We start from the raw sequence: 72,089 nt of genomic DNA, 5'->3' as shown, positions 1-72,089 counted from the left end.
ACCTTGACATCACTTAACTCAAAACTTCAAGAAAGAGACAGCACAATCCAAATGAAACTAAGGATGTTGGAGGTTCAAAAAGAAGACGATACAAAACAATTCAACAGTTGAGGTATTCAATTTCGGAGCTTGAAACTGAAAAGGCTAAATTGCATGAACAAGTTCAAGAACTATCCGTCCAACTAGTAACACAACCATACCGAACACCAACATAACTTCAACCACAAGGTCAGTGAAAATCTTGAGCCACAAAAAGTTATGTCCTTGTGTCAACATAACTCAGAGAAATTTCTATTTATTATAATTTTCTCTGTCAATGGTAATTTTCTCTGCAAATTAAATTTCTCTGAGCACATTAGTTTCTACTGCTTATTTCTATTGATTTCTGCTGCTTATTTGATTTTCTCTGTCTATTTTCTTATTCGATTTTTGGGGCTTGTTTGATTTTCACTGTGTACAGTTGGAATGCAAGTGAAACAACAACCAACAACTCAACAAGAACAAATGGCACACAAAGAACAACCGAAACAAAAAACAAAAGTCTATGGTAACTGAAAAATATTGAATCAAATAAATTTACATATTGAAATATCATCTGTTACTTCAGAGAAATTTCACTTTTACTGATATTTTCACTGTCTACAGTCAAAAAAGATCCCACATCAATGATAAAAAATTTAAAGGCAAAAGAAAGCAAAGAAAAGCAGCACGATCCAGAATTTCAATATCCCAAAGTTGCGAAAGTGACTAGAGGTTTGAAGCAAGCTGCAAAGTAAACCGAGCAAACCACAAAAGACAAAGAAGTACTTGATGCTGATGCGTACGTCTTGCCTCAACCAACAACCATCAGAAAATCTTGGATTTTTTCACAAACTCTACCGGTTTCAAGATTGATAAAAGATCATGTAAAAGACATCTTTGCAGCAGATATCAAATGTGTCTGGACTTGAATAAGTACAACAAATAAAATAGAAGATAACAAACAACAATTTGCTAACTTATATTGCGTTAACAACTATTAAATCCCTTCTTTGTCACCTTGTAGGGCGTTAATTTGGACAAGTGAGTTGAATCTCATTACCTTTGAAGACATTGAAAACCTAATAAAGCAAAAAGAAATTGCCAACAATATAAGTCTTTCATCAAAATTTCTCTGCAATGTTACATCGGTCTTTATAAACCAATATTACAATTATAAATCATATTTTTCAGGTCATTGATGGCTATGGAGAGATCTTTTTTGCTGACGAAATGAGAGAAAGCCAACAACTAACTTCATTTTTTTCCATATCCGTGAGCTTAGTATGTTACTACTCTTTTATTTGATTTTTTCTAGAATTTACTTACCACTTTCTCTTGTTAAGATACTTCTTGAAGCCAGTTGTGTCACAAGTCTAATTTTCTCGAGCTAGTTGTGTGCATTTAAAATTTCTCTGTGTATATTTCTTAAATTCCTGTCATTTTAACTTTCTCATAAACATAACCATTTTTTGGTTTTCTCTGACCACAGAATTTTATCAAGATGACGGAAGATCAAACTTTTCGAGTGTCCTTATTTGACAAGCATATTGAAACAGCATGGAGGAACTACAGGTTCCTTTATTTCCCAATAAATACTGGAGGTAATGAGAAGTCCACACATGGAAATCACTGGACCTTGCTTGTCCTGGACAAACAAGACAATTTATGGAGGTTCTACAACTCACTGAGGCCAATGAGGGATGATGCAGAAGACAAATATTTCAAAGATGCAAAACAATTGGTAACGAGTGCAAATTTCTCTGATCCATCATAATGTTTATGTGATAATAAATTTCATAGAATCCCATTGATTTGTCTGTAAATTTCTCTGTTATTTAAAAATTATATTTTTGCAACAAGATTATGTGGAGAATTTTTTGAAAGCTTGACTTGCAAGAGAGGCACAATCACAACCCTCTTTCAAATTGATAAATTCACAAAAAACAAATTACGACTTTGAGTATGTCAACAATACTCCACAACAAGACAGTGATTCGTAAGTTTCATACAACGTCTATAAATAAGATAATCTGATTTGAATGTTTCTTAAAACTAACTATACATATAATTTGTATGCAGTCTGGATTGTGGCCTCTTTGTATGCTATATAATGAGACAATATAACAGGCATGAACCTATCAACTCGAAATTGTCCACACAAGACATAAGGTTGATGAGGGTAGAAATGATAGAGAGATTTGTGACCGAAGTTGGCCGATCATGGACAGAACCAGTTCAAATACCTCCAGAAGAAGAACCAAAAGTGTAATAGTGAAACTAGTGCAAGGAAGACAATGAACACAATATAATTAGGATTAACCATTCAATTTGTTTTTTCATACATTGAAGGAATGATGATGCTTGACATATATGTATATATCTTTTTTTGACCAAAGTAAATTTCATACCTATCAATGGTTAAATATATATATATATTTTTTTTATTGTGATTGTCAACACAATCCACACAGAGAAAATTGTCTGCAGAAATTTCTCTGGTATGATGTTACCAGAAATTCACAGAGAAATTAAACTTGTATCGTCCCAAGGGGATGCCTATATGATCATACAATCTGTAATGCTTTGTATTGGTACAAAACAATCATCAAATTCAAAAAACACAAAAGGCACAGTAATTTTCTCTGCTATTGGCAAATTTTACTGGATGAATTTCAAGCTTCAAAACACAATGCCCAGATAATTTTCTCTACTAGTGGAAAATTTCTCTGGATGAAATTTTCACAGAGAAATTTAACTCGTATCGTGCCAAAGAGGGTACCTATATGATCATGCAATCTGTAATGCATTGTGTTAGTACAAAACAATTATCAAATTCAAAAAACACAATGCACACAGTACTTTTCTCTACTATTGGCAAATTTTTCTAGATTAATTTAAAGCTTCAAAATACAATGCATAGAGAATTTTCTCTGCGATAGGCAAATTTTTCTAGATGAATTTGACTGGTATTACAAACCCACTGCCTATAGTATGTATTAACAAACACAATGCACACTTTCACTGCTATTGGAAAATTTCTCTGGATGAATTTGATTGGTATTATTATATACAGGTTCTAAAAAATACATTTCACAAAACAAAATACGCAAAAGTAATCATCAAATGTATTATTCAATCAATAAAATGTATTATCCTCAACTATTTAACAAAGGTTCCTTGCATGTCCTCTTATTATGGTGACCAATACTCTCACAACGACTACACTTAATCACCCTTTTAAACTCTCCAGTAGAAGCAATTATGTTCTTCTTTGGCCTCCCAGCTGGTCTCTTACTCAATGGAGGTAAAATCATAGCATCATCAATGCTACACACAAGTTTTTCAACAGTTGCAACTGGGCCAATCGAAAACGAGTATGCTTGACGATACATATCAGCATGAAAAAATGGTTCAACGAATGAATTCAAATTCTTCTCACTCCTAAAAATTGCAGCAACAGCACGTTGACATGGATACCCATTTATTTCCCATTTTCGACATGAACAAGTTCTTAAACCAAGCTCAACCATAACCGAAGAAAAACAATGCACTTCAAAGACATTATCAGATGATAAACTCACATTCCATGTCCTCCCATCCAAGAAAGACTTCTCCAATACACTATCCATACGAGGACAGAGAACTTTATTCCATTTACTAGAGAACAGCCTTCTATCAAACCTCATATTCATGATTTATAACCGTATCATGTCCACCAAATTTGTTATTGGCAAGTGTCGAGCTTCTCGTATCCATGAATTGAATGACTCAGCAACATTTGAATACATCTCACCATAACTTTTCCCCTCAAAATATGCATCACTCCAATTTTCATAAGGTAAACTTCTCAATAAAACACTCACAACGTCTCCTCCCTCACTTTTTAATTCATTTAACTTGAAATAAAATGATGCCTTTGTTGAAGCATATGCAGATTCTGAAAACTTGGACACAATCGTCTCCCTAACCAAATTTGTGTTTCCACATGACAACTTATCCCTCAAATTTCTCTTTAGATGCTCAAGACAAAATCCATGAAAGCAGTTAGGGAAAAACCTAGCAATTCCTTCCATAATACCGCAATGTCGATCTGATATGAAGCTTATTACCCACTTTGATCCCAATACTTCACATAAATGTTCAAGGAACCAACACTAATTGTCTTTATTCTCAGCATCAACAACAGCAAAAGCTATAGGAAAAAAAACCTACAAAACAAATAGCAACAAGCATATTAGATATACAAATGCAGAGAAAATTAGAACGATAAACAACTAGAGAAATTTGACACTGCCAACATCTAAAGAAAATTCACACAATGGCAACCTCTAGACAAAACTCACTTAGTGCCCAACTCCAGAGAAAATTCACACATTGACAACATCCAGAGAAAATTGACTTGATGACCAACTACAGAGAAAATTCACACAATCAGAATATCCAGAGAAAATTCATTTAGTGACCAACTGCAGATAAAATTCACACAATGACAACATCTAGAGAAAATTCACACACTGACCAAAATCCAGAGAAAATTCTCACAGTAGGCCACAACTAGAGAAAATTCTCACAGTGGCCAAAACCAGAGAAAATTCAAAGTGTCAGAGAAAATCACATTCACTCAATTCCTACATGTATAGAAAATTCACATACTTAGATAAAATTAGATATATTTACAATTACCTTCATTCCCACCTTTCCCCGTCGCAGCAAGCATAACTCCTTAGTATCGTCCTTTCAAAAATGTTCAATCAAGAAAAAGCAATGACCGACAATATTTGAAACCAGCAATGCATGCATGAAAAGCCACAAACACTCTTTTGAAACGCTTGTTATCTTCAAAATCTAACTCAAAATGACTAGCTGGATTGCTCTTCAATACCTCATCAAAATACCACCGTAATTAATCAAATGACAAACAAGAATCCCCATATGTACTATGTTTTGCTTTTTCAACCCCCAACCAACCACAGTTATAACTGATTGAGACCCCATACTTGTCTTTCATTTCTTTGACGACATCCACTGGACGAGTTACAGGTTTTGCACTTACCTCTTCAAGTATCAGCCCAGAAACTAAGCTAGAAGTCATCCTAGCACGCTTACTAGTACGAACAGCCACACCACACGTATGTTCATTGTTCAAAGTTCTTATGTAAAAGAACCCATTTGTTTTTTCAACTGAAACATGTACATGCCACATACATCCCCTTGATTCCTTATATGCACATTCTGCCGTAACCCTCAGCTTGTCATTTTTAACATACGTAAACTGAAAGCCAACCTCAATAGCATACTTGCATAAAAAAGTACGGAACTCAACCATACCACCCTCAAACTTTTGTCCAATACTCGTAATATTATTTCGCCAACCAGCTGACAATAACACCTTTTCCTGGTGAGAACAAAATTTAGAGAGTGAATTCCTTTCAATATCCACCAGCCTATTACATTCACCATCCACAACATCTACCTAATTAGACCCCACTTCATCCCCTTCATCAGAAGTACTACACCTAGTAACTGAAACATCAACTATATCAACACCACATGCACAAACAACCCTCAACATATTTAGAAAATCAATATTATTTCGAACCATACAATTCGAATGGCCCACAATAAAATATGAAATACACATAGTCTCAGGTTTCAAATTCTCCAATGTTTTACACAAAATGCCAACTAACTCCTCAAAATTCAATTCGCATGAAACATTAATGACAATAGTATCATTCTCATATTTGCACAGCAACAACACTGCACTGTCCATCGAAACTGAAAGAAAAAACAAGAAAAATAATTTGTTCAACATAAAAACACTTACAAGAACAACATAAAAGTTCAGAGAAATTTCTAAAAATTATAATTTTCTCTAAATTATAATAACAAGCTTATAATTTTCTCTGGACTCAAATAAAAAAACAAAGACATTTACAAACTTATATTCACCTTCAAGATAACAAAAACAAAATCATAGAAACTCAATGAATCCAGAGAGAATCACAGAGAAATTTACTGCTAACTATTAAACACAATCATAGAAAAAAATCACATAGAATATCTGTTATGAAATTATAGGATTCTCTGTGATTTTCACTGAACTACAAGCCAACAATTTTCCATGCGTCACTTTGCAATATTGCACCCATAGAAAAATCTAGAAAAATTTACAAACTTATATACACCTTCAAGATAACAAAAAACACTGCATTGTCCATCTAAACTGAAAGAAAAAACACAAAAAATAACTTTTGCTCAGAGAAACAAAAACTTATATTCACTTTCTACAAACATATAATTTTCTTTGAACTACAAACTGAAAGTGAGTAACAAACTTATAATTTTCTCTGAACTACAAATAAAAGTACAGAGAAATTTATGAACTTACATTCACTTTCTCATATTCTATCTGCATTAGAAACTTCTAATAATATGTCCATACAAACTTATAATTTTCTCTGTGATTTTCGTTGGATTATAATAACAAACTTATAATTTTCTCTGGACTATACCAACAAAAGTGTAGAGAATGAAATTTCTCTGGTTTAAAAAAATTTCTCTGGTTTGAAAAAATATAGAACAAAACTTATCATTGATCAGCATGTTGATGAAAAACAAAGCATGAAAAATCAACTTTAAACATCAAAATCAACTACACTGTCAACACTCTTTGAAATTGATCAAAAAACAGAGAATGAAAAATTAATTCCAAAAATAAAAATCAACTCTATCAAGCTGGCCTCTCTCTAAACAAAAATTCAAAACAAAATTCAAAATCCATGTGGAATCTCCATCGTAAACATACCTGATTCAACTCCACTGAAAAACTTACGCGATCAACGCACCGTAACACCTACACGATCGTAGCAATCTTTTTCGTCAACTCCACTGAAATCTCCGACGAAATCTCCACTCCAAAGTCAGTTTCTAAAATCTCCACCGTGAAGTCAACAATATAACATTCAAACAAATTTCTCGTCAACTCCACTACAATCTCCGACGAAATCGCCACCGCCAAGTCAGTTTCCAAAATCTCCCCATGAAGTCAACAATATAGTATTTAAACAAATATATGTTATAAAAGAAGGATAAATTAGGTATTTTATAGCCTAAAATAAACTTGAGGGACCTTAGCCATCAAAACATATTATTTTGGACTTCTCCTCCTATCAAAAGTAGAGGAGGGACCTTAGACCAATTTTCCCTTGATAATAGTCTCTACTTTTTATATTTTTTTTTTGTAAAAAGTTAAAACTCATCTTAAACATAATGATTTTTTTAACTCATATTTTGGATGAAAAAGTTAAAAAAAAAAAAACTAAAATAGCATATTATCAAAACAATTTAAATTGAGTATTTTGTTTTTTGTTTTTTGTTTTTTTTTTAATTTTTAGTGAATTTTTTTAGATATACCTAATCTAAATACACTTAAAAACCCATAATATTTTTGATTTTTTTTTAAAAAAAAAATACCAAATACAAAAAAAAATATGAAAATTCAATAAATTTTTGTATTTTGTTGCATTCAATGAATTTTTTAAATATTTTTGTACAAATTTTATCTTTTTTTTTAATATATCAATATGGATCTAAAAGTTAAAAAAAAAATGAATAAGGCCAAGTTTGGCGTATCACAAAAAAGACAAAAAGACAAAAAGTCAAAAAGTTGTTCAAAAAGTTAAAAAGTTATCACTATCATCAAAAAAAATATTAAAAAATTAATTTTATACACAAAATTATAACACATCAATCTGACAGCCTCAGATCTGTGCTACGTTGTGTAACAAAAATTGCAAAGTTGGGGTGCAATTTTAACACACTGTTGTTCGGCCCGTGGAGGCCCATCACGGGTCCCGTTTTGATAATCTGAACTGTTCAATGTGTAGAACTCGTCCAGTACTATATGTCTGTAAAAAATCACATTGATCGGATATCGATAACTACATGATCAAATCAGTTTTGTATAAAAAAAATAAAGGTATTATAATTAACGGTTGGAAAAAAACAAATCTGATAAGATAGCTATCGATATCCGATCAACGTAATTTTTTACAAGCATATAGTACTCAACGAGTTCTACACATTCAACAATTTAAATTATCAAAACGGGATCCGTGATGGCCCCTACGAGCTGAACAACACCGTCTAGTGTAATGCCCAAAAAGTAGACAATTAATTCTTAGCATCTATTCCACCTTTGCAGACATGACAGCCGTATAACTCACCCTCTAATCTTCTCCTACACACTAATTTATACAATTTTTTAATATACATTTTTTCATAAAAAAGTCAAAAAGTTAACCCAAACAACCATATTTTTTTTCTCAACTTTTAGTTTAAAAAGTCAAAAAGTGCACTTATTTAGGACACCTTAAACAACCCCTAAAATATTTTTTAAAAATCACAAAAAATAGAAAAATACGAATTGGAAACTCAAAACCAAACAAAGTTTGGAAACATGACTGATCTATTTAGGGTTCGTTTGGAATGTGGGTTGACTTTCTGGTTTTTTAACTATTTTAGTTTGGGGCTAAAAAATCTCGTTTGGAATGAGTTTTTTTGACTTTTTGACTTTTGTGAGAGAAAAAATAAAATGATTATAATTTGAATGTGACATTTTATCTTATTAGCTTTTTAATCTATTTTGTTTTTTTTTTTTTTTATGTGTGGCTATTTTAGCCAAAAAAATCCCAAACTTTTTCTTCCCAAACTAGGGCTTAGGATATTTGGTGTTTTTTAAATTTCAATTCCTTAAAATAGGAAAAAAAATATATTTAAGGCGTTCGTTGGGGAGTCCAGATCTTATAAATAATTTTTTATAGAGTGATCTTAGAATTTTTTTTATATGTTTGGAATTTTTTTAAAAGTAATTATCAATATTATTATACCTATAACTTAATACTATTATACTTTCAACGTTTTATAGAATTAAATCTCAACAGGTCAAAAAATTTCACTCTACAAAAAAAATCATCTTAGAAGTTTTGGATTCGTTTGTTGGAAATTACAAAAAAAAATCATCAAAAATCATCAAGAGAAATTATATATTTTATCTCAAAACAAAGTCATGTAATGCTTTAAATTGAGTTTGATTGATTAAAATAGCTGATTTTATCACTTTTATATCTCTTTTTAAGGAGATAAATAGACAAATGTCCAATCTTAAATGGTGTAGAACTACTCCAAGAGCACCTACTACCTTCTACTTAATCACTTTTCTATTAATCATACTAATAAAACAAATCCAAATATCTATATAATAAGTCACAAAGGTTTTTGAAAATGTCTAAAATGTATGTGAGATACATTTTGATTCAATGGCTCAGATGAATCCTAAGTGTATATGGATGGTTTAGATCAATGGGTGTTCCCGCCCAACACAGTTCATTTGATTTGTTTGTGTTTATATCAGTATCTACTCTTTGTCTCCCCCATACCCTGTGTCTACCATCTGTCTTCCCATACCCTTTATCTACCTTCCCTCTCTATCTCCCTCTCTGTCTACCGTCTGTCTACCTTCCCTCTCTATTTCCCTCTCTATCTACCATCTGAATTCCTTGCTCTGTTTTTGTGTTTTTGAGTTATACGGGTGATATGGTTTGAGTTATACGGGTGAGTTATACGGTTTGGATTTGGATTACACGGGTGATATGCATTTTATTATGGTGTGTGCAGATTTGAGTTATTATTGTGTGTGCAGATTTTATTGGATTACACGGGTGATACACCGTGCAACAGATTTCTTTTCTGCAAATCAACAGATTTCTTCTCTTTTACACAGTTAAGAATTTCTTTCTAGCAGTTAAGAAATTCTGGATTACTTGAATTCAAATTCTGCACAGACCAATCTATAGATATATGGAAAAGTATTATTAACTTCTTCTTGAATTTTTTTTTCCTCTCTCAGCTTTTGCCTTCATCAGAGCTTCTGTGGATCACTCTGACCACTCTCACCATTGTTCACTCCGGCTACGACATCCTGCTCGGTTGCTCGACATCCTGCTCGGCTGCTCGATATCCTGCTCGGTTAGTTTAGAAAATACTCAACAGACCACTATACTTCTATAATTAGGTCTCTATACGAGTCGGAAGATGTAAGAACACACATACATAGATAACATATGAGAATATTAGTATACTGGTATAAGACAGTCATGTCAAAAAATATTAGCCAAAAACAAGCTAAGCTTCTATATAATCCTTGAAGCATATTGATATTAACTACCCCTGTTTGGCTCTCATTTTTTTCTTCTGGTTTTAATTTTAGTAAATTTTATATGCAAACATATATATAGGTTGCTAATATAACAGGTATGGATCCAAATTCATTAAAGAACTTAAATAGCATCTACATTTCAAGCTCCTACTTGATCATCCCAAATAGATAGATAAAAGATGTATATTCTGCATTTATATTTGTGTATACTACAATTTCTGGAGGGATTGTAAGACTGATACACATATAGCACTTTGTATAAACTTCATTTCCTTCCATCATCAATCTACTTAGTGACAAGTAACAAAGGATGTAATAGAGATTTGATTTTTTATTTAACATCTTTTCCCCTCCCCTTATCAGACTACATTTTCATGTCCTAATTTCAATCTGACATCATAATAAATACATGGATACCAAATTGGTAATAGTAAATATTCACACTCACTTTTTTGTCTTGCTGATATTGATTTTCCTACCTCAACAAAAAGAAAAGATGTTCTCAAAAAAATAAAAAGCAAATTGGCTGTTAAAGGCAAGATGTTATCAATGGTTTTCAAAAATAAAGGGACTGTTTTGTTCATTTATTTTTTCTTATTTTTTTTTCTTTTGTTATTGAGCCAACTGATATATACGGGTGAATTTTTTTCTTTTGTTATTGCTTTGCTATTGAGTAAAACTGAAGAAGAGTAGACACTACCTTACGAAGGTATGACATTAGGCAACTAACATATTTCTTTGATAGCACAGAGGAATAATTACTTTGTTCCCATATCAAGGTTCTAGAAGAATAATCTTCAAACTTTGACCACCAATACATATATGCTTGATTTGTGATATGCTCTTCTGTGTGTGTGTGTGTATGTGTGTCAAATCCCATTCCTCCAATTACAAAAAATGCCCAATAGTATTATGACATAAATTAATCAATTACAAGGTTCAACATGTTTCCATTAAGAAGCATGTGGATACGTGTTGCTGTTTTATGTAAATTCACAACCTATATGCTCTATAGGTGATATGCAAGTAAGCCTCAACTTAATTAGGGCATATAATGTATAACATTTTTATGGTTGAAAACATTTATGAACCTGCAAAGAGGTCTATAATGTTCTTTTTGTTAATCTGTTTGCACATTTTATGGAGCTCTTTAAAATTTGTGGTTTACTTTTATGGATAATGTGTCATGGTATATGCTTTTTGTAGTTGCAAAGGCTATGTTTTTTATCACCAAAATCACTTGGCTCTATTTTTTATCACCAAAATCATCAAAAATTTCTGCTCAATGTGTTTACTGTCAACTGTTTAAATTAGTGATGAGAGACAAAAATTCTGCTCAATGTGTTTACTGTCAACTGTTTATCACCAAAATCAGAAATTTTTTATCACCAAAAAAACATTAAGCAGAAATTATTTTGGTGTTCAAAAAAAAAAAAGAAGGTTAATACACATTAGTTTTGTGTTTACACGTTAAGTATTGTCAATTTTTTTACAGATACTGATGTGCTTTAGTACGTAGAAAATACGCTAGAAAATTGGCGTAGAAAAGCATTGAATTCAGTTTATAGACAAACTATAGAATAAGAATTCTTGATTCTCATTTTCTTCAAAAGCACTGTAAGTATTAAATTTAGAATTTAATATTGCTAGGTTCTAACATATATACTATATTGTTGCTTTTATGGAACATCAAACTATAGACAAAATAATAATAATAATAATAATAATAATAATAATAATAATAATAATAATAATAATAATAATAATAATAATAATAATAATAATAATAATAATTTGAATCATCAACTAAGAAAATATTAGGTGTATTATATAAAAAGATTCTGTATATACAAATTGTGCATAAATTCAGTTTTAAAAAATTTGATTTGTTTGTTTACTTAATTTGATTTGTTTGTTTACTCCATAATGTTTTCCCTTTCTATGATCACATTCCACCTCCATATGGTATTTTTATATTTTGGACCCAAAACTACCAGTTCTTTAATATAAATTTAGCTCATGATAGTATCCAATGCTAAAATGGAGGGGAAAAAAAACATCCACTCAAAACCATCCTAGGTCTCATAGCTAGCTATATTCAAGGAGATGCTTGAAATACAAGTAGCCAAAATTGGAAAGAATAAGCCTTCTTGATCAGCTTTATATGTTCAGTGCACGTAGAATTGGAACAGCAAAGGACTTCAAATAAGAAATTAGAACCTGTTGTGTGCTCATTGTAATAGTATTGACTGAAATCTTTCTCTCACATATAGTAATTTTGGAAAGTAAAATTGATTATACAAATGAGAAAATTGCAAAGATCTTTAGTGCTCCTCTCTCTATTTGATTTTACACATAGATCTTACACAAAGATCTATTTGATTTTTTTTTTTTAATCAGCTGTTGTTCATAGAAAATTGGCTAAACCATTAAAGGTATCCTACTTCTTTAATATGTTGTTTGGCTTCCATTGGGAATTAAATTATTCAATTTGCTTTTAGTTTACGATTTTTTTTTAAAAAAAATTAATATTATCATTTGTAAATGTTTGGCAATAATAGATTAATAATCTACAATAATAGATAGATTAATTTGCAATAATAGATTTATCCAGTTTAATGTAATTTATCATCTAGATTAAAATGTAATTTATCCAATTTAATCTTAACATTATGTTTCTTAAATGGATTTAATTTTTTAAAAGGTTTTGAATTTGAATTAATACTTGATGGGTTTTATTTTTTAAATGGGTTTTAATTTATTTACATTTTCTTGACAGTATTTAGTTCTGAGGTGTTGTGTGCTTTTGGATGATTTTCATTTCAAATAGCTTCGGGGAGTTGGTCTAACCAATTTGTTATGTTTACACTTGAAATTGGAATTACTCTACAAATTTTTCTGCATTTCAGGCCCTTAATACACTTGACAGTATCAAATGGAGAGTAAATAAAAGGGTTCTTGGTATCATAGACAGAATATGTGCTAGCATTTTGATAGCAATTTGGTAGAATATCACATATTTTTTCTTCTTTTCTTTTTTTCATTACCAAGATGAGTTGAATGCCTACATTATACTGATGTGCTTTAGTATGTAGAGCACTTAGTGATGTGCTTTAGTATATATATTTAGTAATATTTTTTTTTCTTTTTATTATAGATTTAGTATACAATAACTTTAGTTTCTGTCAGTGTTTACAATTTCTTTTTACTTACTCTTATATTTTGATTTGCAATATTGGTGAACATTATAAATCTTATATATTTATTTCTTAATTTGCATTAACATTAGGGAGAGTTGTTATTTTATTTGAGTTTTGTAGAGCATGTAATACAATAAAAAATGTTACAAGTTCTTTAAGAAAAAAAATTAAATATATTTTTTATAACTGCATTTTAATCTTAAAATTATTTACATCATGCCTTCTGTCAATTTTGATTAAACATTGAGCAGAATTATTGTGAACCAAATTTCTCTCAGAACTATTAAACATTGAGGAAATGTCTCTCATCACCAAATTTCTGTCAATTTTTAATCAGAATTATTGCCAATTTTTTTAATCAAAAAAAACATTAAGCAGAAATTATTTTTTCATCAAAGAATTACTGTCAACTATTTGAACTATTAAGCAGAAATTTGGTTCTTACACATAAGGTTGGTCTCAAGGATGAACAAAAAATTTCACCAAATCTCCAATAATAGTACTTTTAATCTTTTTTGATAAAATTTTAAAATAGAGTATGGATAGGAGAATTTTTTTAAAAAGATTTAAAGATGCAAAGAGAGTAAGGATTGGAGTATTCATATCAGATCAAGCTTTTAATCAAATTTTCACTCAAATTTGATGAACAGAGAGAGAGAGAGAGAGTAAGTTAAGTAATTTACTAATCATAACCATCATGGTTTGGTTGTCCTGACTCCTTATTGTTGTTGTTAGAACTTAAAGCTTGGATTATGATTGGTTGTCCTAACTCCGGTGGGTAAATTGAAGTATAAAACATTTAGCTGATTACGTCGCTATTAATAAAATTGGTCTGTCTTAAATTTTTAAAATTTGGTCAAGATTTGTTTAAATTTGGTCAATTTTGCTGCATTATTAGAAAGAAGTCAAGTACTCTCTCTCATACCCTAACCCAAAGACCTTCACAATAATTTATTTTTTAGTTCTTTTTGGAGACTTGAGTGCTAGATATAGTAGTAGTAGGTAGTTTGTAGATTAACTTGATATTGAAAATCATGTGTGCACTGCTACTTGCATTGTGCCCTTAGTGAGGCATAGTCGGGTTGCTTCATCGTAGTTATGTGATGATATCTTTTGATGTAATATGGGCTTCTATTCTCCCTTTTATTTATTTATTCTTTCCAAAATAAAAACCTAGGCTTAGACGCCCATAGGATTGTTTGACAAAAAGGCATTATTCATTTCTATTCAACTTACTAAACCATCAAGCGCATCATTAATCACTGGAATGCTCAGTTGAAGAACCCTACATGCTCAATTTTATTTTTCAAAAATAGATGCAATCAACCATGATTTAGTCATCCTTTTGATGAAAGAACATTTCATTTAGTAGGTCACACATGTATGCAAGATATAGAGAGAGACATCACTACGATATACCTTTACACAAAAATTGTACCATTCAAACGTAGTATATTTGTTGTGTGATTCTAAAAAGAAAGGAACTGTTTTTTTTATTTAATTTTTTTTTTGAATATCTACAGTTCCTAATTAAAAGAAAAATTCGAAAGACTTGGCATTTTAACATTTATGTGTAATATGGTAAGAGAGTTTATGTTTTTCTTTTCTTTCTTTTTTTTTGTACAGATGATAAATATTTTTATCAATTTTTTTTTGAATATTTTTTTATAAATATTTTAGTGCTCTGTGTTGTACAAATGATAAATATTTTTCATAATTTTTTTTTAATATCTAGAGTTCCTAATTAAACAAAAAATTTTAGAGACTTGACATTTTAACATTTATGCGTAATATGGCAAGAGAGTTTATGTTTTCTTTTTTCTTTTTTTGGCACCTTTTTAAAGGAGTATAGTATTCTATGTTGTATTTCAAAAAAATCTGGTGAATGTATATATGTGTATATTACTTTAGTTGTCTTCATGAAAAAAAATGTATTAAACTTATAAGTATTTAACTTAACCCAAGTATTTAACATAATCTGTTTTGCTTTGAATCAAATTCACCAAGTATTTAACTTAACCCACAAAAATGTATTCAACATTTTATTATAAAAAATAAAAAAAAAAATTGTACCATTCAAATGTAATATATTTGTTGTGTGATTTTAAAAAGAAATGGACTGTTTTTTTTCAAATTTTTCATTTTTTTTAATATCTAGAGTTCCTAATTGGAAGAAAAATTTGAAAGACTTGGCATTTTAACATTTATGTGTAATATGGCAAGAGAGTTTATATTTTTTATTTATTTTTTTTTTGGCACCTTTTTAAGGGAGTATAGTATTCTATGTTGTATTTCAAAAAATTCTGGTCAATGTATATATGTGTGTATTACTTTAGTTGTTTTCATGGAAAAAAAAAATGTATTAAACTTACAAGTATTTAACTTAACGCAAGTATTTAACATAATCCGTTTTACTTTGAATCAAATTCACCAAGTATTTAACTTAACCCACAAAAATGTATTTAACATTTTGTTATAAAAAATTAAAAACAAAATTTGTACCATTCAAATGTAGTATATTTGTTGTGTGATTATAAAAAGAAAGGGATTGGTTTTTGCATTTTTTTTTTTTTGTTGAATATCTAGAGTTCCTAATTAAAAGAAAAATTTGAAAGACTTGGAATTTTAACATTTATGTGTAATATGGAAAGAGAGTTTTTTTTTTTTTTTTTGGGCACCGTTTTAAGGGAGTATACTATTCTATGTTGTATTTCAAAAAGTTTTGGTGAATGTATATATGTGTGTATTACTTTAGTTGTGTTCATGAAAAAAAATGTATTAAACTTACAAGTATTTAACTTAACACAAGTATTTAACATAATCAGTTATAGATATCCTACAAGTATTTAACTTCACCAAGTATTTAACATTTTGTTATAAAAAAAAAATTGTACCATTCAAATGTAAAAAAAAAAAAAAAATTGTACCATTCTAAAAAGAAAGGGACTATTTTTTTTCATTTAATTTTTTTTTGAAAGATTTGGCATTTTAACATTAATGTGTAATATGGCAAGAGAGTTTATGTTCATTTTTTTTTTTCCCACCTTTTTAAGGGAACATAATATTCTATGTTGCATTTCAAAAATTCTGGTCAATGCATATGTGTTTATTACTTTATTGCTTATAAAATGGCTTTCTTATGTGGCGATTTTTTTTTTTTTGCATAAATTTATGTTTGGACTTTCCAAGTCATAAATGGTGAAATTCAAAATATTTATGATTATAATGGGTTTTAATTTTGGTTTTAATTTCATCTCTATAAAATTGAAGTCAGTTAAGAAAGAGAAAAGTTCAAATTCGAACAATTATTGTGCTCGAGTTTTAATTTATCATTTTAACGTGATTGTTAAAAAACGTCTATTCTAAATGCTGGGTTGACTCAAAAAATATGAGTTTGATTATGGGTTTCTCAAAGAATGTAGGGGGAGAGAGAGAGAGGGAGAGAGAGATAGAGATAGGTTATTATGGCAAGGAACTGTTTGTTTGGAGCTATTTAAAAAGAAATTAAGGGTGATTTATTTAGTTGATCTTCTTGCAACAAAAAAATTAAACTCACACTCAAAAAAAATTATTTAACATTTTATTTGCTGTGTAATATATTTATTTAGTTGTACCATTCAAATGTAATGTATTTGTTGTGTGATTTTGGTTTTAATTTCATCTTTATAAAATTGAAGTCAGTTAACAAAGAGAAAAGTTCAAATTTAGACCATTTTATTGTGCTCCAGTTTTAATTTATTATTTTAATGTGACTGTTAAAAAAATCTATTCTAAATGCTGGTTTGACTCAGAAAATGTGAGTTTGATTATGGGTTTCGCAAAGAATGTAGAGAGAGAGAGAGAGGGAGGGGGAAGGGACTGTTTGTTTGAAGCTATTTAAAAAGAAAGTAAGGGTGATTTATTTAGTTGATCTTCCTGCAACAAAAAAATTAAACTGGCACTCAGAAAATTTTATTTAACATTTTATTTGCTGTGTAATATATTTATTTAGTTGTACCATTCAAACGTAATATATTTGCTGTGTGATTCTAATGTATAGATGATAAATATTTTTCATTTAATTTTTTTGTGAATATCTAGAATTCCTAATTAAAAGAAAAATTTGAAAGACTTGGCATTTTAACATTTATGTGTAATATGGCAAGAGAGTTTATGTTCTTCTTTTTTTTTTTTTTTTTTTTTGCACCTTTTTAAGGAAATATAATATTCTATGTTGCCTTCATGAACACAACATAGAATATTCTATGTGTAATATTCTATTTTTCATTTAACATTCTATGTTTTTTTTTTTTTTGCACATTTTTAAGGGAATATAATTCTGGTTAATCCTTATGTGTGTGCGTATTACTTTAGTTGTCTTCATGAAAAAAAAAATGTATTAAACTTACAAGTATTTAACTTAACGTAAGTATTTAACATAAGGATTTTTGTTTTGAATCAAATTCACCGAGTATTTAACTTAACCCAAACAAATGTATTTAACATTTTGTTATAAAAAAAATTTTAAAAAAAATTGTACCATTCTAAACAGAGAAGGCACGTGCTTCTGGTATCTGTTGACCTTTTTCTTTTTCTTAGATGTTTATATTTTTATTTATTTCTTTTCCTCTTAATTGTAACCCGTTAAGTATTTTCTATTCATGGCAGTTATTTATTTAAATAAAATTTTGAATTTTATTATTCGATTTGGTAGCAACATATTTGGAAATAACATTTCATTGCCAATGAAATCCATGTTAACTTTTATTATTGCTAATTTTTTGTTTCTTTGTGTCTAAAATTTTTAGGTTGAAGTACACAGTTATGAACAATATTACTATTTTTGGTCAAATAAGTTTTTTTTCTTCTTTTTTCTCTTCATATAAATTTAAGTACCTCTCTTATAAATTTAAGTACAACAGTTATGGACAATATCACTATTCTAATTATTTTTTTTCCTCATACTTTATAGGTGGATGGGGACTTACATTGAACCGTAATATCTCCTCCCTTTACTAATTTTCTTATTTATGTGTATAAAGTTTTATTTATTACTCTAAAGTTTTTGTATGTATAGGTTCGATTTCTTCAAGAAAGAAATGTTAATGTTGTTATTCGCGATGAGCGTGACCTTAATACTATTCGCATTCATGAGGTAAGCCTAAAAGTCACTTGAACATTGGACATGTATTTTCTTATCATTTTAAAAATAATTTATAAATATATTCTACTTATTTTTTACAGGCAAAGACAAAGGAAAAAGACAAAGCAATATCAAAGGAAACAAAAAAAGCTATTCCTTATGGCAAAGGAAAGGAAAATGCACATCTCATGGTATGGTTTCTCAACAATTTTTAAAAGTTTCTTTTTCGAATATTATATAATTTTTTTAGGAATTGCGTAGTGTCATATACTATTTTTTATGTACATTTTTCAAAAGTTTCTTTTTCAAAAATTTATTCAATTCTTTTTATTGAATGTGAAATGTTTTTCTGAAGCATGTTAAAGTAAGCATTTGTACAACATGCTAATGCATTTGTATGAACATTAATTTGAATTTTTAATATGTTTGTCTATTTGTATGATAAAAATATGTTGCATTTGTACAATATGTTGCATCTATAACATAGCATAATAAAAATATAATAGAAGAAAACGAAAAAGGAAAATAAGAAGAAAGAACAAATATGTGATGAAAAGGAAACTACATAATATAATTTTTTTTAATTTTTATTTTTCTTATAAGAAGTTCTTAAGGAAAGAATAAAAAGACAAAAATGCATTTTAATATAACAGAAACAATAAGAAGAGAGAAAAGGAAAGTACAAGACATTACACGCTAATATTCACATTTTACGTACCCAATGATCTAATATTTACCTTTTCAACGTACATTTTGTAAAGAGATGGGTAGTGTCTTAAAACCAATAAGTGTGTGCATAGTGTGTTTGCAGTTTTGTGTGCTTAATGTGTTTTCAAATTATTTTTCCCTTCCTTTTTAAATTTCATAAATACATGCATTGGTTTTTATATGACTAACAACTTAACCGAGTGAAGAGGAAAAGTTAGTTAAAAGGAAGAAAAAATACATGATGAAAGGGAAGCAAGTTAGTTAATCTTCACATTTTATGCACATTCTTATATAATATTCTTATTTTAGGCACACAATGATAATGTGTTATCAAAAGCTGCATTGGCCCAACGTGCACGGCGAGAATGTGAAAAAAATCAAAAGCCATGTTCTGCATACCAATTGGGACAACGCCTGCGACGAGAACGAGAAAGAGAAAGATCGAAGGAATGTATTAACCCTAGACAACCTTCTTTAACACCAAATTGGTAAAAAGAAAAAGAATTTTTTACCCAAGACAATCTTGAATTTTTTACTCTTACTATTACCACTTTATTATATAGATTTTAATTTGTTCACAATCTATTTCTGTAGGCCTTCTCCTACAACTCCATGTAGAAATGTTGGTGTGGTCATCCATGATGAGCACGACCTTAATGTTATCCGTGTTCATGCGGTAAGTACAAAATCAAGTCAACCATTGTATGTATTTTATTTATATAAGATTTTTTTAATCTTTTCAATATTTTATTTATATTTGTTAGGCAAAAGATAAAAAAAAGGTCAACCCAATGTCTAAAGGAAAAGAAAAGATGGCTCCTTCCGGCAAGAGAATGACAAATGCATGTCAAGTGGTATATATTCTTTTTTAAAAATATGATGCAAAACTAATCAAAATTTTGAATAATTAAAATATATAAGTGTAGAAAATGAATTTATTGTATTATGTTATTTTTGTAGAATGATTGTAATATGTTTTCCTGTAACTTGCTATTATTTGTATGTGTTTTTCAAATTTATTTATTCTTATTTTGCATGGATACATGTGCATTTATAATGTACCATCCATAAGTTGCTACTTATATAAAGAAGATAGGAAAAAAGAAACGAAGAAATAAAGAAAAAAAATATAAAGAAAGGAGAAACTAAATAAGATAGGTTTTTAATTCTTATTTAATATATAAAATAGAAAACAAAGAAAGGGAAAGGGAAAGGGAAAGGGCTAGGAAAGGGAAATGGAAGAAATAAGAAGATAGAAAGGGAAGAAATAAGAAAAAAAAGAAATAAAGATAACACTATTAAAGGTATAAAACAAATAAAATAGAAAACAAAATTAAGAGAAAGGGAAGAAATAAGAAGATAGTTTCATTTTAAGCACAAAATATTCACATGTGTTTGCTTCAATGATAAAATATTTTCTTTTTAGGCACAAAATGATAATGTAATATCAAAAGCTGTATTGGCCCAACGGGCACGGCGAGAGCGTGAAAAAATTGAATTTCAATGCTTGCAACGAGAGCAAGAGGGATTAGAAGAATGTGTTCAATTAAGACAACATTCTTTAACACCAATTCGTCGTGATCGCACTCACTTGAAGTGAGAAGCAATAACTGAAGATTCTCAGTCGGCACAAAAACAAACAATGGTTACCCATCATTCTGCATGTTCATTTTCTATGCCAAGCACATCTTCAAATTCACAAAGGAATCGGTAAACTACTATGTCTAATCTTGAAATACACACTTTTACTCATACCGCTTTGTTTTACAAAATCTTATTTATACACAAATATTTGTAGGACTACTCTTATAAATCGATTTCTTCAACAAGATCTATGTACTGCTGATGAATTCGAAGATTTGCCTACGAGTATATCAATTGACGCTCGGGCACACAAAGATTCTTGCCGCCATTATCTTGGCAAGATAGATGTATTATGTCTTTATTGTTCAACCTTACATTGGATGGATGAAAAATTGACAAAATCATCTATAAAGCGTCCCTTATTCGGAACTTGCTGTTTGGAAGGAAAGATTAGGTTACCTTTACTTATTACACCCCCTCCACCACTTCAGGCATTGTATGATGGGAATAATGATCAATCAAAATCCTTTCGAAGTTATACTCGAGTGTACAATGCAGCCAATGCTTTTACGAGTCTTGGTGCTGCATTGGATCTTAGAGTACTCAGTGGAAGGAGCCCTACATCATTCACAATTCATAGGGAATTGCGACATCGAACAGGATCACTACAACCACAACCAGGGCAGGATGCGAGTTATGCTTAGCTGTATATCTATGACCCTTATTTAGCTTTAGAAATTCGTAATCGTAGAAATCCTAACTTGAGAAGGGATGTTCTCAAAACTATTCAGGATAGTTTGTTGCAAGTAAATACATTTGTAGATAAATATCGCCAGGCTCATGCCATTTTACATCAATTAGACTCGGCAGGACACAATCTACCTACTCATCTTCATTACAGTTCAACAACTGATCGACGTCGGTATAACCTACCAACTACAGATGAGATTGCAATTGTAATACCAGGTGATGGAACAGAGGTAAATGGAATGAGAGATATTATTTTACATTTCCGAGGAAATAATGAGTTGATGCAAATTAATGAATGTCACCCAGCATACTTGCCATTACATTATGTTCTATTATTTCCATATGGTGAGCTTAGATGGGAACCTGAGTTGAAATTGTGGAATGTTCAGTATGATCGACCTTCAACTGATCGACTTACTCAAATGAATTTTTATAGTTATCGTTTGTTTGAACGACCCATAGAGTATTCAACAATTTTGAGAGGTGGGAAACTATTTCAAGAGTTTTTGAAATCTTTCAAGATTCAATGGCTAACACACGATACAACTAACACCCAAATATTTTTCTTACCATGACTGCAACTGAGCAAAATCGATTGACATACTACAAGCTTAATCAAGGGAAACTTCGGGCTGAGCTTTACCAAGAGTTGTCAGATATGGATCCAGATTATGTGCGACCTGGACAAATTGGTCAAAGGTTTGTTTTGCCATCTTCATTTACTAGTAGTCCTAGACATATGTTTGAAATCTTTCAAGATTCAATGGTTAACACACGATACAACCAACACCCAGATATTTTTCTTACCACGACTGCAAATCCTAATTGGCCAGAAATTACTTCAGCATTATTACCATATCAAAAACCTATTGATTGCCCTAATTTAATTGCTCGTGTTTTTGAGTTGAAGAAAAAATGTTTGATGACGGAGACAGAAACAAATAAAGTGTTTAGAAATAAAGTTGCACATGTTTTTACAATTGAATTTAAAAAACGAGGCCTCCCTCATATGCATGCACTTTTATTTCTCAAGAGTCCAGACAAAATTCGAACATGTGCTCAAGTAGACAAATTGGTCTGTGCAGAATTTTCAGACCCAAAAGATGATCCTATGCTTTTTGAAACTATCAAATGTTGTATGGTACATGGACCATGTGGTGCTCGAAATCCGCAAACACCATGTATGGAAAATGGTAGATGCACTAAGAGATATCCTCGAGCTTTCACAGAAACAACAACTATGGATCAAGATGGATACCCTATCTATCGTTGTCGCAATAATGGTCAAGTACATACTGTGAGAGGGCAAGAAGTTGATAACAGGGATGTCGTACCATACAATGCATATCTTTCAAAACTTTTCAACTGTCATATAAATGTGGAAGTTTGTGCCGGAATGAGATGTGTCAAGTATATACATAAGTACATTTATAAGGGTTATGATCGTACAACGATGGTGTTAGGAATGATAAATGAGATTCAACAATATCTCAATGCAAGGTATATTGGACCTCCAGAAGTTGCTTGGCGAATATTTGGTCATCCTTTGCATGCAGAGATGCCAACAGTTGTACGATTGGCACTTCATTTACCTGGAATGCATCGTGTTGTTTTTAACCCAGAAGAGTCGTTACAAACAATTCAATCTAGAGCTGGTCAACAAATGTCAACTTTTACTGGCTTATTTGCATATTGTGCTGCCAGTGAAGATGAATGTCCATTCACTTATCAAGAATTTCCATAACATTTTGTTTAGCTCAAGTCAGAAAAGAGATGGAAATCAAGAGAAAGGGGATATGTAATTGGTAGAATGTACTTTGCTAGCTCTAATTGTGGCGAAAGATTTTATCTACGTTTGTTACTAACCGTTGTCAAAGGACCAAAGTCGTTTTAGTCTTTACGCACGGTCGATAATGTTGTGCATGATACATTTAAATTAGCATGTGTTGCAAGGGGGCTTTTAGAAGATGATGAAGAATGGATACAATGCTTGAAAGAGGCTGCAGTCATAAAAACTGGATATCAATTGAAGAGATTGTTTAGTATTATTCTCACCCAGTGTTCTCCACTAAATCCATGTGCATTATGGAATCAATTTTCAACGCATATATGTGATGATCTTGCAGATAAGTTTTGTACATTGTTTGTCATTTCTAAACCAACTGAGGCTCAAATTGAAGATTATGGTCTCCATCTTTTGAATCAAATGCTTCATGAATCAGGCAAAAGTTTAATTGACTTCTCACCCATGCCACAACCTATTGCAAATTGGAATGCAGTAGTTGGTAATCGATTAATAGTTGAACATCAACAACTGTAGAGTGAGGCACAACATGCAGATCCACAAATTACTATTGATTGTCTCAATAATGGACATCGGAATGCTTATAATACAATCACTTCTTCAGTTTCCCAAAATAAAGGAACTACTTTCTTTCTGAATGGGGGTGCAAGAACAGGGAAAACATTTCTATACAATACGATTACATTAAAATGTCGTAGCCTTGGACATATCGTTGTTACTATGGCTTCGTCTGGAATTGCATCACTGTTACTGGTAGGAGGTCGCACTGCACATTCAACATTTTCCATTCCGTTAGATGTATTGGAAAATTCACTTTGTGGGTTTAGCAAACAATCATTACAAGCTGAGTTATTTAGAGAAACAAAACTCATAATTTGGAATGAAGTTCCTATGCAATATAGACATTGTATTGAGGCGGTTGATCGTACATTGAGGGATATTTGTGATAGTGAAAAGCCATTTGGGGGTATTACTGTTGTTCTTGGAGGAGACTTTCGACAAATCTTACCAGTTATACCCAAAGGAGTTCGTGAGCAAATTGTGAATGCATCATTAAGACACTCTGTTCTATAGAAGCATATATATATCTTGACTTTGGATTTGAATATGCACTTGAATCATGAAGGCCATGAAAATGCTAATTTTGCAAATTTCTTGATGGAGGTGACACTACTTTAACCTGTATTATAAAGATTATTTTAAATTAATAAATTGTGTTTACACTTACTTTTTTATTGATTTCACTTTTTTTTTAGATTGGGACCAATCCTCAAGAAATCGTTAACCTTCCATCAACAATACACAAATGTCAAGATTTGAATGAATTACTCTCTACAGTTTATCCACAATTGAATATGATAGAGACATCAACCCCAACATTTTTAACTGAATGCACAATTCTGTCTGCGCGTAACGATGATGTCAGTGACATTAATACTACTGCGTTGAATATCTTTCCAGGGAGATTATATACTTATCTTGCAGTAGATAAAATGTCTGAAGATAATGAAATTGATTCTACCATTACAAATAGATATCCTAATGAATATTTAAATTCATTGGATCCTCTTGGGTTGCCAACTTTTAAGTTAGAGTTGAAAGTGGGTTGTCCTATAATATTGTTGAGAAACATTGCACCGAAAGATGGACTATGTAATGGTACAAGATTGATGGTTACTAGGTGCGGCACTCGCATAATTGAAGCTCAAATTTTAACTGGAGAAAAGTTTGGCAATTTGGCATTCATACCAAGGATATCTTTGACACCATCTTTTTCAGAAATGCCTTTCCAAATGACAAGACGTCAATTTCTAGTCCGATTGGCATATGCCTTGACCATTAATAAATCTCAAGGGCAATCTGTGAAATTTGTTGGGGTTGATTTGCGTTTACCAGTGTTTAGCCATGGGCAATTATATGTGGCATTGTCTAGATGTACATCCTTTGATCGTATGAGTATTCTCCCCCCTAAAGATAATTTGGATTCTACTACAAATATTGTTTATCCTGAAGTATTGCTGTAGTATTCTATGCAGATTAAATGACGTTTTTTTAGAAGGTAACCACGTAGATTTATTTCTGTTGATTATATAACTTTTTAAAAAATTTCAATTTAATAATAATTTGAAATTTGGACTTTTGTAGGATTGGACCGAAAAATCTATGGAGCTTAAAAGGAGAAATACGACTACCTTGCGTCGATGGGGATGTAATAAGGTAATTTCAATCTGAAAGTATTTTGACATGTATATTTCCAACAAATGTACTAATTTATATTTTTTTTTGTTTCCACAAATTACCAGGTTGTTGTGCATATTCCTCATTGGGAATACATAAAAGTTGATACAAAGACTTTTTGGAAAGTAATGAGGAGGAAGTTTGGGCAAACGCATATTTGAAGACATGTTATTGACACATCTTTTGTAAAACATACATATTTTTGGTGTATGACAATATAATTTTTAGTGTATGACATGTTAGTGACACATCTTTTGTAAAGCATACATCTTTTGTAAAGTTTTAACCCACTTTTTGTAAAGTTTTAACCTACTTTTTTGGTGTATGACAGTAAAACTTTATTTCTGTTTTTTATTCAGTGTTTACACTTTTTTTTACTGCCTTTTATATTTTGATATGCAATATAACTTTAAATCTTATATGTTTGTTTCTTAATTTGCATTAAGATTAGGGAGAGTTGTTATTTTATTTGAGTTTTGTAGAGCGTGTAATACAAGCAAAATTGTTATAAGTTCTTTAAGAAGAAAAATATTTCAATATATTTTTTCAGTATCTTTATCAAAAAATGACACAAATTTTATAAATTTCAACATAATACGTATAAATTATAACTGTATTTTAATCTAAAAATTATTTACACCGTACCTTTAGACACGAACATACGCTAGTATATATATAGGACAGTATAATCATAAAATAATAATAAAAAAAAAGTGTGTCAGAGGAATTTGCCTAAAATAGCATTTGCCAAAAATATAGGGGTGTCAGCGTAATTTAGGGCACAGTTCCAATTTCCAACATAGGTCCCTCTCGAAAATTCGATATCATCTACTCCATTTCAGGAGTTTTTCAGAACCCTAGTTTTTTGACTGGTGAACCAATGAGTGACTGTCCTTCAAAATTTCAATTCAATGGATCCATACTATGAACAGAGATTGATAGACGAGGTCCAATACCTCCACTCCCTCTGGCACCAGGGCCCTCCCTCAAACCCTAACCCTAACCCCAATCACAATTCTTCAATTCACGTCCAACAACTCAACAATGGAAACACGAAGCGTAGACCCAGACCCAAAAATCCCAACAAAAACCCTCAATCTGACCCAATCCTCCTCAAACCTTCCAATTTCAGACCGTCGAAGAGGCAAAGGATGAGGCTCAAAAGCAGAACCAAAATGGTTCAGAAAAAGACTCCGGAGACCCAAGAACAAGCCCGGTTCGCCGCAACCCAAGTCCACCAAAAGGCATTGAAGGCTGCCCAAGAGTTTTTTGCGGGTGATGTGGATAGTGATGAGGAAGCTAGTGGTACTAGTATTGGAGATGGGTATGAAGAATATAAGTTCTTTTTCAAGTTGTTTATTGAGGATAGTGAATTGAGGGTTTACTATGAGAGGAATCATGATGTGGGTGATTTTTGTTGCTTGGTGTGTTGTGGTGTTGGTGAAAATGTGGGGATGAGGTTTAAGCAATGTGCAGGTCTTGTTCAGCATTCAATGGAGATAGGGAAGGTGAAGAAGAAGCGAGGACACCGAGCTTTTGGGCGGGTTGTTTGTAAAGTTCTTGGTTGGGATATTGATATGTTTCCAAGTTCTATTCTCCTCGTCCGCACCTTGGCTAAACCCGAGTGTCAGGTAGCTAGTAGTTTTTAATCATGTCAGAAGTTTGTTTATCTGCATAAATTGTAACATTACAGTGCAATTTTAATCATATTTGCGTTCGGAGAATGTTATTAATGGTGAATTGATTCCAAATGCGGTTTCTGATGTTGATCAGGAGGAAGAGTTGAACAATTTTGGAGTTGCTGGTACGACAAATGTTATTAGTGATAATGGGATGTTTTGCAAGGATATTTAATTGTTAGTTAAATGTTTTAGGAGTAATATGGAGTTTTGGGTTTGTGATATTGAAGTTTAAAACAAGGTATACGTTAATTGTCGTAGATCATGTATTTTTGTAATTATACAAAGAAGATTGTCTAGCCCTGGACCATTTTATGTCTTTGATTTGATATCTTGTATTTATTTATTTATTTATTTTTTTGACATTACAAATAGTCAGATAGTACGAGTGAGCTTAACTATCTGTAAAGGGGTATGACAGATATTATTCAACTTGAATCCTGGCTTGTAGGACTGCTGTCATACTCTGTCCAACTTCTTGTCACCTCTATTTTCTACTCATTACATCTCCTTGTGTTTGTTATGTTGAACTTCACTGTCAATACCAATCTTACCTGCTGTTTCTGAGCATGATTGTGCCCGATTTTGAGTACACTATGACTGTCTTTTTATATAGAGCACCCCTAGACATCCATGAAAGATGTAGTTTATGTCTCTTTTCTTCCTTGAAAAAAAGGCAAAGGGTAACTGTATATCTGCAGGGGAACTTTTTGATACTAATGAAATTAGGGGGGGAAAAACTAGTATCTGTTGTATATAATTAATTAGTTTTCTCTCCTGCAGTAACTGGCTATTAGGGGGTTGACTGAATTATAGCTTTCACGATAATTTTGACATTTTTCTTTTTCACTATAACTAAAATATAGATAATGCAGGAACATAGCAAGGGCGATGGTGTTGCAAATGAAATAGAAAACATTCAGAAGGGGGTCGTTGCAGTTAATGATCTGAAGGAAAATATTGGGAATCCAAATTGATGGGGACGTGGTGGAAATCAATATCAAGGAAGCGATCTATGATTTGTCTGTTGTCTGAGATCTTCACTAATCAGAAGGGGGTCGTTGCAGTTGTTAATGATCTGAAGGAAAATATCGGGAAATTGATGTGGAGGTGGTGGAAATCAATATCAAGCGATCTATGATTTGTCTGTTGTTTGAGATCTTCACTGATTCAATTTGCATCATTTGGCACTTGTGGTTTGTACATCATGTAATTTGCAGGTGTATTTGAAGGTAGATGGTCTTTCTTGGGGCAACTTTTTTGCGAGTAACCATTCTGTAAGAAGTGAGAATAGGCTCTACATGAAATTGGATATGCACAGGAAAATTACTACTCTCTCATGTTTGTTAGAGAAGGTGTATTGTTAGATATGCTAGCTTAAATTCTTATGTTGAGGCCATTTTATTATGGATTTTGTTCATAAACCTCAGTGGAGGGGAATATCCATTATATTGAGGATACAAGTGAATGAGTTTTTCGGTATGCTCTATTGTAATGATGTATACATTCTTATTACTTTTTTATTTTTATATTTTTATGAATGTATACTTAAATCTCTCTATGGTCATGGGGAAACAAGAGATCATTGTCTCTGGATCAGATTAGGTATGATCCCATCCCGATCCAAATATAGATAGTAAGGGTGGTAGGGGGTGGTATTTACGGTGGAAGAGTTACTTACACACAAACCTATCATGTTGGTTATCTACCAGTCTACAACTCACTTGTTCCCGCTTTTATTCGAAAAAAAATCTTAATATATAATCAGTAAACCACTAATAAAGAACAATTGGAACAGCTGCCTTTTTTTTTTTGGCCTTATAGGTTCTGCTATCTCTTCCTGCAAAATTTGTTTATCTGCATTGTTCCTTTTTCCCCTTGCTTGGCCAGTATGTTTGTGTGTCAACAAACTGTAGGCACAAATAAATATATCAACTAGACACAATATACATGTCAACTGTTGAATTCACATGCAACCTCTTGTTTTGGTTAAGGGAAATTATTCACTAGGTTCAGAGTGTAATTATGTTTATATGATACTCCAAATTAATTATGTAATGAAAGATTTTATATGTGAAATATATCGATTAACCTTTGCTATGTACTTATTATGAGACAAATGATGATTTGCTTGGTATGTGCTGTGGTTTTTAATGATGCAGAGTACACTTATGTAGATAACCATATCGTACTTCAAGAATATTTAATAATTTTGTGTAATTATTCAGAAATTTTAAAGTATTATGTGGCTTTGCATTTAATAATTTTATGTAATTATTCAGAAATTTTAAAGTATTATGTGGCTTTGCTAAACTGATTATGTAACAATTTTATTTTTTAAATGAAACATGGCAATTCACATTTGTTAACTAATCATGTAATAAAAGGTAAGAAAGATGATCCCCTAATTTTGCCTCCCTCCAAATTTCACTCCAATGATATAAAATTAGGGGATTAAAAGATGTGCAGAAAAGTAGAGAAGTAATATGATCTAAATAAGTATACTTATTTAGGAGATACCAAACAAACTTTTAACAACGTCATTAGGGTGAAATTGGGGGTCTTAATTAGGGGGTGTAGTAAGATTGTATTTAAAATGTGCACTTATAAAACACAATTTCTTTTAGGATCATTTCTTTTCTTTTCTTTTTTTGGGAGAAATAACAGTACAGTGTAACAGTCAAACAAAATTTACAAATAAGTGAAAAATTTTATATACTTTAATAATTATAATGTTATACTTTTTCATGATTTTGTAATTTTTGTCACTACTAATATTCTCCAATTTTTTATTTTATTTTATTTTATTTTTGGGTAAAGCCAAATTCCAAAAGGTCCTTTATTTTTGTTTTATTTTAAACATTTTTCTACTAAAAAAATAGAAATTTGGTTAAAACTTCCTCATAATAAAACTTTGATGCATTAAGAACAAGTACAAAAATTTTTCTTAAAAATCTAACACATACCACTATTATCAAAATATTAAATTTTAAAATAATACTATTTTTATCTAAATGTCAATTTTTAAATAAAATTAGTATTTTTAAAATCATCTCAACAAAATCTATCAAATAAGATCTATGTTGATTATAAAATTCTTACAAAAAAGAAAAAAAAATTATTGTCGACATTGATGTAAACAGTAACATGTTACTTTGTCTCACAATAACATATTACTCTAGTTCAAAATAATATGTTACTCTGACAATATTATCAAAAAAAAAATTATTTTATCCTTACTCAATTATACCCCTCTTCCTTAAGAAATTTATGAAGTAAAATAAATTGAGATTTTATTTTTACCAAATAACAGTCTAATAGAGAGGTTCTGACTAAATCTTTCTTAAAAAAATATGTATAGTGTAGCTGATGCTTGCTCCTCCTTTGGAATAGCGCAAATCCTGCAGCCAAACACTACCTGAAAAGCCTCTATATAGAAGAAAGTGTTGATTACCGATCAGCTCAGAAGCTCTTGATATTTACATAGAGAGAGAGAGAGAGAGAGAGAGAAGAAGAAGAAGAAGAAGTAGAAGAAGAAGAAGCATGTCAGGAGGAGGTGGTCAGATCACACAAGACTGGGAGCCGGTGGTGATCCGCAAGAAGGCTCCGACCGCCGCCGCTCGCAAGGATGAGAAAGCCGTCAACGCCGCTCGTCGCGCCGGTGCCGAGATCGAAACCATCAAAAAATGTCTGTTCTCTCTCTCTCTCTCTCTCCCTCTCTCTCTCTCTACACTTTTTCTTCGCCAATTAGGGTTTCTGGTTCCTTTGCAATTCTCGAATCGATTGGTCTTTGATCTCTGTATGTAGTATGAGTTGAGTTGTGTATGAATGGGCTCGATTGTTGCTGATTAGCTGTGAATTGATGCATATGGGGAAGAGACTTTGATTGGTTGAAATGAAGAAGAAAAAAAAACAATGAGACATTGAATTTTAAATGTCCTACGGCCCTCTGTTTTACGTTTTTTCACTTTTGTTTTTGAATGTCCTAATTTTATCATTTCAAATTCTAATATTTTGATTTATTTTTTAATCTAAACCAATTTGGCCGTTAAATAAAACCGATGTAAAAAAAGGTATTTTAGTTATTACCTACATTAAGTTTAATAATCATTTTTTTCATTGATTTTATTTAACATAGGCTGATGATTTAGGTTGAAAACAAATTGAAAAGTTATGATTTAAATTGATAAATAAAAAACTCAGGTTTATTTTGTTGTAAGGGTTAAACTTTATGTTTTGGTAATTTCTCCGAAATTTTAACATTGGAATGTTCAAAAATCAATAAATTTTAATTGATACAGTTTTGATGTTTCTCTTCTCCCTTTTGCATAAGTCTCAAGAGGCAACAGTATATTACATTAATTATATTATGTGCTATATTGTTTGTGCTAATAGCAAGAATTAGAGGTTTTGGTATGTGTTAATCATTTGAATTTCCAGTGCTGATAACTCATTACTTTCTCCTACAGCAAATGCGGCCTCAAACAAAGCTGCCTCTAGCAGCACTTCTTTGAATACTAGAAAGCTTGATGAAGAAACAGAGAATCTTACGCGTGAGTACATGTTAACTTTTGTACTTACGGATATTTATAGCTCATTTACTTCCTTTGAATTCCTTGTACATTTTTTGCATAAACTTTACACTTCATTTCAGTCCAGTTGGAGATGAAACATGTGTTGCTATACCAGTTGAGACCATGTTTATTTAGACTTTTTATTTTTTTTCAAAATTACATATACATTTTGTTTACTGAGCATGTAGCTTTTGCTAGAGCAGAATGGAAAAAATGATTCGTATAGCCTACTCCACCTGATTGACACACGAGGCTTAGTTTGGTTTTGTGGCTTCTCATTTCAGTCAAGATTTTGTTTGTTGGAGTGAAGTTTTGATGCGTCTTGTTTGGCCTGGGGTTGCTGTTTGGCGATGAAGTGAGATGCATCAGGTTTTGGGTTTGGGTTTGGGTTTGGGTTTGGGTTTGGGTTTGGGTATGGGTAGTCTAAATGCCACATTTATGATTTTTTTGGAACTTCTTTGTTTTATGGATTCAAGATAAAGGATTATATAACAATGATTAAAATAGAGATTTGAACTAAATAATCAACCTCAACTCAGCGAAAGGACAATCAAATCATCTCAAAGCACATTGTTCTGTATTCTTATAGTTAAGCTTTCCTTAAGATGCATGCTTTGGTGTATGTGTGGTGTACATATTTTAGCCTGTGTGCTCTTGCAACTGACTAGTTATTGTGCAAAGACTCATGCTTGCGTGTACTGTGTGAAATTGAACAGATGATAGGGTGCCAACTGAACTGAAGAAAGCCATCATGCAAGCTCGGATGGATAAGAAACTCACTCAGTCCCAACTTGCACAAGTCACTCTTTCTCTCCCTCTATCAGACACAAACACATCCTCACAGAGTAGGTCCCCACCTAATTAAGGTATAAAGATCTTGACTGGGTTGATTGTCTTTTGTTGTGCAGATGATCAATGAGAAGCCGCAAGTGATACAAGAATACGAATCAGGAAAAGCTATTCCCAATCAGCAGATAATCTCAAAACTGGAGAGGGCTCTTGGTGCGAAGCTGCGTGGAAAGAAGTAAAACAGGGAAGATGACTTTTAGCACGGTCATTGAGTGCCTCTTTTGAGTCTATGTTGTGGTGGTGTACATGAACCCTTTTTTTCCCCTATTCCGTCATGGCTCATTTGTAAATAATAAAAAAAAAAACTATGGCTGATGAATTTGGCTTTCCATGGACTTGTGAAACTTTGTTTCCTTTTGTTTTCGGAGCATGGTGAAACTGCAACTTGAATGCGATGTTGTGTGGAGATCTTCTGCACTATTGTGATGGTTTTTGCCTTATCTAGATTTGGAATCATGTGTATGGTCTCATAGGAGTAATAGCGCTTGCAGTACGGCTTTCTAATTATGTCTCTTGGAAACCAGCTAAATTTTCCGTCAGTTTAGAGTTTTGAACGAAAAAGAGGTATCTTTCGGATTGGAGCAAAGGAAAATAGAATTGGGAGTGGTTGGTAGGTTTAGAGCAACTCCAGTGTGCTATTATAAAGGAGGTTATTGTTAAATTCTAACAGTTCAGTTTTTTCTTTTTTCATTGATTAGTCAACACGGTTGCCAAAAAAAAATGACATATTGCAGCGTGTTCATGCAGATCAGGATGCAAATGATTCAATGGATAAACGTACACCATGATTTGAATAAATCATGTGTTAAAATGACATTTGCATGAATTAAATAATGTCTGACATAAGTGGGCTTACAGGAGCTTTTGTCCCAATGCATAATTTAAATACTAAAGCATAACGTTGCTGGAGTCCAACGTTATATCAAGGACCAATGACATCTAAACACGTATCAAGGGAAGAACTAGTCACATCAGCAGACAAAGATCTTGCAGAGTTATTGCATCACACATCAGTCACTAATAAAGTTTCTTGCAGCATTTATTACGATAACCCTTTTACGTCAGAACATAATAGCCTCACCATGAACAAGGCAAGCTAGAACATAGGCTTTTGGCTAACATGACAGGGACGAAGGGAAGGTTAAGTTCTTTATCACCATTCTATCTCCACATTCCATTACTCTCTCTTCTCTAACTTGCTCGTCGGAGGGTTCGCTGGGGGACTCTCGTTTCCCGTTGAACTCTTGTACAGGTTTCTCAGTGGGCCCAACAATCGGACAACGGTGTGGGAGGCGTGGATCAACCAGACTCGTTACACAGAGACAAGTGGTATCATCAGTTGGCGCTGCCTGTGGGAACCCTTTCGCTCTATATGGCAACTGTGCTCATTGTCGCCGGAGACCCATTCTCGATAATCCCTACCTTCCACTCACCAAGGTGGATGGTCACAACTAGATCCATGGCTTCTCAACACAACGTTGCCGACCCCTAAGCCGATCCTCCTAATCCAAACAACCTACCACAGTATTTCACTGAACTCACCAACAACATTAATCGCCTAGCCGAACAAAACTAAGCCCTGATCAATGCTTTGCTTCAACAAGACCTTCCTATACCTCCTCCACCACTTCAAGGTATCTCACCCGACCGAGAACGAGCCCCGAGCCATCCCTTCCAACAATCCCACCCATCTAACTTGGAGGGTTTGTGACCCCCTTCCCAAGACATGAACTCGCCACCTCGGGCTCCACATCCATCAGTCCGAGCACCTGCTCCCGAGGGAGAGGCCAGTAGTGTCCAGCCTTCATTGCATTCTGGTGGTGACAACGTTCCTATTTGGGATGCGGAACTCCGAGCCATGAAACTCCAACTTCAAGGAGTCATGCAGAACATACAGAATAAACCCTCTACCACAGCCAACTCACCGTTCGTTGCCTCCATCAAGGACAAACCCCTACCTCCTAAGCTCAAAATGCCCTCGATCGACTCTTTCGACGGAACAACGGACCCAGTCAACCACTTGGAGACTTACAGGACCCTGATGGTCCTCCATGCATTCCCTGATGAAATCATGTGCTGGGCTTTTCCTGTAACACTTAAGGGGTCGGCCCGACTGTGGTTTAGTCAGATGCCGACGGACTCTGTCTTTACTTTCCAGCACCTAAGTGACTCCTTTTTCAGCCACTTCATTAGTACCCAGTGCCAGCGGCGTCTGGCGACCTAACTCCTTAACATCCGTCAGACGAAGGGGGAGTCGCTATGCAGCTTCGTTACTCATTTCAACACTGAAGCCTTGCAAGTGGCGGAAAATGATAATAAGGTCATTCTCACGGCTTTCATGCCCGATCTACGATCATCCGATTTCATTTTCTCCCTCTCCAAAAACCTTTCAACCTCCATGGCAACCCTCTTCTCTAAAGCCCAAAAATATATGAACGCTGAAGATTCTCTAGCTGCCCGATAAGATTCCATAACCAAAAACCCAACCCTCAGAGAGAAAAGAAAGGACTTTGAAACCAGAGCCACCCAATACACACAACAAACACCTCAGTATACCGACCGACCTGCTTGAGACCGGTCGGCGCCAACCCGACCGCCCTGTCGGTTCGAACGGTACACTCCCCTCAATTCCCCTACGGAGCAAGTCTTGAACTAGATCCAACGAGATTATCCTCTGAAATGGCCACAACCATCGCAGTCTCCTTCCAACCAGTGAGACCGGTCCAAATACTGTCGTTTCCATCAAGACCACGACCACAATACCGAGAAGTGTGTTAACCTTAAAAACCAGGTCGAGAGCTTGATACGCCACGGCCATCTCAATCAGTTCATGGCAGCTCGCCCCCAGCAACGGCCAAGGACCGAACCCCCCAAAGGTAACCACCGACGCACCCCTCCCCGACAACCCGCATAACCTAACCAAGGCAATGATCGACCCCTGCCACAATCCCGAGCACCAAGTAACCCTGCCCCTCCAATTGGTGAAATCAGAGTCATTGTCGGCCGGGCTTGCATACAGGCCCAATAAGCATAATTTAAAAAAATTAGGCAGGACTCCGATAAAGAAGTCACGACATTGAACCGCCTCTTTAAACGTTCTAAGCAGTGGATGGAACCTATCACCTTTACGAAGGCCGATTGCACAGGCATCTGCTACCCTCATGACGACCTCCTCGTCATCTCAGCTCTCTTGTCTAATTACAAAGTCAGACGAATGCTTGTCGACAATGGCAGTTTTTCAGATATCATCTTCCTGAACGCTTATCGCCAGCTCAAGGTCGGGGAGGAAATATTGTCCCCTCTCCAAACCTCATTGGTCGGCTTCACGGGGGATCGGGTGACCTCTATAGGCTCCATCGATCTTCCTATTACCTCGAAGAGTATCCACGGTAGACCACCAAGTTACTCACTTTCATTGTCGTCAACTATCCTTCCGCTTATAACATCATCCTCGGCCACACATCCCTTAACGCTTTTCAAGTTGTTACATCCACGTATCATCTGGCCAGGAAGTTTCTTACCGACCTCGGGGTCGGCACCGTGAGGGGAGAGCAGATTGTGGCCAGAGAATGCTATGTCGCTTCACTCAAAGAGGTCAAGCTAAAGGAGGCAATGATCATCGAAGGACTTGACGTCCAAGACGAAGAGGAACCAGTGGAAGAACTTGTTGAAGTCCCCATTGATCCCACCAACCCAACAAAAACAGCCAAGATCGGTAGCCAACTATCCTCCCAAACCAAGGCCGACCTCACAGCCCTCCTAACCGAGCACAATGATGTGTTTGCCTAGACCCATTCTGACATGCCGGGTATCGATCCCTCATTCATCACTCATTGTCTCAGCATTGAGCCCCATTTTCGACCCTTCCGCCAGAAGCAGTGTATCTTTCACCCGGAGCGCAACGCTCTTATTGCTTCTGAGGTAGACAAACTACTGGAGGCATGGTTTGTCAAGAACGTAGACTAACCTAGATGGCTGTTAAATGTGCTCCTAGTTCGTAAAAACAATGGCAAATGGAGGCTCTGCGTTGACTACTCTAACCTTAATCGAGCTTGCCCCAAAGATAGTTATCCCCTCTCCTGCATAGATCTGCTTGTCGACACCACGGTCGAACATCAGATGCTCAGTTTCATGGACGCCTTCTCTGGCTACAATCAAATTCTAATGCACCAATCTGACCAGGAACACACTTCATTCATCACTAACCAGGGAACCTACCACTATCGTGTTCATCACCAGATAGATCAGACATGGAAGTGTATGTCGATGACATGCTTGTCAAGAGCAAACTCTTCTCTGATCATCTGATAGACTCGCGGGAGACCTTCGACACCCTATGTAAATACCAAATGAAGCTGAATCCGGAGAAATGTGCCTTCGGCGTAAGATTCGGGAAGTTCTTGGGTTTCATGGTCAGTCAACGGGGTATTGAGGCCAACCCTGAAAAAATCAAGGCCCTGATAGAAATGCAGTCACCCAGAATGGTCAAAGAGGTTCAAAGGCTTACTGGCAGAGTCGCCGCCCTCAACCGTTTTATTTCCCGCGCAACGGACAAGTACCTCTCATTTTTTAAAGTCCTTCGGCAGACTTTTGAATGGACCACCGAATCCGAAGAGGCCTTTCAACAATTGAAACAGTGCATGGCCAACCCCCTCTACTCTCTCAGGCGTTCACGGGTGAGACCCTTTTTCTCTACTTAGCCATATCAAACACCGCAGTCAGTATGGCCCTCATCAGGGAGGACGACTCAGTATAGCGTCCGGTTTATTACATTAGCCGGGCTCTCAGGGGAGCAAAACAGAACTACCCATTGCTGGAAAAAATGGCCCTGGCCCTGGCCTTGGTCATAGCCTCAAGACGACTCCGACCTTACTTCCAAGCTCACTCCATAGTGGTCCTTACTGACCAACCTCTGAAGAAGATAATGCAACAACCAGAGTTGTCCGGCAGACTTATGCAATGGTCTGTTGAGCTCAGCCAGTTTGAAATCTCCTACCGACCTCGAACAGCGATCAAAGGACAAGCTGTCGCCGATTTTATCTTGGAATTCACCAATTTCACTCCAACCACGGCCCCCCTGCCTAGGTAATTCAACACTAAGCAGAAGATCCCCACTCTTGGACCCTCAATGTCGATGGATCATCCTGCAAAGAAGGCAGTGGGGCTGGTTTCATCCTTACCGCCCCCGAGGGCGGTTATTTCAAGTGTGCTCTCTGTTTTTGTTCGACGCAAGTAATAATGAGGCCGAATATGAGGCCTTGATAGCAGGTCTTCGCCTGGCCAGAGACATTAGTCTAAGCCATATCCAAGTGTTCAGTGATTCCCAACTGATCGTCGGACAAATTACGGGTGAATTCGATGCAAAGGAAGACACGATGCGAGCTTACAGGGATATTCCACTCCCCCTTGTTCACTTTTTCAACACTTTTCACATCAAACACATCCCTCGGTCAGAAAACTCCAAGGCAGATGAAATAGCTAAATTTGCTTCGGCCAACCAGTCAAACCTTAGCCATGGCGTTTGCCTTGAATACCTGGCCCACCCGGCTATTTCGCCAACCCAACAGGAGGTCCACTTCCTCCAAAACGAACCTATCCTATGGACGGCGGACATCCTTCTGTTTTTGACAAGTGGGGAGTTGCCAGACGACAAACGGCAGGCCGCTAAAGTTAGGGCCCGGTCATCTAATTACATCCTCATCAGCGGCCTCCTGTACAAGCGTAGATTTTCACGACCATACCTCAGATGCCTCAATCCTGCTCAAGTGACCTATGTGATGACGAAAATCCACGAGGGCGTATGTAGTAATCATTCGGGTGCCAAATCACTGGCCCACAAAATCCTTCGCACCCGTTACTTCTGGCCTAACCTAAACCAAGATGCCACTGAATTCGTGCTTAAGTGTGATAAATGTCAGCGCTTTGTCAACATTCCCCATGCTTCTTTTACAGAATTGATTACACTTTACAGCCCATACCCATTCGCCAAATAGGGGATCAACTTAGTTGGTCCGTTGCCCACCGGTAGAGGCCAAACCAAGTTTGCTATTGTCGCCATTGATTACTTCACTAAATGGGTGGAAGCGGAACCCCTCGCCATAATCACCGAACGGAACACAACAAGATTTATCTGGTAGTTGATCGTATGTCGATTTGGAATCCCTCAAGCCATCGTCTCATACAACGGCAAGCAATTCGACAATGCCAAGTTTAGGAAATTCTGTGCAGAGCTTCACATTCAACCATGTTTCTCTTCCCTAGGTCATCCCCAAGCCAATGGGCAAGTTGAGGTTACCAACCGCTCTCTCCTGAAGATCATCAAAACTAAGTTGGAAGTCGCTAAGAAACTGTGGGCTGAGGAATTACCAAACGTACTCTGGGTCTATCGCACTACAGCCCGAACCCCCACTGGGGAGACCCCCTTTTGCTTAACATACGGCGCTGAGGCGGTCATCCCAGTGGAAATCGGCCTGCCAACCCTGAGGGTTTTGTACTCGAATCCAGAACTAATTGAAGAATTGTGTCGGGCTAACTTAGACCTGATTGAAGGGCTCCGAGAGACCACTGCTGTCAGATGGGCCTCATATCAACAGAAAATGAGAACACACTACAATCGCAAAGTTTGACCGAGGGAGTTTGCAATTGCGGACCTAGTTTTGCGCGAAGCAACTCTCGCCACCAAAAATCCTACCGAGGGCAAGCTAGCAGCCAAGTGGGAAGGACCTTGCGTTGTTAAGGCCAGATCTAGCCTGGGCACTTACCGACTCCAGGATATGGAAGGCAGAGACCTCCCCACCCGTGGAACGTCAAGCACCTGAAGCGTTATTTCCAGTAAAGTGCCATGTCCCATTTTTGTATTGATCAATTGCTGTATGTTATTTTTGACGATCTACACACTTGGTCGTTTTTGTCCTTTCCATACATGGTGTAAATTTGTGATCAATAAGCTACGCTTTCAATGACAATGACTTTATATCTCCATTATCTGCATTGTGTTTTAATAATGACTTATTAAATTGAGTTAATTAAAGCCTCAGCCAGACTGAGCACGAAGAGCTCAGCCAGACTGAGTTAATTGAAGCCTCAGCCGAACTGAGCACGAAGAGCTCAGCCAGACTGAGTCAATTAAAGCTTCAACATGGTAGAACCTTCTCAGTCTTAGTTAGAACTCGAATGAAGAATTCGGTCTGTCCATTTTCATAATTTAATATTACGGCATGGTTACCATACTTAGTTAAAATTCAAATTTTTACACTTTCAACATTTTCAGTAGACGTACAAGCCAAACTTTCATTTTTAACGTTTTTCACATCTTCATGTCTGCCCATCTTTAACATTTTTTTACATCATGCTTTCGTTACCCATTTTTAAACTTTTTACATCACAATTCACTAGCAAATTTCGCAATTCATGCACAAGTTTTACTTTCACACCCATTTTTCATTGAATTCTACTTAGCCATTTTCATTATTCCAAAATTATAACTCAAAAGAAGTAACGACAACAATAATACAAAAGAAAACTCATTGTTTTATTTACAAACTTATGATTTCATATAATTCGCTGCAGAAATTACGCATAAAAAAAAAAAAACATCAACAAAACAAAACAAAACAAAACAACAAAAGTGAAATTTTTACACTTAGTTACACAGCTCACTCTTCCGCTCTGGAGGCAAGATCCTCCTCTTCAATGCCTTCATCCAGGGGGGTTTGGGCGATGTCGTCTTCGCCTACCTTCACCAAGCTTAAATCCACATCTGGGAACAACTCTTGCACCTTATGCTTGAAGGTCATCCAGCCGCTGTCTCAGAACTCACTTATTTCATGCTTGTAGAAGTCAGACCGCTGGAAGCTCTGGATAACTTCCTCTTTATTCCTAACTCCAGCGGCCGCTCCCAACGGCTCAGCCCCCCCATTCCCCTCCTTCGCCAAGCTGCTGGCGACATTAGCATCTATGGCTATCTGGAAGTCGGCGGACCCCTTGAATTGCTCTACCGCCGCCACACACAGGTCGGGGTATGCCGCCCTTTCATATGCCAACTTCGCCCTCTCCTCCGCTACGGCCTTCTCCAATGCCGCAATTTGACCGTCGGCTTCTTCCTTGTCCTTGACCTCCTGGTCCCGCAGATCTTTGTTACTAGTCATGACCTCTTCCTACCTTTTGTTGGCAGTGGAGCAGGCTTGCTGGACCTCCTCTAGTTTTCTTTTCTCGCCTGCCAACTTGAACTCTAGCGACATCGCCTTATGGCGCTCCGCTTCCAGCTCTGACTTGGTTGTGAGGAGCTCGGCACTAGCTCGGTCCGTTGAGTAGCTCTGCACTAGCGCCAACATCTCTATGTTCTTCGCCATTTGCGCATATTCTAACCCCTTGGCGCACGCACTTCGAGCAATCTTCCTCCACCCCGCTGTCTCCACTCTTAGGTTCTGGAGACGCGATTTTGCCTCTTCCAATTGGGTCCTTAGCGGCTCTACTTGCACCTTAGCGCTGTAGACACCCCATTTTTGACCGACCTTAAGACTCAGACGTCACCGATTGAGCGCTTGGTGATATTGCATAATGTGCTCGTTCAGAAGTTTCAGAGTCGCGGCCGTGAGCCCTGCCTCCGGATTTCCGAACCCTCTTCTGTGCCTTGCCTCGGTTTGCGAACCAGACTCGATTTTCTCTGTTTCTTTTCCTGAGGGAAGGGAGAGGTCCCGTAGACCATCTCTCAATGGCCGTGGGCTACATTTTGTGGCTATAGGCCATTTTGCCCATTTCGGGACCCGGTTCCCGGTTTTCGGAGCCGTCAGGCCGTGTGCCTCGGTTCGGGACCGCTTAACCATCTCCTATCGCTCCAATTTTTGGCATGCATCTTATTTACTCCCTTTCAAGGGACACTAGGGTCTGAGAAACCCACTTCGTGGCTGAACGCCACTTTCGGTGCTTAGCAGCCCATTTTCGGGACCCCGAACTGCGTGTTTTGGCCCTCGAGCATTCGTTTTGCATCGATTTTCGTTCATTTTGGCAGGTACCTCTATTTTATCATCAGGAAGGTCACTGGATGGTGGGAGGCCAGCAATTATCTTGGCAACCAGTTATATTCCATTTTCGCCCTCCGGCACCCGTTTTTCTCACTTCCGAGCCAATGTTGAACACCTTGGAGCCACTTTCTTCAAACCCAAACCACATATTTGTGTTGTACACACATGGAAGGATCCTAATATGATTTGGCCGGCCAGAAATTCCATTTGACCCTTTTGAACCCCTCTTAAAAATGGCTTGTTCTCTCTCCTGTTTTACAATTTCCAAATTCGAATCAGAGGGTTGTGATGAGGGGACTTGGGAGAACACCTTTATGTGGTGGCCGGCCACTGAATCTACTTGACCTTTTTAACCCCTAGCCGGCCGGCTAGGGGGGGTGGCCGGCCGGCCACCTGCAGCACCAAAAGGTGGCCGGCCATGTTCCTTGCAATACACACTTTACAGCTGTATAGCTGTTGTCCCCCAGAAATATCTAAATCCGGGGGACACCTTTTGGGGGAAAGCCTTGGTCCTTTTCCCCCACCCTTTCCCTCCATGCTCCCCCTCTCCTTGGTCCTTATAACCAGCTGCCAACACTTGTATTAGGGGTTAGAAAAAATTTCTTCAAGCATAGGCATCCAAATCTCCCTCTATCTCTCTCATTTTTTCAAAAACTCCTAAGTTCTACCCCATTCCTTCATCACCACCAAGCGCCACCACCACCACTCTATTTCCAGCAGCAAGGAGGGCTTCTCAGAGGCTAAAGGTGCTGCAACTTGGTCCAAGAAGCAACCAAAGATTGGTCTACAAGGGTGAGTTGCCATTTCCCCCTTTTTGAGCTTATTTTTGCAACATTTCTTAGCCATATATGCTTACTGTTTTGAGCTCTGGCCCTAACTGAAAGTGGCCTTATTTTGAGCTCTTTTTCACTTTTTCTTAAGGGCTCAACCCTGTTTGAGCCCCCTATCTTGCACTTGCTTCAATATCTTCCTTGAATGCTATTTTCTTGCATGCTTTGGCAGCCCATTATGCTTCCATTTTTGGGCGTTTTACAGAACTAAAAATAGGCTTATTTTGAGCCTCTCTTCAACATTGAAGAAGGGCTCATCACTGTTTGGGACCTCCATATGCCACTTCATGTTATATCCCTCTTTGGTCCCTTTTTCTTGCATGTTTTGGCAGCCTATTATACTTCGGTTTTTGGTCATTTTACAGAACTGAAAATAGTCTTATTTTGGCCCATTCTTCATGTTTCATTAAGGGCCTTTGGCTTTTTGATGGATATTTAGTATACTTTGTGCTTTGGCCATCTTTTGGCCCATTTCTTGCATGAAAGTTTAGCTATACTTGTGCTGGTTTTTGTGGTTTTCCATAAACTGTAAAAGATCATATTTTTGTCCCCTCTTCAATATTGTAGAAGGCCCCTAATCTGTTTGGGGTCAGCAGATGTGAGTTGCTTCATTATCTCATGTTTAGGGCCATTTTTGCATGCTATTTTTGCCTTATTTGTGTTTGCTGTTTGGCCATGCTTTGAACTGGAAAAATGCTTATTTTGGGGCTGCCTTGCTTCTGTCTTTTCATTCCATGTACCAATTATGCATGCTTTGTATAGCTGTAGTTCATTCTATGCGCCTAATTTGCATTTCGGGAGAGATTCCATGCACCGGGTGTGCTTTCGCCTCGTTTCGGGGCTGTTTCCCCCCACATTTCAGTGCTGAGATTCCATTAGCATGTTTGCATATCATTTTCCATGCCATTGCATTGCGCGTGCCATTGTCTCGGTTTGCGTGCCCGTGTGCACGCGTTTCGAGGCACTTCATTTTCATCCATCGGCCTCCTATGTGAGTGTGGCTGAGGCTCTCTCATGTTGGTGTAAGCCCATTATTGCATTGTATATGCCATTGCCTCGGTTTGCATGCCCGTGTGCACGCATTTCGAGGCACTTCATTTTCATCCATCGGCCTCTTATGTGAGTGTGGCTGAGGCTCTCTCATGTTAGTATAAGTCCATGTTGCATTTTATATGCCATTTTAGCCATAATGCATCGCGTATGCCATTGCCTCGGTTTGTGTGCCCGTGTGCACGCGTTTCGAGGCACTTTATTTTCATCCATCGGCCTCTTATGTGAGTGTGGCTGAGGCTCTCTCATGTTAGTATAAGTCCATGTTGCATTCTATATGCCATTTTAGCCATAATGCATCGCGTATGCCATTGCCTCGGTTTGCGTGCCCGTGTGCACGCGTTTCGAGGCACTTCATTTTCATCCATCGGCCTCTTATATGAGTGTGGCTGAGGCTCTCTCATGTTAGTATAAGTCCATGTTGCATTCTATATGCCATTTTAGCCATATTGCATTGCATATGCCATTGCCTCGGTTTGCGTGCCTGTGCACGCATTTCGAGGCACTTCATTTTCATCCATCGGCCTCTTATGTGAGTGTGGCTGAGGCTCTCTCATGTTAGTATAAGTCCATGTTGCATTCTATATGCCATTTTAGCCATAATGCATCGCGTATGCCATTGTCTCGGTTTGCGTGCCCGTGTGCACGCGTTTCGAGGCACTTCATTTTCATCCATCGTCCTCTTATGTGAGTGTGGCTGAGGCTCTCTCATGTTAGTGTAAGTCCATGTTGCATTCTATATGCCATTTTAAGCCCATTATTGCATTGCATATGCCATTGTCTCGATTTGCGTGCCCGTGTGCACGCGTTTCGAGGCACTTCATTTTCATCTATCGGCCTCTTATGTGAGTGTGGCTGAGGCTCTCTCATGTTAGTGTAAGCCCATATCATATTTCTATGTCATTTGCATTGCGTATGTCATTTCCTCGATTTGCGTGCCCGTGTGCACGCATTTCGAGGCATCTCATTTTCACAGCATAGTGCATACTAGGTTGTATCTTAGATCGCATTTATGCATTTCTTCGGTTTGCGTGCCCGTGTGCATGCATTTCGAGACATCTCATTTTCATAGCATTGTGCATACTAGGCTGTATCTTAGTTGCATTCATGCATATCATGCATATTGCATCGTGTTCGGGATAGGAGTTAGCCCGGGCACGGGAAACGAGGTGCGTTTCGTACTCCGAGTGACGGAACGTGTCTCCATCCCCAGTCACTGACACTCCGGATTATCCATGATGGAGTTAGGTTCTTGTTGTGTTTACACGTGCATTCATTCTATATTAAGTTGCACATTTCGACTCCTCTGCCATCATGCATCGATATGCGTGATTGGTGGCACGAGGATCGAGGCATGCATATATCTGTGAAAATACATTGCTATGCCCCTTTCCTACTCTCTGTTGCAGCAAAATGAAGAATCAACAACTTTTTGGAGTTTGGCGAGCATTTCAAGAAAAGGTGCAAACAGAGGCTAATTGGGGCATCCCAGTGGATTTCCGCGCAAGGCAGCCCAGACATGCATCATTCATCAGGAGCAAGGCAGTCCCTGGCTTGCACGCCAGTTTTACAGCTTTCTTAGTCAATTTGATTAATTAATTAGGAATTTGTATATTATTTTGACTGTAATATTTGGACTGTATTATTCTTTCATTTGGGACTGTATATTTATTTGGACCCTCTGTGCGAGGGCACAACTGTAATAAGTGTGTGTGAGTGTGATGTATGTCTTCCAACCCCACGTCTTTCTTCCCTTTTATTTACCTGCTTATGATGGTTAGATTAGGGCATATTTCAATTAGCATACAGTATGACAGCATGTTTGCATCATTCATCTGTTTTGCATGCACCGGGCTCGGCGCATCATACTAACTGCATTTGTATTTCAATTCCAAATTGAATACATGTTAGCTGTAGTATTCCATATGCCATGTTTAGAATAGCCGAGCCTGCTATAGTTTGCATTTTTGCATGGGTTGCATTAGGCATTTTTTGTATACTTAGGATCATGCATGATTTCTAATGTAGTTTCTATTTTGGCTTGGAGTACTCGGTAAGTTCTATGCTTTAGCATCCTTGCATGCGTGTAAGTGACTGCCATGAATAGCATGCTTACCATGAGGCAATATGCTTATGTGATATAACTGCCTGAATGCCTGTGGGTGAAGGTTGGGTTGTTTAAATTGGAACAAATCATTGACTGTAAGTTTTAAGCCCACTAGATAGTGGCAAAACCATCTTTTCTAAGCCCACCCGAGGGTGGCAAAATCTGCACTTTAAGCCTACTTGCGAGTAGCAAACCATCTTCTAAAACAAACATGAAATGTTTTGTTCCAATTTGGGCGACCCGGTCTATACTTGTATGCTGTGCACATCACATAGTAACCTAGGCTAATAACCGGAATAAGAACACACAAAGTTTTCAAAAATAGATATCATGGTTAGTAGAGGCCGATCTTTGATCGGGCGAGCGGGGGTGCTCACGAAGTGACCTTCCCCAATCGTACCCAAGTTCCCGAGCCGAGGCAACTTTGGTGATGACGGACACGTGGCTTTTGGCACCGAGTCAGGGTTTCCTAAATTTCCCATTAAAAAAACATTTAGGTGGCGACTCTGTAGCTGGCAAAGCAGTCCATGTTTGGCACTTCTTTTCAAAAATCTGTTTCTCAAAACGATTTGCCGGATTTGGACTCTTTGGTTCAGACTTAGAACCGTGACAAATTTGAGAGTCCTGAGCTGTAGTGACCCCAAATGAACGGAACGGGGGCTCGTTCCTCCCGGGGCGTTCGGGGACGTCTACAAGCGCGCGCTGCCTTATTCATCAAGGCAGTCGCCAGGGTCACTGCCTCCATCTAGGCTGAGCAAAACCCTCTCAGTAGATCGGCCTCTGTCAAAAACGCGCCGTCGACTGCACCGCTGCATCCTCCACTACCCCAACCAGGCGGTGGGTTACGACCCTGGCTTTCCCCTCTTCCGCCGAGCGACCTGCTAGCGCGTGCGCGTGGTATAAAGCCGTCGCCAGCGCGGCACTCGTCGCTGGCTTGCTGATCCCAGTCTTCCCCTCGCTGGGACATGAGATTACTTTTGGCGCAGGTGCCACCGTCGGCACCATAGGGGCACTTAGGCCCAGGTCTTCCTTAGCCACTTGGGCGGTCTCTTTTTCTGAAGCCTCCTTCACCTTTCCCTCCTCCAACTTCTCCTTTTCTGGAGCCTTCTCCGTCCTTCTCTCCTTTAACTTTTTCAAAACAGGGGCGTCTTTACTCCCTTCAACTACCGCTCTCTTTTTTTTTGTTCTCTTCAGCATTGCCTCCACCTCTTGTTTGCCCCTCTTCTTCAGCAGGTCTACAGATGGTGGCAACGGGGCAAAGTCAGTTAGGTTTTTGTCCCTCAATGGCTTGGGATGCGGTCGGACCCGTTCCCTTATCACTAGTTTTGGGGCAGGCCCCAACTTTGTCTCCTTATATATGTCCGCTTTGGCCAACACCCTCCTTTGTTCCACCTCCTCTGCCTTCCTCCGCTTCTCCAGCTCCTCCCTCGCTGGATCCGTCTTCGTCGGCTACGGTCCCAATCTCAGGGCAAACAAGGTTGAAGGAAGGACCAGCTCATCCCACCTCACCCCTTTCTCCTCCCTCTACTCATTCACCTTCTTCACCCTATCTTCAGCCGCCACATCCAACTTTGGCTCCACCGGTTTTGTGGGGACTTTCCCTGTTGTGCGAACTCCTCTCCCACTGTTCGCTGATACAAAAAATCATCTCAGTCTCTACCCCTTCAACGAGGATGGCAAGCCTGCCACTAGACCCCGGCCCGCCACTACCTGCAAGGTCACCCACGTCTCCTGTTGGCCCGAGGCTTTGTAGCAAGAGAAGAACTCCTCCACTATCATTTGCGCCCCCCGTAGCCTACGGCCAGGCGCTCGCACAAGCCATTAGTATTTTCTAGGCGTTCGGCATCAACTGCCCTGGCGCCATCTCTAACTTATTGAGAACGTCCACCACTACTTGGGGGAGCGGTAGCCTCAGACCCCCTTGCAGCGCCTCTTCGTATAGCGTGAACCCCGTCGGCCGTGCATCCGACGCCCTCTCCTTCAACATGGGCAACATCAGCTCTATCTCCGTGGGGATTTGGTACTTCCTTCGTACCTCCTCCAACTCCTCTGCCGTAAACGTAGACCTGTCGGCTTTGGTATGCCAGTGATCCGACTCCACTTGGCTAATCGGCTTAGCAGCTACGATCATTGTCATCGGATAGCCTCGCACCGCTTGACCAACTCCCCTCTCCTCCCTTCGCTCCACTAGATATTGTTCCGCCAACTCCACCGTGTCGTCATCCCCCAACGAGTCAAGCCTTCCAGCTGGCACTTCATCTCGGGCCATTTCTCCTACGTGTCTACATATTGCTTTGGACGCTGGCACAATGAAGTTCGCAAAGTGTTGCAGAAGCGTGTCACACGAGACAAATGAGTTCATTTCAGGGATATGTTGGTTTTTTGCGATGAGGTAGGTAAAGCGAATAACTCCAAATGCCCACGGTTTGCCTATATTCTAAGGGTCAAGATTAAATTTCGCCAGTTTGAAAATTTTCAAAAACTCCCACCCCTGTCTTTTCATTGCCCTATATTACCTTGTCCCTTCACTTCTTACTAACGCGTCACCTCCCACATTAAAGGATTATGCCACGTGTACGACAACAATCCACTATTCTCTTCACCTTCCCTGTCTATTCCACTTCACATCACCACGTGCCCCGTTGCTCCTTGAGCCCCGCGCACCGTCATTTCCCCTTCTCACTCGGTCGCCCTTCGCGGTCGGCCCTCTTCGCAGTCAGTCCTTCCACTCAATCAGCCCTCGCGGTCGATCCTCTCACTCGATCACCCTTCGCAGTCGACCCTCCTTGCGGTCGGCCCTCTCATTCGGTCACCCTCTAAGGTCGGCCCTCCTCACAGTCGACCTCCTCACTCGGTCATCCTTCGCGATCGGCCCACCTTCCGGTCGGTCTTCTCTCCGTCGACCTCTCACAACCCCTGTCTTCTTTCTTATTCCCTTCGTTAGACTGAAGCTGCACTTGGAAATAGGGGACTACTGACATAAGTAGGCTTATAGGAGCTTTTGGCCCACCACTTAGAGCCCAATGCATAATTTAAATACTAAAGCCCAATGTTGCTGGAGCCCAACGTTGCACCAAGGACCAATGACACCTAAACATATGTCAATGGAAGAACCAGCCATGTCAGCAGACAAAGATCCTGCAGAGTTATTGCACCACACATCAACCATTAATGAAGTTCCCTGCAGCATTTATTACGATAACCCCTTTACGTTGGAACAGAACAGCCACACCATGAACAAAGCAAGCTAGAACATAGGCTTTCGGCCAACATGACAGGTCGGAGTGGACAAGGAAATGATGAACAAAGGATATAAGCAGGTAAGACGAAGGGAAGATTAAGTTCTTTATCACCATTCTATCTCTACATTCCATCACTCTCTCTTTTCTAACTTGCTCGTCGGAGGATTCGTTGGGAGACTCCTGTTCCCTGTTGAACTCTTGTGCAGGTTTCTCAATGAACCTAAAAATCGGACAACGATGTGGGAGGCGTGAATCAACCCGACCCGTTACACAGAAACAAGTAGTATCATCAATGTCAAATTATGACTTTAATATTTCCATTTTGGAAAATGATTTGAAGCCCTAAAAAAGCCAGGGGGAGAATTTTGGGGACATAGCACGGTCCTTCCATTTTAGCAATGATAAAGTGGAGTTACACTCAGCTACGATAATCATCACCGAAGAAGGATCCTAGATTACCGCCCGGGGGGAAATATTTCCAAAAAAAAAATAATAATAATATTTAAAAATTAAGAGGTTAATATGTTAGTGGGTTGGGCCTGGCAATAGGTTGTTGGATTCATTAGCTCTTTTGGCCCCGTTTGTTTTGGGAGATAGAATGGAGGGGATTGATAGTGAGGGGATTAATAGTGAGGAATTGTTAAATTATTTTTATATAAAATAATAAAACAAATATAAAAATATAAAAAATTAAACATTATATTTAAAAAAAATTCCCAATATATAAAAAATAAAAAAAATTTCTAATTCCCTCACTATTTTTCTAATATCATCTCTACCTCCCCTTACCAATCCCCCTTCCAAAGAGACTACTAATACCAAGGGACTAATAGTCCCATCCCCATCTCTCAAAACAAACACCCTCATTAGTAATACAAAGGGATTGGTAATCTCAATCTCCTCCCTATAACCCCAAACAAATGTGGCCTTTATCTTGTTGACTATAATAAATCTGACATAGTGTTAGCTTGACACGTGGGTTTAAATTAGGTTAGGGTTATTTTAATCAAAAATAAAATAAAATAAAATAAAATAATTTTTTTCATTTCAAGTTAAAAGTTATCACCTTTAAATTATAATCATTATATATTTTTTTTCATAAAAATTTAAATGGTCAAAAAATTTATTTTAAACGGGACTATTTTAGCCTAAAAAAACAAAAAGATTAAAAATTAAATAGTCAATCCATATCCCAAACCAAATCATAAAATAAAGGGTAAATTATAAACACATCCCTTGAGGTTTACTTAAATTATAAATTACTTTTTATAGTTCTAGAAATTACGCTATACCCTCTGAGATTTTTAATTTCATAACAAATAAGTCATTTTATTAATAAATTATCAAGTTAATTAACATTTTTTAATAATGTTAAAATTTAATTTTAATTAATAATTCAAATAATTTTATTATTGTATAGGTAAACAGTTAGAAATTTTATTTTTTTAATTAATTCTGTTAAATAAAAAATTCTGACAATAAAATATTTTTAATTTTTCAAACCACAAAAGATAATTTGTATTTTAAACAAATATTTTTAATTTGTCCTAAAATAAAACTTATCCGGCATGGATAAGAAGGTACGATGGGGTGGTGACATACTGACACGTATACACGAAGTCAGTATTAGTACTAGGACATGCCACGTACAATAGCTCATGACGACACGTGGCAGCCTCCAACAACCCCAAGTTTTTTGCTGATACATAACAACTACGCTACATAAGACTATAAATACTAGTCTCAAAACACTGGTTATTTATTTATCTGCGATTTGAGAAGCTTGAAAAAGCTTGCTAGTAATTCCTAATAAAAAGGGAGGACTGATCGGAGAGATGTCGGGGGCGCAAGGAGCTCAGCCGCCGGAGTGTAAGACGGCGACGACGTACGAGTCGGTGGAAGGAGGCCAGAACAAGGCCAAGCTTGACCTACGATCCAACCAAGATGAGGGCGGAATCCAGGTCCAAAAACTTGAGGAGAAGGTCCCGGACGCCGCTGCCGAGGGTGGGCCGGTTTTTGGAGCCGGAAAAGAAGATGACAAGCAAGATTTAGGTGTCACTGGGACTGCTTGAGCATTCCATATCCATTCGATATGTATGTTTATGATGTGGTGTTGTGTCTAGAAATAGTTTCTTTTGATGGTGGTGGTTGTGTAGAAAATGCAAAGTAACAAATGAAACTCCTTTTGTTTCATTTTGTCTTATTATATGTATCAGTCGAGTGTAAGTCACGTACTACCTCAAAAACAGGAGTAAAACTTCAATTTGGAGATATTATTACGGTGGTATCATTATCTAATAATATAAAATTTGAGATTTTTGCTTACAATCAAAAGATAAAAATTATAAGACTAAAGTGTTACTGATTAATAAAAAAGTTATAAATATTTTGATTTGAAAATTTTGAGAAGAGATTTGAAAAAAAAAAAAAATAGTAAAATGTAAATAAAATATATTTATATTTTACTTAATTTTATACATTTTTTTCTTTTTTGTTTTTTAAATTTTTTCTTAAATCTCCAACTAAATACAATGTAAGAGATTATTTTATTTTGGGTGAATTACAAATATATTTTTTGAGGTTTGTTTAAAATACAAATTGTCTCCTGTGGTTTCGAAAATTACAAATATTTCTTTGTCAAAATTTTTTATTTAACACAATTAATTGTAAAAGTGAAAATTTTAACTGTTCACCTATACAATAATAAAATTATCTAAATTATTAATTTAAATAAAATTTAACATTTTAAAAAACTGTTAATTAACTTAATGATTTATTAATAAATGACTTATTTGTTATGAAATTAAAAACGGCATAATATAATTTCTAGAATCACGTGAGATAATTTATAATTTAAATAAATCTCAAGAGGTGTATTTGTAATTTATCCTTTTATTTTTTATCCCTCTCTAATCCATGATAATCCTCTGAATGATTTTTTTTTTTTTTTTCTCCCTCTCTAATCTATTATAATGCTCTGAATAATGATATCATCAGGTAATCTAATGTTTACTCCCAAACATGAGGTTAAAGTGGCAAAATGTAATCAGTATAAAAAGGTTTGCATATTTTTCAGAAACTTATTAAAAGGAGCTCTGTGTGACTAGCATTTTTATTTATTATTATATTATTATTTTCATTTATGTATTATCAACATCCATATTTTGTCCTCTTTTTTGCAATTATGATAGAAACCTCACACTCATACACTACAACAAAAAGTAATTTTAACGACTAAAAATATAAATTTCGTCGCTGAAAGTAGGATAATTAACGACTAAAATTGAATTAGTAGCCAAAAGTGAAGACTTTTGGCGACTAAAACAGTTTAGTAGCCAAATGTATACTTATTGGCGACTAAAAATCAGTTTAGTCGTTGATTATATGAGTTTTAGCGACTAAAACAATTTTAGTAGCCAAAAGTGAAGGTTTTTGGCGACTAAAAGAAATTAGTAGTCAAAAGCATAGGTTTTGGAGACTAAAAAATGGTTTGGTCGCCAATTGTAGGGGTTTTACAGACAAAAAAATTTTTTGTAGCCAAAAGTAAAGATTTTTGGCTACTAAAAAAAATTTAGTAGCTAAAAGTGGACAATTGACGACTAAAATTGAGTTTAGTCTGCAAAAGTGGTGGCTTTGGCGACTAAAAAAAAATTTAGTTGCCAAAAGTGGCTCCTTTTTTTTTTTAAATAAATAATTTATTTTTTTACATAAATTATATTGAATAAAAATAATTATGTTTATATATATAGTTTAATATTAATATGGGTCAATATACTATATAAATAATATATTTTGCATATATATTCATGTGGTGTTATTGTGGCATAGTGAAGAGAGTGTGTTGGTAGAGGTTTAGAATGTGGAAGGTTAGTGGTTCGAAACTTGGAAGAGCAAAGGGTAATTTTTTTTTCTTCTGAAATAAGCTTTTGGTGACTAAAACAGGTGGTCGGCAAATGTATAAATTAAAAAAAAATAATTCAATATTGGCGACTAAAAATTTAGTCGCTAAATGCATAATTTAAAAAATATAAATGAGCTTTGGCGACGAAAATTTTAGTCGCTACAGACTTGGTTTTTGGGCGACTAAAAGTTTGTTAGTTGCCAATACCTTTCACGACAGTTTTCCAGCGACCAAGCCGGCGACTAAAAAATTTAGTCGGGAAAACTTAAAATCCGACTTTTGACGACTAAAAATTCACTTTTAGCGGCTAAAAATTTAGTCGCCAAATGTGTTTTTTCCTGTAGTGATATATGACTCTCATAACCAGTGGCGAAGCCAAAAAATTAAGGTAGAGGGGACACTTTGTAATTCAATTTTTTTTTTGTGATCAACAATAAAATAATAATAATTTTATGAGCTAAATTTAAGCATAAAAATTTAATTATTTATTATTAATAACAACTAATCAAAATTCTATAATAATGTGAAATAACTCAAATACAATAGTAATGTAAGTATGCAATTTTAGCACAAAAAATTACAAATTAAAATTCTTAATTTTAGAAAATAGAAGCAAATCATTTACAGCACAAATCATTATAAAATTTCTATAATTTTTATTTGATAGAAAAATATTAGAGAAATAGTATTGACTACAAAAATTTGTTTTGAATAAAAATTATTAGATAATCGCAGAATATTATGTGGCGTTGATGACGTGGTGTTTTGGATATAAAAAATCACAACTCACACTAAGTGATTCACCTATTATTTTCAAATTACCTACCAATAATGAGTTACTAAGTTCTATTAATAAAATTTGACACTATATTATTAATTTAGTCTATCACATAAATAACATCGTATGACGCTCCAAGAGTACTAAATAAATTACATATTGTGTGTGAACAATGCAACAACAACAACCAAAAAACATATATATATATATATATCAAAACTGAGGAGGGTTCGAAACTTGGGAAGAGCAGAGGGTAATTTCTTTTTTCTTCTGAAATAAGCTTTTGGCGACTAAAACGGGTGGTCGCCAAAAGTTTCAGTATTGGCGACGAAAAAAATAGTCGGCAAATGTATAAATTAAAAAAAAAATAATTCACTATTGGCGACTAAAAATTTAGTCGCCAAATATATAATTTAAAAAATATAAATGAGCTTTGGCAACGAAAATTTTAGTCGCTACAGATTTGGTTTTTGGGCGACTAAAAGTTTGTTAGTCGCCAATACCTTTCACAACAGTTTTCCAGCAACCAAGCCGGCGACTAAAAAATTTAGTCGGAGAAACTTAAAACCCGACTTTTGGCGACTAAAAATTCACTTTTGACAACTAAATTTTAGTCGCTAAAAGTGTTTTTTCTTGTAGTGAAATATGACTCCCATAACTAGTGGCAGAGCCAAAAAATTAAGGTAGAGGGGACACTTTGTAATTCAAATTTTTTTTGGTGATCAACAATAAAATAATAATAATTTTATGAGCTAAATTTAAGCATAAAAATTTAATTATTTATTATTAATAACAACTAATCAAAATTCTATAATAACGTGAAATAACTCAAATACAATAGTAATGTAAGTATGCAATTTTAGCACAAAAAATTACAAATTAAAATTCTTAATTTTAGAAAATAGAAGTAAATCATTTACAGCACAAATCATTATAAAATTTCTATAATTTTTATTTGATAGAAAAATATTAGAGAAATAGTATTGACTATAAAAATTTGTTTTGAATAAAAATTATTAGATAATCCTAGAATATTATGTGGCGTTGATGACGTGGTGTTTTGGATATAAAAAATCACAACTCACACTAAGTGATTCACTTATTATCTTCCAATTACCTAACAATAATGAGTTACTAAGTTTCATTCATAAAATTTGACACTATATTATTGATTTAGACCATCACATAAATAACATCATATGACGCTCCAAGAGTACTAAATAAACTACATATTGTGTGTGAACAATGCAACAACAACAACCAAAAAAAAGAAAATATATATATATATATATATATCAAAACTGAGGAGGGCACGTGACCCCCCTCACCCAGCTATGGCTCCGCCACTGTCCATAACCCTCATTTTCATCCCAACCATTCATAGTATGGGGCACACACATATATAAGTAGACCCTACATACACATCAAGAGCTAAAATCAAATTGGGGATAATGAAACCTCCCAAATAAGGGGTCCAAACATTTCCATTCTTTGACCTTGCACAAAACCAACCACCAAGACCACCGCCAGCAGTAGCAACAGGAATTGAATTTAGGAAAATTTACCAATCAGTAGTATCCTCTAAAAATAATTAGAGATTTATAATTATAAAAAAAAAAAAAATTGACTTTAAGATTGACTACAAACTTCTAATTATTTTAGAAGAATACTACTAATTTGTTTTTTCCGATTGGATTTATATGTGGCTTGTTTCGTACTACTAACAAATACAACTTAAAACATCAAAATATTCTAGTTTCCTGACAAAGTAAAATGTCAACAAGATCCCCTACTAGGCTAAGATTGAAATAGTCTTGTCAAAGTGATTACAACACAGTCATAACAGTTGGCCCTTTTTGCAGATATCCAAATAAACTGTTTGAAAAATGTGTTGTAGCTCGAAAGTCATTGCCCCGGATGGCTTGATTTTCCGAAACGATCATGTTTTGACTTTTTTTTCTTTTCCTTTAATCCCTTCCACTAAAAAGTTGAACCAAAACAGAGAGAGAGAGAGAAATAGTGGAGGAAGAGACAAAATAGAGGAGGGCCATTCGGTTTTCCGAAACGACCACGTTTTGACTTTTTTTTCTTTTCCTTTAATCCCTTCCACTCAAAAGTTGAACCAAAACAGAGAGAGAGAGAGAGAAATAGCGGAGGAAGAGACAAAATAGAGGAAGAGAGAAAGAGAAGGAGGAGAGGAGAAGAAGAAGTTGTTGTTTTGGTCTTGTTTTTGCCAAATTGCTACTGTTTTGCTGCTGTTTTGGTGTTGTTTTGATGCTGAAATTGGCGCTTTTTGGTGATGAAATTGGGGCTGTTTTTGTGCTGAAATTGGGCTGTTTTTTTTGCTGAAATTAGTGCTATTTTTCTTCTTCTTTCTTTTTTTGTTCGGCTGATTTTTCTGTTGAAATTGGTTTTGATTTTAGATTTAAATTTAGATTTTGGGTTTGATTTTTTTGGGCTCTTCTTCTTCTTCTTCCTCTAATTTTTCAGATTGCCCAAGGGAAAGGAAGAAGAGGAAGCAAAGAGGGGGGGAAAAAACCAATTGGTTTTGATTTTAGATTTTGATTTTGAGTTTTTTTCAGATTTTGCTACTGTTTGATATTTTTGGGGCTCTTCTTCTACTTCTTAGTTTTTTAGATTGCCCAGTGGAAGGAAGAAGAGGAAGCAAGAGGGAAAGAAAAAAAAGTCAAAACGTGGTCATTTGGGAAAATCGAGCCATTCGGGCCAATCAGTTTTCAAGCTACCTAGCAGCTCCAAAACTATTTATCAACTTATTTTAAAGTTGATTTTTTTTTATACGTGTTATTCTAATATATAAAAAGTCAAAAAATAAGTCATATTATCACCTATTTAGGACTATTTTGAAAAAAATAATTAAAAACCATTTTAAATTGCATAATCTCTCACACTTTTACATGTTTTTTTAAAAAAATTTAAAAATCAACTTTTGACCATTTTCCCAAAACATCTTCCCAAAACAACCCTTAACTAGACATGAGTTAAAAAATATTCCACAGTATGTTATCTTAAAACTTAGAACAATAAGCATTGCACACACTGACAACAACATTGGATTTCATTAATTTCATAACCACTAGTTCCACCATACTTGCTCGAATGTTGTTTGCTAATGAACTCAAAAGTCACATCAAATATCATACATACAATAATACCAACATGTACACATCATATCATATGCTTAAGCTGTCCAGGGATATCGTTTATGCTGTGTTTGGTTAAAGGATTTAATGAGAGATTTGAAAAGAGAAATAAAAAAGATAGGTGAAATATGAATAAAATATACTTATATTTCACCTAATTTCACATATCTTTTCCCTTTCCTTTTTCAAATTCCTCTCTAAATCCCTTAACCAAACACAACGTTAAAGAAATGGCAAACGAGAAACTTAAATTAGAACATTGTGGTGCACCGGCTTCTTCGATACACACAGCTCAAAGGAAAGAAAATATATATTACTCACAAGCCAGTTTCGTACCAAAGCTGGTGAGGCAAATGGCGAATGCCTGGAATGCTGACAAGGGCTGCCTATAATCCATTGTGAAAGTATCGTCTCCTACTTTCCCAAACTGGAGGAGAACTGTTTCCTCATCCCCTTTCCCTCCTGGCTGGCTCTGATCTATTGTCGCGACCAATTGAAAGTTTTTAACAGACGCAACCGTCACACGACCGTGGAAATTCAAGCACCAGCACTGCAAGTGCTCGTGCCATCTCGGAGCTTTGTTCCTCAATACCGTGTGTCCAGAGAGAGCCAACTCTGAATCTTTCATCTTAGAGTTGTCCTCGTGTTTGATGGCGTCGGCCGACAATGGGCTTGATGGGCATTGAAGGGCACATATCATCCTCCTTGGGCCTCTCGACTTCAAGAGGTTGAACTTGTAGGAGATCTGCCCGACTTCAAAATTGCCTGCTGAAACCTGGGGACTTATTTGCTTGCTTGCGAAACGACGGCTAGATCGGCTACTTGACGGCTTCGCACCACTGTGTGGGGGCTGGCTATCGTAGATTGTGAAGTTGGTGCCAAGGAAATCCGAACTGCAAAGAACAGGATTTTATCTGAACAAATTAGTGGAAACAGCAGGGGGGGAAGAAAGAAAAAAAACACAAAAAAAAGGAGAGGCCATTGCAATGCAAATAGAAATACAGAGAAATCCTTCATCAATTATGGAGGGAATATTGAACATCCATATTGTTGTTTCATTTCTGCCGGATGGGTGATTCTATCAGCATAGATATGGAAATTGTCTGCCCAAATGTGCTTCAGCAGAGGATATCATCAGGTAAGACTAACCTATGCCAAAATATTGTGTAGAAATTATGAATTTATGTCAGCAGTGTCAGGTAGAAGCAGCAAACCACTAAATGGACTTCAAATAAGGATTTTTACAAAATTCTTAAATTTCGTTTTGTAGGTACATGAGTCCATTGGCCATGTGGCATGACCATGTCCACACTCACTTCATCTCCCCCGCGTGCTTGGGTCTCTTGAAGTGACACATGGATTCTCATATAACAAGTGTCATTATTGTTCCCTTCCAGAATGTAGTTATGTCAGCCCAGACTAACACACACAGTTCCTGTCTCAGGTTAGGCAGTCACTGACTCCTGAGGCACTCCAGCTATCCTCCTTGGCTTGGTCAGGTCAGACCCTGATCAAGTGGCACCTTTCCGCTCAGATTGACTGAGGGCTGTCACATGCTCAACCCCCCCTGCTTCAGTAGAGTGAAAATTTGCTTGAGCAACCTCTGCTCGTTATGACGAGCTTGACCCCCTTGGCTCAACAGGGGAAGACCTCTATTCAAGCGCGTCTCTTTCTCTCTCCTTGTGAGCACACATTTGCTCCCCTCAGCTCATGCAGTGGCTCTCCACCCTACCATGTCTGTCCTATGCCTCATAATCCCTCATCTCCAATGACAATCTAAACCTCAAGGTTGGTGCTGCGATTATGGGATGTTCAAGAGCTACCCAATGCCCTGTGCATGGGGACTATGAAGTCATAAGGCTTGACTTTTACACTTGAGGGTTTGTTAATGTGCTTGTCTTGCATAACTTTGAGGGATTTGCACATTGGCCAACCATATAACCTAAGACAAAGGCACATGGTGTGTTTCATACCTCTCCATACCTGAGTAGTATTCCCCATTATTATCTCTGCAATTCAGGCCCTTAGAAGATACCGGCTCCAATATTAGTATAGAACATTCCACTAACAGTGTCAGACCAGGAAAAGCCACCCAGCTGTCCCTCTACCAACAGCCCCTAGCACGTGTGATGAGCTGGCCCATGGTTTGGTTTCTATATTACAGTGACCACCATCCTCCAAGCAATCTCCCCAGTCTTCCTCTCTCCCCTAAGGCCACCTAGCTCTCACTCCATCCACCTCCGGCAGTCCTGCACCTCGTATGTGTGTTACCATATGCTACTTAGAAGGCTCCCTAAATTGTCCTACTCACCTCCAACCATTCATACATTTAAAGATAAAAATTCTTTGAACTAGTCACTAGGCCTGAAAAAAAATTCAAAACAGTTGGCATCTGCTATGAAATTACGTGATGGAATTCTATATAAAGGTTTTATGACTCAAACCGCGAATAAGATTAGCCGTATTCAAACAAAAGAAAGCACAATAATACACAATAGCTCACCATAACAAAAAAGGGGGGAAAAAAAAAAATTATTTCTATATTACATTTTTCTGTAGGAATGCCTTACCTTAATTTTCCAACATAGGCATTACTTCCTTGGGATATGTCGTCTGCATCAAGTGATATAATGTACTCAGTATGAGCACCATTTCTACACCTTCGTGCTGCTAGGAGAAACTTTCCCTTGTCTGTCAATGCTGCCAAAAATACACAATACTTCAAGGTTTCAAATCATTGAAGACATCAGGAGAAAAATAAAATAAAAAAAGGAGAACCACTGCAATACATATGTCAAATAAATCATGACGGACCTTCAGCTGGCCAAAGAACCTGATATCCTAAACCCAATTTTTTTTAGACTCCAGAGCACACACACATATATTGGTAAAATTAGCTTTTTGCATTATCAACTGCACCTTGGAGTATATGCCTTAATGAAAATTGAAAGGCAACCTATCAACATTATCGAAGGCCATTAATTCCATTTGAAACCTTCACAAATTTTGCCAACACAAAGGCCATGCACAGCAACTTTCAAATGGCTAGTTTTGAACTTGGATGATACTGCTCAGAACTTGTGCACTGATTAACTCACATTTGATTATTGAATGAGATGGTTGGTTTCAAGCGCCAAAATTGTCCACTAACCCATCCCATACTTACCACAAACAGGTATCATATTTTCTAATTTTGGTGCAGTTCAAAGAAAATGCACTCCATGACTTGTGAAATTTAAAATAATTGGTAGATCAAATCTTGTAAAGAAGTTTAATATTTCATACAACACAATTTTTTAACAAATCCCACTATATCCTAGTTTATAATATGAAAAATCATCCGCCACACAATATTCACAGCCAACTCTTTAATGTCTTGCCTCCAACTGCAGACAAGAAGGAATTAGGATTTGTAAAATAGTTTTTGAATGTGATGAAACCAGCCAAATCAACAGCTTAGATTTTTGAATTGACAACCAAGTCTTATTTAAGACCCTTTTATATATATATATATATATATAAACCTTCTTAGAATTTTAAATAAATGAATTCTTGCATATGTTTGTAATTTCAGACACTTGACTAAGCAAATAACTGACACCATCTTAGAATTAACATTGAGGATTGAAAAAGTGATAAATGCACCTTACTAGTCTTGATAAGTTATAAATTGAGTTCTTATCCAGGTCAACTAATTCAACTACAAACAAGTAAAATTTGAACTTCTGGTAATGGAATCACTTTAATCTAATTGAGTAGCTCTGCTGGAGATCTAAACATTTACATATATCTACTTACATGGGGTAAGACCAAGATAAAGGTAAAAAGTGTTTTTCTTCTTGTTCCGTCTTATGAGACACTGAAGAGGAGAATCACGGGGACCCGGCTGCCAAAAAAAAAAAAGAAGATAGTTAGACCATCAACCATTGCAAAGCTAAGAACTTCTCCATCCGCCAACCATAATGATGATAGTCAATATGTCCATCCAAGAATTTAAGATGTCAAATGAACTACCAAGAAACAACCACTCAATGAAATTCCATAATCTACTTGAAGGGTTACAGTGTCAACCACAAAGCAACCACATGAAAGCAAAAACCCAAAAAATATAATGGGGGAAACAAGGGAAGTTCTTGCACTTAATCATTTGCTACGAAAAACATAATGTTTCATAGGTTTCCCACACTAATCACATTGAAGGAATTTAATCGAACAAGTAATTCTAGAATGAACATCTATTTCTACAATCTTCCCTTACCATATGGTGTGTCGGTCTAATTGTCAACATTACATTAGAGATATACACTAATATTGGATTCAGTACGCTAAAATGGTATATAACTGTAAGCATAGCATTATTGTGATTGAATTTAACGCAATGGTCACTCAACAGATTTTTATTAGGAAAAAAAAAATTAGAACAAAACGATGCCTATGTAACCGAGGCATAACTATTTTGAAGACCCGGATCAAATTGTTTCGCATGCTTAGATGCCACTAACCACTCCACTCCAATTTTTCACATATATGGTTTAATTTTTATGCCACTAACCATATATATATAGCTACATTAGAAGATTCAAAGTTTCAATTTTGTGCTAATTCCCATGTTGAAGAATTTTGGGCAAATTACATATATCTCCCTTGAGGTTTGGCTAAATTACAGATACCCCTGAGGTTTCAGAAATTACATCCCGCCCCCTGAGGTTTGTATTTTCATAACAATTTGACTCCTGAGGTTTAAATTTCATAACAAATTACCCCCTAATTTGTTATGCAAATATAGCATTCAGGGGGAATTTGTAATTTCTCAAACCTCATGGGTATTTGTAATTTAGCCAAACCTCGAGGGGTATATGTAATTTGCCCAAGAATTTTTTTAACAAAAAAAAAAAAAAATGAAATGTTGATTGAATCAGATACGTAAATGTAAACTCTTCAGACAAAAGATCACAAACGCAGAAATTGTACAATCAACTACCGTGTCTAAGCTTGGATAACAGAGAAGATCACAAAAACCGTAATTTCACAAGATTCAACAAGCCATTAATTGCAAAAATTACAAAAAAAAAAAAGGTCCAACAATCTAATTACGCAAATCACCCAAAAAAAGAATCAAAGAATTCCAAATAAATCCAGACCTGTTTGAGGGAAGAAGGAAAGGTGATCTTGCCACTTTGAAGCGGAGACCTAACGATTCCTTGAGTGATGTCTCTCCAACTCTTGCACACACAAGCGCAAGAGACAACGCTTTGGCGGATCGGCCACCGATCTTCGCTTGCTTCAACTCTCTGCATAATCTCACCGAGTAGCTCCGGCAACATACTCGCCCAACATCCTTCATGCGAGCCTCGATCTGGACCTTCCACTTCAGCCTCATCACAATTACTACTCGGTTTCGCTTCAATCTGTGTTGCAATGTCTAGGGTTTTTAATTCTTTCAACGATTTTGATAGCGAGAAGGACCGACTGTTGATCCTTCGCGAGAGAAATGATCTTCTCAGTGACATCGGTAAAGTCTCATCTGAAGAGAGAAGAAAGGGAGGCGAGCAAGTGAGAAAATATCGAATGAAGAATTTTCTCGGAAAATTTTGAAAGAGAAAATATTGGTAAGGTGATTTGTCTCTGAATGGTTGCTCCTACTTCACTTAATTAGATCTGGACTGTTAAATTTTAAATTAGATCTGGACTGTTAAATTTTAAAAGCTCGACATGTGGTACTGTGATTGTTTTGTTTGACAGGCGTGTGAGTTTATTGGTTGTTTATTTATTTTGGTTGGACCATTTCTACTTTTGACTAGTTCTGGTGAAATAATTAATAAACCTACCTGTAGTGATGAGTTATTAGGTGTGTATTTTTTCTTTTTTCTTTGATTGGTGAACCAAAGTCAACAGGTTACGAACCATATCAAGCATATTTTTGCTAAAAACGCGTTATCTCATTTCATTTAAAAAAAAAAATATCATGGAAAATTTATTTAAAAAATCAAAATTATTTATTTATTTTAATTAAATAAATTAATAAAAAAAATATTTTAATTATTAAATTTTACTAAACAATCTATTTTAAATGTTTTTTGGTACACGTGCATTAATTTACGTTAAGTTTAATGAATAAAATACTATTTTTTCATGAATAAATAGTTTAAATTAAAAATAAATAAAAAGATTAATGTTAAATTGATAAAATTAAAATTTTATTTTATAACTATGACCAAGTTTTGGATTTTTTTTCCTTTTTCATAATTTTTTTCAAATAAAATATGTCAAATAAATTAAAAATTTTAAACTTATTTATAGTTGTAAATTAGCTTTTCCATTGACTGGCAAAAGAAGTGTAGTCCATGTTGTATAAAAACGAAACAAAAATTTCAAGTTGTGTTTTTTAAAACACAAATCTGGAACAAATTATAAATTGAAGCTGATTCATCACTTGTGTTACTATTTATAATAAAAGAAAAATGCTTGGGAACATTAAAAAATGATCACTAAGAGGAGTACTAATGATGTGTCAGTGGGTCCTGCCCACTTTCTATGCCTTGTTTTTTTTTTTTTACCATTTTTAATGCATTAATGCTATTAATAATACATTTTTTAATGGTCTAAATCATTGTTGATAATAAAATCACTAATGGATGGTTTTGCAAGAATCTTTGCCTGAGACCACTGACTTCAATATTAAAAACAATATTAAAAAAAAACTTAAAATTAAAACACTACTTTAATTGAGCAATTGTTTAAAAATGAAAATTTTAATTTTAAGTTAGAATAGTGTTTTGAAAACAAGACTTTTTTAAAACAAATTGATTTTGATAAAAAGTTGAAAACACTTGAGTTTAGGAATTTTATTTTCCGTAATTTTTTTAAAAAAAAGAATAAATTAAAAATACACCCTCTGAGATTTGATGAAAATATAAATCGCCTCCTATGGTTTTGAAAATTACATTTCACCCTCTGAAATTTCTAATTTCATTACAAATCATCCCTTTTATTAATAAATTATCATGTCAATTAACAGTTTTTAATGATGTTAGAAATATGCTTTAACTAATAATTTAGATTATTTTATTATTATATAGGAAAACAATTATGAATTTCATTTTTTTAGTTATTTCTGTTAAATAAAAAATACTAACGAGGAGGTATTGATAATTTTTCAAACTATGTGGTGCAATCTGTGCTTTAAGCAAACTTCAAGGGTGTATTTATAATTTATCCTATAAAAAATCATTCAATCAATTTTTAAATGACCATTTTCATCCCACATTATTGAATATCTTCATCATTTGATATTTATCACGTTATTTTCAAAAACTTAAAACAAGTATTGAATTCTATTATTTTAATTAATGAATATTAATAAAAAAAACATCACATAAATTTACTTCAAAAATGAAAAAAATGATTCCTCAAAATTATTGTGTCAGAGATTACAACATTGTCAAAAGAAACACCTTCAAAATTAATAGCATATGGTTCCAAATTCCTAGCAAAGTCTTCTAAATGAATAGCGCATAGCCCCAAATCGCTAGCAAAGTCAACAACTTTGAAAATATTTGTATGGTCCACGTTTGAAATATTGCAAATTCTTCCTTTGCATGAAGCAAATGAAAATTATACAAAATTATCATGTTAAGTTATTTTATTGAGTTTTATTTTTAAATTTAAAATTTTATAATTGTATGCTATATTAGTTTGTAGTGAAAGTCTATACATTTTTTTTTGTAAGAGTGGCATTTTTTCTTCTAAATCCGTTCAATCTTACAATATTTTACAACATAACATCGGCCTTGTTTTCGTTTTTATGTTTTTTTTCTTCTTCTATCATTTGTGTTTTATAAACAAAAATAAGGAAAAGTTTGAAAACAAAAATTGTTTTTATATTAGTGTAAAATAAGTAGTTCAAGATTTCTATGAGTAGTTGGATAGGCAAAAATCCAAAAAAATCGATTCACTTGATTTGATTTCAGTTTCTCTATAAATTTTGATTTAAATAATTTTATATTATATTTTTTATTTTTAATAATATTTTTGGACCTACGCATTTTATGGTTGCACTTTTTTGGTATCATTTCTTACTTTTGCATTTTATATTGACAACTATGAAAAATGCAAGAAGACTATTGATGTATGTATATATATATATATATATATATGTATGTATGTATGGCTCAAGCTCAATGAAAGTGGAAAAGGCCCAGGAAGGCCCAATAATGAGGGTCAACCTCAATAGCCCATTTCAAAAGGTTATAAAGGAGGAATAATTATTTGGTGGTCTCTCTGAGTGATTTGAGATATTTTAAATAAGTGTATTTTTTTTTTTATAAAAAGATGTGTAAAAAAGTAGAGAGAAGATATTGATTGATGTGGTTCAAAAAAGATAAAAATATGAACTTATTTAGTATATACCAAACAAGGCCAAATTATCAAATTCTCTGTTAAAAAGCCAATAAAAAGTATAGAGTTTAACTTATTTAATTTATAAATATCAAATTAAGACACTACATCGATTCGTCCCAAGATTATCAAACAAATTTTCCATAAAGGAGACCTCAATTGATCAGAAGAATACCAAATTGGTCTGCCAATTAACAAAGGTTAACAAAGCCCACTCTTGACCTCACCGAGTCACTGTGGTCCACGGATTATAGAATGATCAGCTTATGTTATATGCTCACAATAGTAAGGAAAAATTCTTCATAATAGCGACATAGCATGTTGTGATTGGAGGAGAGATTAATAGAGTAATTATAGAAGTCTTATATACATATCCAATCATATTATAAAAGTACATTCTACTCTCAACTCTTTGATTATCATGTTTTTTAAACATTGTTTTAATTTGACTGTCACAAGCTCTTAAAAAATACGCTTATCATTTATTTAAAATCTCAATAGAAAAAAAGTGCAACTAATCACTTTCGAAGTCAAATTCATATTCTCCCTATCTGGTCTATGGATTGCCAATTTGCTAATACCATCAAAGTATAAACTGAAATCAAATCAAACTTTGAGGTTGAGAGGGTAATTTATATACGAATTGGGCCGAGTTGGGCCTTTATGGGCCTCAGTACGAAGGGCTGAGTAAAGAGGTCATAAGGTTACTCCGGTCTTAAAGAGGCTTAAAGTTAGCCCGGTCTCAAGCCCAGAAGGTAGACCGGTCTGAGGGACTCTTGATGTTAGTCCGGTCGAAGGACGCTTTGTAGTTAGACCGATTTAAGGATGCTTTGAACTTATACCGGTCATGGCACAGTGAAACAAGGTTGGTCTAAACCGTGGTAAAAGATAGTTCGGTTTTGGGCATACGTGGTTTGTTGAAAACTATGGACAGAGAACCGAACTAGGTATGGTTCGGCTAAGCATAGTCGTGATTACTTCGGTCGTATGGTAGGTCGGCCATGGAAGAACCATCTCACTTGGTTTAAGCAGTGAGGGGGGGTTGAAGGATAAGCATTGTCCTTCAGGAGTATGAATCCTAGGAGGACTCTGCATGGAGGAGTAAAAGTCCTACTAGGATTGTGCCACGCAAAACCTATAAAAGCTCACAAACATCACCTATGGAGAGGTAACACAACTTTGATTCTCGAATTTACAGAGCTTCTTGTCTACTTGTCTGTTTTTCTGACTTAGGCATCGGAGGGGTTTCCGGCACACACCCGCCGGCTAGCTCACGTTTGTGTTTTCAGGGAGTAAAGCAACGTCGTAAGGAGGAGCGCAGACTTGATCAATAGGATTATACGAGAAGGTTTATTTCTTTCCCGTACAATTGGCGTCGTCTGTGGGAATTCAGACAAGAACAAAACCTCTTGATCAAGCTTTACCTCTTTAGGAACAATAGCGCAAAATGAAGATTTACCACAGTCCGCCATCGACGGGCAAACACCAGATGGGGGTGCAAGGTGTGAAGGACTACCTTCTATCCCTCTCATGGCGGACTTAGAGCCCCAACGACATAACCCCAGGAGGGATACTAGGGGGAGGCAGACTAACAACCCCCGTCACTCTCGTTCACAATGTCTTGACAGGCAAAGGCGGAGGATTGATCCTCAAGTTCTGGAGGACCGCGTGAAGGAGCAAGACAAATTAATAAGGAAGATGGCGGCGGACATGGAGACCTTGAAGCGCCAGATGAAGGAAAAAGGAGTGGCGACAAGAGAGGGGCACAAAAACAAGACGCCCCCTCGCCGCTCAGAAGACCATGGAAGGCATTCCACACCATCACAAGCAGAGAGTAGAAGCCTCAGGACAGGCGATACTCAGTCTAGAACCCCCAGAACTCGTTACTCCAGGTCTGAGAGAACGAGATCATTGAGGTCTTACACAGAGGGAAGTACCTACCGACCCTCACACTCTCACCAAACATCATCCAAACAGACGGAGTTGCCAAGATCATCCGATTTGCGGATCATGCTGGAAGAAAAGGCACGATGGAAGGAGGACACCAGGGCGCGCGACCCTCGTAGAGTTTCTGCCCTTCAACGATTGGCTCCTCGATCGCATGGAAGCGTCGAGGTTAGAATGCCATTACCACGTCCTGCCTACGAACCGACGGACAAAGCAGTAGCAAGGCTGCAGACCTCGCCGTTCGTTCCGGCAATTGAAAACGCGCCCTTACCTACAAGCTTCCTTCAGCCCAAATTCACTATGTACGAGGGGAAGACGGACCCCTACATTCACCTAAGCCACTTCCGCCAGGTTATGGCGGTATATCGGCGAAATGAGGCTCTAATGTGCATCCTCTTCCCGTCAAGCCTTGGCGATCTAGGCTTGACTTGGTTTGAAAAACTTCTAGAAGGCAGCATAGCCTCCTGGGCGCAATTGGCGGAGGCGTTTGTTACAAGGTTCAGAACAAACACCAAAACCCCGGTGGAGATTAACTAGCTACTCTCCATCGACATGGGCAAAAAAGAGACATTAAGGTCCTACAATAGTCGCTACTGGAAGACATTCAACCAGATTGGGGATTGTCCCACCAATCTCACCATTGCACAATACAAGAGAGGCCTTCCGGTCGGGAACAGACTAAGGGACTCGATCACCATGACACCACCCCTCACCATGGAAGCCTTGATGGAAAGAGTGCATCAGCACATCAGGGTAGAAGAGGATGGCGCACGTGTCAAAACAAAATCTGGCACGACCACAGTACCAGAGAAGAAGGCCTCAGCAAGGGTCAAGGCGGTAGACCGTCCAAGCAAAAACAGATGAGGCAGACGAGACAACGAAGAGGACCAGGATAAAAGATGGTTGAGAGTCCGCACTGCCATAACCACGGTCTTCAAGAAACCGATCTACCGAATTCTAAGTGAAATACGGGATGAGCCTTTCGTCAGATGGCCAGCTAAGCTTGGGGAAGCTCAGAAGGACTATGACGAAAGATCACGGTGCACCTTCCACAAAGAAAAGGGGCACCGCACTGAAAATTGCACGCCATTGAGACAGCACCTGGAGGAGTTGGTGGCAGTAGGTCACCTAGATAAATACATTGAAGGAGGGGCCCAACCAACCCCCCAGGACCATAACAACCCCAACGGAATACCAATCGACGCCCCACCTCAAGGCGTTATCAATGTGATACGTGGAGTTTTCGAACCTGAGCGTGTATACGAGCTTAGAGGATCAATCAAAAAGGCTGAGCACTTAAGAGAGGTACAACGTGCCCAACCTGCCATCAAGAAGGGGAAGACAGAGGCCACGAACGTCATGTCTTTTTTGGATAAGGACTTGGCAAGGATATATTGCCCTCACAATGATGCCTTGGTTGTCATTCTCCGAGTCAAGGATTTTGACGTCAAGCGGATTTTGATAGACCAAGGCAGTTCATGTGAAATAATGTACTACGACACCTTTAAACAGTTGAAGTTACAAGATAAAGACTTGGCACCTGCCGTATCTCCCTTGATTGGATTCAACTCCATGCCAGAATGGCCCGTTGGCAAAATAATCCTCTCAATCAAGGCATGAAGCGTCACGAAACAAGTGGAGTTCTGGGTATTAAAGGTCCCCTCCACTTATAACATCATCTTGGGCAGAACATGGCTGCATGCCATGCGATCGGTGGCGTCATCCTACCACCAAGTAATGCGGTTCCCCAACGACACCGGTGTAATTGAAGAAGTCTATAGAGATCAGATTATGTCCAAGCAATGCTTTATCACGGTGAATGGCAGCTGCACTGCCAAAAGATGCGTTCATTCGGTGGAAGAACCTGAGAGCAATGAACTGTTCGCAGATGTAGGCAAAGCAACTAATCAAAAAGCAGTGGAAGACTTGGTAGAGGTAAGAATAAATGAAAAGAACCCGGATAAGTTCTTTTTGCTCGGTTCATCGTTGTCCAGCACTGAGAGATTAGAGGTCTTGGAATTTTTAACCTCTAATATCGAAGTGTTTGCCTGGACACCATACGACATGCCAGGCATTGATCCCAACTTCATCTGTCACCAACTCAATGTCCACCTATCCGCCAGACCAATCATTCAACGCACCCGTAGATCGGCACTCCATCATGCCGAGATAGTGGCAGAAGAAGTAGGAAACCTGCTGAAGGCAGGAGCAATCAGAGAGATGCACTACCCAAGATGGATCTCCAACACAGTCGTGGTGCCAAAGAAGAATGGCAAGTGGCGTGTCTATGTCGACTATAAAACAGTCAACAAGACATGCCCGAAAGACAGCTTTCCTCTACCACGGATAGATCAACTGGTCGACCTAACGGCGGGGCACAACCGACTTAGCTTTCTGGATGCATACAGAGGCTACCATCAAATCGCCATGCATTAACCAAACCAGGAGGTCACATCTTTTACAACTCCAAGAGGACTATACTGTTACAAGGTCATGCCCTTTGGCCTAAAGAACGCAGGGGCAACATTCCAACGAATGGTCACAAAGATGTTTGAACCATTGTTAGGCAGAACAATGGAAGCTTACATCGACGACATGGTGGTCAAGAGCAAGGATGAGAATGACCATCTCAAGGACCTTGGCGAGATGTTTGAGATCCTAAAGAAGCACAAGTTGCGCCTCAATGCGTCCAAGTGTGCATTCGGAGTAGGATCTGGCAAATTCCTAGGCTTCCTTGTGACCAACTGGGGTATAGAAACAGACCCCTCCCAGATCAAAGCAATCTAGGATTTGGAGAGACCAAACTCAGTAAAAGAAGTGCAGCATCTCACCAACATGGCAGCTGCGCTCAATCGGTTCATAAGCCGGTCATCGGACAGACTACGACCATTCTTCCATGCACTAAAAGCCAAGTTCGAATGGGACGAAGAATGTGACCAAGCTCTGGAAAGCTTGAAAGAATACATGTCTTCTCCACCATTGCTGGTCACCCCAATACCTGGAGAAGAACTCTTCCTGTACCTGGTAGTCTCTCAGCACGCAATTAGCGCAGTGTTGGTCCATGCGGAAGGAATTCAACATCTGCCCATCTATTATGTCAGCAAGACATTGCTGGGAGCCGAAACAAGGTATTTGCCACTGGAAAAACTGGCATTGGCCTTGATGATGGCTTTAAGGAAGTTGTCGCACTACTTTCACGCCCACACCATAGTTGTCCTCACAACTTTCCCATTAAAAGCTCTGTTTGAGAGGGCAAACTTTTCTGGGCGAATCTTGAAATGGGCAGTTGAGTTAGAACAATTCGACATCAAGTTCCAACCCAGGACCGCAATAAAGGCCCAAGCTTTGGCAGACTTTGTCACAGAATTCACCCCAGAAAGTCATCATATCTGCCTAGTCGACCTGACTGATACAACCAAACCAGGAATAGAAATTGACGCCGGAATAGCGCAACCCCTGGTGCAGGATATTCAGTCAGACCCCATGGCAGACCAGAGTAAAGACAGCAAGGAAGAAGCAAACCATACTACACCAAGCCAAGACTCACCAACAAATAAAGACTTGGTACAATCAGATAACGAGGGGCAGACAGCAAGCATGGACCTTGAAGAAAACACCAGCAACATTCTTGACCGCATAACATCATCTGCCCCTCCACTTGCTGAAAGTTGTTCGTTGGTGAGATGTGGAAGCTCTTTATGGATGGAGCATCCAACCGGCATGGTGCAGGACTTGGCATAGTCCTCATCTCACCAGACGGCCTGGTTGTGGAGCAAGCAATCAACCTTGGCTTCCCAGCATCAAACAACGAAGCGGAGTATGAAGCACTTCTTCCAGGACTCAAATCAGCGTTCTACATGAAGGCCACCGAATTAATGGTCTATAGTGACTCACAGCTGGTAGTAAACCAAATTTCTGGCGACTATGAAGCAAAGGATGACAGAATGGCCAAGTACCAAGAATTGGTCAGAACAAAGATCAAGAAATTTAAAGTAGTAAGGATAGAACAGATTGGCAGGGAGGAAAACAGCAGAGCAAACGAGCAGGCTTCGCTTCAATGGCAGATACATCCATGCCTCATCCATTGCTCATCGACTACTTCCCAAGACCGAGCATTGAAGACCCCAAAGTAGAAGAGATATGTTGCGCCGAACTAGGCCCCTTATGGATGGATCCCATCATACTGTTCTTAAAAGATGGCGTCTTACCGTAAGAAAAGAAAGAAGCCAACAAAATTAGAGCAAAGTCGCAGCGATTTTGACTCTCCCCATCCATGGCATTGTACAAAAAGTCATTCTCTGGACCTTATCTAAAGTGTGTTCACCCCAGCAAAGTGGAAGCATTCTTGTTCGAGATACATGAAGGTGTGTGCGAAAGCCACCAAGGAGGAAAATCATTAGCTTACAGAGCCATTTCACAAGGATATTGGTGGCCATACATGCAGGCAGACTCGGAGAAGTATGTGAAGAAGTGCGAGAAATGTCAGAAGTTCGCACACCAAATACATCAACCAGCCAGAGAGCTCCTACCATTGACTAGCCCATGGCCCTTCGCAATGTGGGGCTTGGATATAGTAGGACCACTCCCAACAGCACCCGGAAACAGGAAGTTCTTTCTCGCAGCAACAGACTACTTCACAAAGTGGGTGGAAGCAGAGGCATTGGCATCAATCAAGGAAAAAGATGTGAAGAAGTTCGTCTGGCAGAATATCATTACACGGTTCGGCATACCCAAGGCACTAATATCTGACAATGGCACTCAGTTCGACGGTAAAATTTTTAGAGGCTTTTGTGAAGAATACAAGATAGAATTCTACAATTCTACACCAGCATATCCTCAAGCAAATGGCCAAGCAGAAGCATCAAACAAGGTTGTCTTGGATAGACTGAAGAAAAGGTTAGAGAA

General features: G+C 36.5%; 3 protein-coding genes across 4 annotated transcripts; 2 read left to right on the top strand and 1 right to left on the bottom strand.

Moving 5' to 3' along the window:
• Positions 1–26,404: 26,404 nt before the first annotated feature.
• Positions 26,405–28,807, top strand: LOC114260548 (uncharacterized). 2 transcript variants are annotated; one of them, XM_028200696.2, is made up of 2 exons: positions 26,405–27,277; positions 28,201–28,807. In XM_028200696.2, exons 1-2 carry the CDS (start codon positions 26,558–26,560, stop codon positions 28,300–28,302), a joined length of 822 nt encoding a protein of 273 aa, XP_028056497.2. In that variant the 5' UTR covers positions 26,405–26,557; the 3' UTR covers positions 28,303–28,807. The 2 variants fall into 2 exon arrangements, with proteins under 2 accessions (XP_028056497.2, XP_028056498.2); XM_028200697.2 differs by lacking the exon at positions 28,201–28,807 and adding an exon at positions 27,420–27,647 and having other exon boundaries at positions 26,463–27,277.
• A 1,871-nt stretch (positions 28,808–30,678) lies between these two features.
• LOC114260547 (multiprotein-bridging factor 1b) lies at positions 30,679–33,170 on the top strand. The gene is made up of 4 exons (XM_028200695.2): positions 30,679–31,013; positions 31,795–31,878; positions 32,616–32,698; positions 32,808–33,170. The coding sequence occupies exons 1-4, from the start codon at positions 30,869–30,871 to the stop codon at positions 32,925–32,927; spliced, it is 432 nt and encodes a 143-aa protein (XP_028056496.1). The 5' UTR covers positions 30,679–30,868; the 3' UTR covers positions 32,928–33,170.
• Positions 33,171–56,737: 23,567 nt separating this feature from the next.
• LOC114260546 (tubby-like F-box protein 7) lies at positions 56,738–62,598 on the bottom strand. Its single transcript, XM_028200693.2, has 4 exons — positions 61,982–62,598; positions 60,639–60,726; positions 59,411–59,540; positions 56,738–57,733 (listed from the first exon to the last, which is right to left on the bottom strand). The coding sequence occupies exons 1-4, from the start codon at positions 62,348–62,350 to the stop codon at positions 57,154–57,156; spliced, it is 1,167 nt and encodes a 388-aa protein (XP_028056494.1). The 5' UTR covers positions 62,351–62,598; the 3' UTR covers positions 56,738–57,153.
• Between the last annotated feature and the right edge of the window lie 9,491 nt (positions 62,599–72,089).

This window comes from Camellia sinensis, chromosome 7 (assembly GCF_055761805.1).
Source record: "Camellia sinensis isolate YWXY chromosome 7, ASM5576180v1, whole genome shotgun sequence".
In the NCBI taxonomy this organism is placed as follows: domain Eukaryota; kingdom Viridiplantae; phylum Streptophyta; class Magnoliopsida; order Ericales; family Theaceae; genus Camellia; species Camellia sinensis.
The sequence above is the reverse complement of the archived record's forward strand: the minus strand, read 5'-3'. Positions and strand labels throughout refer to the sequence as shown.

Excerpts from the sequence above, each read along its gene's own strand:
- LOC114260548 (XM_028200696.2), top strand. The coding sequence starts at position 26,558 with ATGGATCCATACTATGAACAGAGATTGATAGACGAGGTCCAATACCTC. Across the intron at positions 27,278-28,200 it reads TGGCTAAACCCGAGTGTCAG|GAACATAGCAAGGGCGATGG; the intron begins GTAGCTAGTAGT and ends TAGATAATGCAG.
- LOC114260547 (XM_028200695.2), top strand. The coding sequence starts at position 30,869 with ATGTCAGGAGGAGGTGGTCAGATCACACAAGACTGGGAGCCGGTGGTG. Across the intron at positions 31,014-31,794 it reads GATCGAAACCATCAAAAAAT|CAAATGCGGCCTCAAACAAA; the intron begins GTCTGTTCTCTC and ends TTTCTCCTACAG. Across the intron at positions 32,699-32,807 it reads CTCAGTCCCAACTTGCACAA|ATGATCAATGAGAAGCCGCA; the intron begins GTCACTCTTTCT and ends TTTGTTGTGCAG.
- LOC114260546 (XM_028200693.2), bottom strand. The coding sequence starts at position 62,350 with ATGTCACTGAGAAGATCATTTCTCTCGCGAAGGATCAACAGTCGGTCC. Across the intron at positions 60,727-61,981 it reads TTCCTTCTTCCCTCAAACAG|CCGGGTCCCCGTGATTCTCC; the intron begins GTCTGGATTTAT and ends TTTTTTTGGCAG. Across the intron at positions 59,541-60,638 it reads TTATCTTGGTCTTACCCCAT|CATTGACAGACAAGGGAAAG; the intron begins GTAAGTAGATAT and ends TATTTTTGGCAG.